Source organism: Papaver somniferum, chromosome 5 (genome assembly GCF_003573695.1).
Source record: "Papaver somniferum cultivar HN1 chromosome 5, ASM357369v1, whole genome shotgun sequence".
Taxonomy (NCBI): domain Eukaryota; kingdom Viridiplantae; phylum Streptophyta; class Magnoliopsida; order Ranunculales; family Papaveraceae; genus Papaver; species Papaver somniferum.
Genome location: NC_039362.1, coordinates 143,902,587 through 143,974,675, shown reverse-complemented (window position 1 = coordinate 143,974,675; position 72,089 = coordinate 143,902,587). Strand labels below are relative to the sequence as shown.

Below are 72,089 nucleotides of genomic sequence, written 5' to 3'. Positions count from 1 at the left end.
AACTACAGTCCAGTCCGAAGTTAGCTTGGAGTAGGCTAGTGTCTGTATCGTCTTAATACATTGTGTGTTCAATTTGGACTATGTCCCTGGGTTTTTCTGCATTTGAGGCTTCCTCGTTAACAAAATTTCTGGTGTCTGTGTTATTTTTATTTCCGTATTATATTTGTTTATATAATTGAAATACTACAGGTTGTGCGTTTAGATCATCAATTAGAATAATCCTTCCTTTGGTTGTTGATTTTCATTGATTGATCCTTGGATATTGGTCTTTGGTACCATCCAAGATATTCCTTGTGTTTGATTAAAGACTCACTGATTTCTATTAGCTCGAGTAAATCAAAACAACAGAGAGATATTAACTCCTTGAGATACTTTTATCTAGATTGAGTCTGACTGTCTAGATGATTCTCTAGAAAGTATTTCGGAGTTAGTCCATACAGATTGCTAAGTGAAATATTGGGTGGTGTTGTCAGACCCCCGCTTTTTCATAAATAATGATTCAAAAGATGATCATGTGAAAATCGCCTTGTAACATCTTACATGGTTTGTGTGAGACAGTCATTCGATGTAGACTCGGAATGTTTCGTATTGATTATCCAATCACTTTAAAATTACTTATAAGCTAATACCTTGTGTGAGACAGCTATTTTCGTCTTCTAAGGATGTTTCAATGATTGAAATGGGAGTTTAAAATAATTAAACCATTGTCTGGATATACCGCAGTATGCAAACTGTTGTAGTATGATTCAGGTACGGGAACCAAGTTCACATACCCGTTTTCAAACTGTTTCACCTAAGTTCGGTCCGGAACGACAGTATACGTACCCGTTTGCGAACTGTCGTACATATGACCGATGTCCGGAACTCTAGTTTGCGTACCCGTTTGCAAACTGAGTTGGTTTATGTTCTAAAATCGGTTAAGTATGTTTTCATACTCATGAACAAATACCTTTATAAATTAAGGAATGCAATCTTTGCAAACCGTGGCTAAAGTGTTCATGAACTGAATCTTTTGAATCAATCCGATTTTGTTTTAATTGTGTCTTGTATACTTCTATGATAATATAAACAATTGACCAACTCTATGAGTAACACAATTAGATTCATTTGTTTATCATTTGATCTAAAAGTGTTAGATGAATATGGTTAATACAAAAGTGTTCATATGGCTAACTTCGGTTAACTGTTATTGATCCAACTCAATACACATGTTTACCTACGGTTACCAATATCTAAATGAAGGTATATTTCATTTGTGTGTAAAAAGATAAGACCATCTAATGGTGGAGAGATATTGCTTTGGTTTTAAGCAAACTTAGCTTGAATCTTAAACCAGGATTTCATCTAACAGTAAATATTGATTGCTTTGTTTCAAAAAAATATATAAGGGAGAACTCTAGCAACTAGAAAACCTATTCCCCACACCTCTTGTGTGATACTAGTTGCGACTAGAATCGATTCTCCTTTTACCTAGTTTTTCCTAAAACTATTATAGGTTAACGACTTAAAGACTTCATTGGGATTCTGAATCCAGACTCGACTATTTTCTTTGTAGTTGCATGTTTTGATCTTACTTGTTACATCATGTTGAGTATTATCTTCTCTAATATTTGCTCGAGATTTATCTCTGATAGGTAAGATATAAAAAGTAATCACAAAGCTCTTCGTCTCATTCTTTGTGATTCCACAATAACTTTTTTTACTACCATATAGTTAAGTTATTATGAGGTGATTCATATTTCTAGGTTGTTCTTCGGGCATATAAGACCGGATTATCAAGTTCTCCTTGATTTATCAAAATACGGAACAAAAATTCGTATGTCTTTTTGTGGGAGACAGACTTATCTATCAGAATAGACTTTTCTATGGGAGACAGATTTGGTTTAAAGGATTCGACTTTGGGTCGTATCAAGTCTTAGTTTTGGGTGAGATCATTCTAAGGGAATCAAGTGCGTAGAGCCCTGCTAGGATTCAGAGGCATAAGGAATTGGATTGTACCTTAATCAGTGTGAGACTTGGTTAGGGATCAACTACATTCCACTTCGAAGTTAACTTGTGTTAGGCTAGTGTCTGTAGCGGCTTAATACAGCGTGGTGTTCAAATATGTACTAGGTCCCGGAGTTTTTCTGCATTTGCGGTTTCCTCGTTAACAAAACTTCTGGCGTCTGTGTTATTTCTTTTCCGCGTTATATTTAATATCACATGTTGTCCATAGTTCAATCAATTGGTAAATCCAACCTTTGGTTGTTGATTGAAATTGATTGACACTTGAACATTGGTCTTTGATACCGTTCAAGTTATTTCTTATGATAATCAGGCTCAAGGATTTCGTTTGATTTGATGATTACATTGAGAAACAAATATAACTCTTGGATATATTTCCTTGATTGAATCTGACTGTGTAGTTGATTATCTTGGAATTATATTGGAGTTAGTCCATACAGATTTCCCACAAAATATTGGGTGTGGTTGTTAGACCTCCGCCTTTTCAATTGGTATCAAAAAAGGCAAACACGTTTAAGACCTCTTAAGTATGTGTTTGTAGCAATCTGAATCTATGGACAGAAGCGTAATCTTTATAAATGTACTGCCATTCTTCGATGGCTCTAATTACTTATGGTAGAAAATTGCTATGCATGCTTTTCTCCAAGCACGTGATTTTCAGTCATGGGTTTATGTTGTTAATGGCTATAATCCTCCATTAGTTACAGTTGACGGTGTAACAGTTGCAAAGGACATTGGTAGGTATGAGCTTGACGAGATTCTTGCTGCAAATCCAAATTATGACAGCTTAAATGCTATCAGACATACCATTACCCAGATCTTCAGCACCATGTGACTACGTGCACTTGGTCTAAATATGCTTGGGATATCTTAGAAACCGATTTTGAAGGGAATACCTCTGAAAAGGAAGTTAGGCTTCAAAACCTAAATTCTGATTGGGAAAACCTTCGTATGGCTGATGAAGATTCATTTGATGAGTTTAATCACAAAGTGTCTGAAATTGTTAATGCATCTTTTGCATTGGGTAAGACTATTCCTGAAAAGGACATTGTGATGAAAATTCTCAGATCGTTGAAGGAATAACCTTGGTACACTTTCCAGAAATACTCTTGTTGGGAAGTTAAAGATCTTTGATCATGAGCATACATCCAAATCTGGGAAGGATATTGCTTTCATACCACAAAAGAACACTAAATTACTTGACAAAAGTAAAAGTGTTGGTAACTCTATAGTTGATCCTATTGAGACCGATTCATTAGACGAAGATCTTGAAAACTCAGTTTCACTGATCATAAGACAATTTAGGGATCTTCTTTTGAAGAGAAGTAAGCGTTTCATCAGAGATAAACCCAGGTCATCAGTCAAACCTCATGACCGCGCCCCTTCTAAAAACAGGGACACTATTGATACTGATGATGAGGATATGCCACAGTGATTCAAGTATAAATGTTTTGGTTATTTTGCTAATGAGTGTCCAAATCATACAAAATACACTGGGAACAAAGGTCTTGCTGCAACCTTTGATGAAATGTCTGATCACTATGATTCAAATGAAGATGAAAAATCAAGTGTTGCACTCCTTGGTGAAAATATTGATTTTGATAATTTTAGCAATACGTACATCAATATTGATATTCTTCCCGGAGAAACTTCTTCCACCACTTTGGAGGATGAAATGGATTTTTCCATGTCTACTGAAAATTCTATCTCACATGTTTCAGGTACCTCAATTTGTTTAGAAGCATGCTCAACAATGGTGTCTGAACCGTCCTCCACGTTGCATGTTCTTATTTTACTTCTAAGGGTCATGAACTCTCTAAGTATTTCAAGTACAAACATAAAATAATATATGTCAACAAACTTTAACGGCGAGCAAATCGATTAGCGAACAAGATCAAACTTGTTCAGAAGTCGAATACATCTGAGGTATGTAAATTTAATTCTTCTCCAAAGAAGTTAATTTCTAAAGAAAAAGATAGACCTCTACAAAAAAGAACAAGGTATAAAAGATCCACGAAAAAGGGTACAGAGAATTCCATACATGGATTTATTGGTGGACAAATTATTGTTCACCCCAACACAGCCTAATTGTGTTGTGAAGTGCATCTTATCTCATGTGCCTGGTATTAAAGAGACAAGAGTTGAGCACAAATCGGGCTTTAGGAAAAGAAATATTTTGTTTATTTTTTTCTTTTTGTTTTCTGGAATTCTGTTGATCTTTTCATTGGTATTGAAAAGGTTTTCCCTGTTTGATCATTGAAAGAGGGTTAAAATCGATAATTCAACCTTTTTTTAGGGTTGAGAGTTGTGTGTACGTGAATCCTTATTACTTTGTATAAAGGTTCTGTAAACTTACATTCTTTTTTTCTTCACTGAAAACTCTTTTATCAAAAGATTGCTTGTAGAACTTGAATTGTGTATTTCTCTCACAATCCCATAGTTGAATGGAGACTCCGAGAATCATATCTTCTGATAGAAAAGATGTTAATATGATTGTCAAGCCATCAATCATGAAATAAAAATATAAACTCCTTCCTCTGCAACTTTGAAGAGAAAAAGGATAAATATGAAGAAACCAAGGGATATCCCCTTAAATCTTGAAATGATTTTTGGTGTTCTTGAAGAGTTGAAGGAAACAAGGAAGGAGATTCAGCAAATAAAGGCTATCTTTCTAAGAACACTTGAAATTCAGAAGGCCCTGGTTCAGTATCAGTCAAGAAGGTTCGTTGGAATTGACTTATTTCTTCACGAACCTGATGTCCCAATGTCTATTAACGACAAGGAGTTCGGGGACGATAAAGAATTTTTCAAGAATCTTAATGTCTGTGAAACTTCCTATGAGAATTTATTCTTGTGTTTTAAGAAGGATAACTAGGGTTTGGAATAACAAATATTATGATTACACATAGCTATTGCCAACGATTTTCATCTTGCAATGTTTTAGATTTGGAAGATGATTTTGCAGTATTAATCTTTATGGTTTTTTATGTTGCAGTTTTTTTTTATGGGATATGTGTGTTTACGTCCGTGAACTATGATTATCTCATATGACAAAAGTTAAGTCTATTATGTCATTATAAAAATATTGATAAAATATAGAATGAACTTTTGTATATTCCGCAATATTGATCTTTCCACGATCCACTTCTATGTGAAAATATTGTATGGCTCCGCAAGTTATCTTATGTTGAGCGTTTCCGATTAAATTAATCATTAAGGTTCTCTTGTGGTTAATTTATTCAAGTTTACTAGATACATATTCATGTTTCACGCGATTTGTTAATGTCCAAAGAAAATCCTTTTTTTCTTGTAAAAGTAAGGTCGCTCTTGTTGTTCTTTCGAGAATGACATTTTATGGGGGAGAGTTCTTAATGGAACTTGTGCTTAATTTCCAAATCTTTGTGGGGAGTGTGGCTGCGGAATATTGTAGGAGTTATCTTGTATCTTTATAAACTCCTTGATGAATACACTAAGTTTCGACTATGTGAAATCATTGAAACAAAGTTGATATGTTCTCTTTTAGTCATGAATAATCTCTTTGAGAATTTCATCATGATCCCGCTATTTTTCGTACCTTTGCCAATTTATATTGAAAAAAAGGGAGAGAATTATTTTGTAGTTCACACTACATACATATGGTTTACGGATCATTATGTAAGGGGGAGTGGTTTTCATTCTGAGATAAAGTATTGACTAAGGGGGAGTGATACATATCACCGTAGTATTATTATACTGTGATATAGTATTATTATAAAAGTTGTGATACAATTGAACTTTGATGTTGTGTAATAATACTATGACACTGTATAACAATAATTGAGAACAACTGTTTTCTTATTGTTATGGCTACGAATATTCAACAACTATGATGCTGAGTTGAACATGTTCAGAATCACTGGAGAACTTGGAAGTGACGAAGATTTCGAGTAATGTTAAAGAAGCAAGGAAATCAAGCATTTCGATGAGAAGCTACAAAGTTTATTTATTTTGTAATCCATATGTATTGATAGTTTTATCACTAAAATTGACAAAGGGGGAAATTGTTAGAGCACTGCTCGGTCGGACTCGCAAATGTTGCTATCTCAAGCTTGTTTGTCATGTTTAGGTGATCAAAACTATAAGTCCTGATTTCTAATCTACTTACAGTTATGTCTCGGATTAGGATAGAATGTGTAGATGATCTTTAGACTTCACGACGTTCATCGATTGAAAACGAAGATCTATTGAGGAGAACTGGGAGGAACTTCATCAACGAAAGGTATGTGGAGACTTAAACTCATCTATCACTCATAAGCTTATTCTATTCTATCTCCTATTGAGATTAAGTCGTATAGCTATATAGACTTTTACATTATACACATTTAACATTTTGAGTTGAGTTTAACTCGCTTATATCTTTCTCGAAATATGTGTTGGAAAGATTTTTGCTTTAACTACGTTTATCATTATTCTTGACGAGTTTAGTTGGAAACAATTTATTTGTTGAAAACTAAATAATGAGCCAAACAATGATCATGTGAAAATCGCCTTGTAACATCTTACGTGATTTGTGTGAGACAGTCATTTGATGTAGACTCAGAATATTTCATATTGATCATTCAATCACTTGAAAATTACTTATAAGCTAATAGTTTGTGTGAGACAGCTATTGTCGTATGCTAAGGATGTTTCAATGATTAAAATGGGTGATTAGAACAATTAAACCATTGTCTAGATATATCACAGTATGCATACCAATATGTAAATTGTTGTAGTATGATTCAGGTCCGGGATAAAAGTATGCATACCCGTATGCAAACGGTTTTAACTGTGAAAGTCCTGGAACCAAGTTTACATACATGTTTGCAAAATGTTTAATCTGAGTTTGGTTTGGAACGACAGTATACGTACCCGTTTGCGAACTGTAGTACATGACCAATGTCTGGAACTCTACTTTGCGTACCTGTTTGGAAACTGAGTTGGTTTATGTTTTAAAATCGGTTAATTATGTTTTCATACTCATGAATAACTACATTTATAAATCAAGGAATGCAATCTTTGCAAACCTTGTCTAAAGTGTTCATGAATTGATTCTTTTGAATCAATCCGATTTTGTTTCAGTTGTGACTTGTATACTTCTATGAGAATATAAAGAATTGAACAACTCTATGAGTAACATCTAGAGGTGTTAGATGAATATGGTTAATAAAAAAGTGTTCATATGGCTAACTTCGGTTAACTGTTATAGAGCCAACTCAATATACACGTTTAGGTACGGTTACCCATATCCAAATGAAGGTATATTTCATTTGTATGTAACAAGATAAGACCATCTAACGGTGGAGAGATATTTCTTTGGTTTTAACCAAACTTAGTTTGAATCTTTATTAGAGAATCGCTCGGTTGAACCCACCAAGCGTTGGTATGTCAAGTTTAATTGTCATATTTTAGTGAATCAAAACTCATTTAAAGAGTCGCTTGATTATATGCTAGAGTCAACTTCGTATAGGTTAGCTTGAAAGTATTAGGATATGAGGCTTACAAGTATTACTGAAGACTTGAAGATTTCGAAAAAGTATGGAGCTACAACGACACACATCATCCTTCCTCTTGAGGTTAGTAATATTTGACTTGAACTGTTTCATTTCCTAACGTATCTTTCAAGTCGTGCATATTGAAAACGACTGCGAAGCTGTGTATGATACTCTAGTTAGATGTAGTATTAAGGAATACAATACGAGGTTTATTGCTTAACCATTAAACTTTGTATATAAGACATCGACATAATCGTATGAATGCTATTGTGATTATGTATGGGTGTGAGTGAAGATTTCATCCTAGGAAACAATGTTTTTACATTCTTTTAAAGGAAGTAAGTTCGCAAACTCGTTTGTGGATTGAAAAGGAAATCGCTAGGCTTATTGGTATTGTCATTCATTGCAAATCTATTTTGATTACCAATATGTGTGTTTAGTATAACCGCTCATAAACTTGTTTATGTTCTTGGTAAAACTATTCACAAGGTCTGACTTACGTATTGGCATAACTTTTATTAGTAAAACCGATTTTAACTAATCACTCAAAATGGTATGATCGATGCCTTGTAAATAGCAACTTTTATCTAGTGACAGGGGAACCGATCCTAGTGAGAGGTCCCCCATATGAAGAAGTGTGAAACTGTTTTTCCCATAACTTCTTCCTCCAAACTCGGAATGACCTCATTCCTTTTGCGTTGGTTTCGAAATTCAATTCCCTACAATATAGAGTTGATTGCAATACTTGATTATTTGTTGAATATTTATGGTGTATTGCACTTGAGATTATGGGATGTTTGATTTCGGTTTTATAACCTTGATATTCGATCTCATAATGTGTGAACCCTTTTGGTTTGGGTGACTTTTTGATATAGCGGGATTAATTTATAGCCCTTGTTGGTAGGCTTTATCAAAGGATCATGAGGGGTTCCTATAGAAACAATATGTGAAAAACTCACAATATGTTGAATCTTTGATTTAGCATAAAAGCATATGTGTTTCGAGGTTTCAACTTTTGCATCGCAAAGTTAAAACCGGTTTTCAACCTTTCTCTAGTAAAGGTTTGTCCTTGTTGTTGTTCTTTTGTTTTGGCGGGAGGATGACAACATCAATGGGGGAGAGTTCTAAGTGAACTTGCGCTTAATGACACATCTTAAGGAGAGAAGAGGATGCGGAATTTGAGGTAACAATCTTGTTAGTTAATTTTTTTCCTGTTTAAGAAAAGCCATGATTTTATTTCATATCTTTATTGCTTTTACTTAACAAAATTTCGGTACAACTGATGTTTATTCCATTGTTTGTGTATGGATGTTTGATTGTGATTCAATTGTTTCCGGTTAAGAAAAACTATTGTTATATTTCGTTATTGTTTGATATCAATCGTTTAGGCTAACAAAATTTCGGTCCAATTGCGGTACTTTAATGTCTATGTTGATTCAATTGCTTTTGGTTAAGATAAACAATTATGCAAGTTGATTTATTTGGTTTGTATGGATTGTTTAAGGCTTAATAAAAGTGTTTTCAGAATCATTTGATTAGTACAAGTGATTTCCGGATAAGAGAAACTAAGTTTTTCGGATCTTAGTTAGACTTATCGAATGTGGAGGATTCGGTTATTCAAGTCTAACTGAATGCCTTAACAAGAATTACTAGTTAACTAACCTAGTATTTTTCCTGTTAAAAGTTAAAGGTCTAAGTTATTTTTGAGAATAATTAGAGCCTGATGAGAAAAATAAAGTTAATTCTTATCTTTATTTTGGCCTTATCGAACAAGCGATTGTATTTGTACAATCGGTTTAGCAAAAGAACTAAGGTGATTAGTCGATTTTTGGTTTGCTAAACTATTAAGAAAAATTTCTTTGTGCAATTGTTTTCTAGATGACATATTAAAATCAGATTACTTGTAATTTCGGTTTCAATATTGGTTGTCTAAATATGGTGTGTAAAACCCCCGTGCTCAACTCTTATAGGTTTACAATTTCTCTTTGTGAGATTTGTAAGATCCTTTCGGTTTGTCCTTTAGTTTTTCGTTTCTTTGCCATTTTTTGTGACAAAAAGGGGGATAAATATATGGAGTAAACAAGTGATATTGGCTTATTGTGAGTTGGTATCACTAAGGGAAAGGACATATGTTCTAAAACGTTTATTCTAACAAAGAGAGTGAAAGCACAAACTAAGGGGGAGTCACATACCTTATGATGTTTAGCTATGAGGAACTACATTGAAATAACAAAGACGTGCGGATTGAAAACTTACCTAGCTTAATTACCTTTAGAGGGAGTATTAGCTTTGTTATTATGATGTCAGCAGGGACATTTAAGGATTGAATTTAATGCAGGTTTTGTGTTGTTGAACTTGGAATCAAGCGTATGTGTATAGTGAATCCTTGTAATTTGTTTATCCATATGATGTAAGAGTTTTGTCACTAAAATTGACAAGGGGGGAGATTGTTAGAGAATTGCTCGGTTACCCACCAAGCGTTGGTATGTCAAGTTTGGTTGTCATATTTTAGTGAATCAAAACTCGTTTAAAGAGTCGCCTGATTATATGCTAGAGTCAACTTCTTATAGGTTATCTTGAAAGTATTAGGATATGAGACTTACAAGTATTACTGAAGTCTTGAAGATTGCGAAGAAGTATGGAGCTACAACGACACACATCATCCTTCCTCTTGAGGTTAGTAATATTTGACTTGAACTGTTTTATTCCCTAACGTATCTTTCAAGTCGTGCATATTTATAACGAAATTGCGAAGCTGTGTATGACACTCTAGTTAGACATAGTATTAAGGAATACAATACGAGGTTTATTGCTTAACCATTAAAATTTGTACATAAGACATCGACATAATCGTATGAATTCTATTGTGATTATGTATGGGTGTGAGTGAAGATTTCATCCTAGGAAACAATGTTTTTACATTCATTTAAAGGAAGTAAGTTCGCAAACTCGTTTGTGGATCGAAAGGGAAATCGCTAGGTTTATTGGTATTGTCATTCATTGAAAATATATTTTGATTACCAATACATGTGTTTAGTATAAGCGCTCATAAAATTGTTTATGTTCTTGGTAAAACTATTCACAAGGCCCGACTTATGTATTGGTATAACTTTTATTAGTAAAACCGATCTAAGTAATCACTCAAGATGGTATGATCGATGCCTTGTAAATAACAATTTTTATCTAGTGAAAGGGGAACCGTTCCTAGTGAGAGGTGCAACAAATTTGCAAGAGGGGAATCGATCCTTGTAAGAGGTGCAACAAGTTTTTAGTGAAAGGGGAACCGATCCTATGAACATGTGCAACAAGTTCTTAGAAGATGGGGGAACCGATCCTATGGGCATGTGCACCAAATTACAGGTATTTACCATAAGTATGTGGGGAACCGATCCTAGTACCTAGTCAACCGAGTTTTGGTAACTAGTGTGACTAAGCACAGTACTCACATGGAGGTAGTACCGAAACTTGTTTTGGTAGAACCGTGAAACCCATGATTGGTGATTTGATAGGATAATCAATCACATAGTTCTTGGAAGTCAGATGCAAATCGTTTCCAAGCTTGTAAGTATGAAAAATGACTTGCAAAGTAAAGGATATCGTCATACTTTGAACACGTGTTGTAACTCATATCATTAATTGTTCAAAGATATTCCTTAATAGCTAGAGGAGAATCCCCGGATCGAAATAAATTGAGAATCTTTTAATTAAGGTTTCTTGGTTTTTATATGCTATTTAATTTCCAGAAATTAAATGCATATCTTTAGAAAATAATAATTAGTAATGTGCATTTACTGATTATAGATTTTTCTATTAGGATTTTGGTCAATATTTGGACAGTGCACTTCCAGGAATTATGAAAAACGATTTTGCATTTATTGCATATATTGAGAATATTCGGTTTTGGAAATTCTTTGGTGTCCAAACTTCCTTTCTCTATAAATATTGAAGTTTGAATCTCTTGCAAACTGATCCTCAGATCCAGCAAAACTACCTCAGTTGTGTTGTTACTGGTGGAGCCTCCTATCGGAGAGGAGAGTACCCTAATTAGGAGAAATCTCTTACGACCGCTTGATTTAAAGACTTCTTTGGGATTGAGAAGCTCTATTAGTACCGTTGGTGGGAAACTAGATAATTGCGGTTTATTATTAGTTTTCGATTGGTTTGATTTACTAACGGTGGTTGAAATTTGATTGCACCTATTTTGTTAATGCTTGAGAATCTTCTCTTCTGATATAAGATTCACTCAAACTAGATTGAAGTTTCGACAGGGATCTTTAGTCTGTTTGTAGATCTAAAGACGTTTTGTGATAATCCAACGTTAACAGACTCCGTTATGTGTTTGATTGATCACAAGAGATTCAAGTTGATTGTGTGAAGGTAGTTATTGAAGATCAAGGAAGATTTGAAGACAAGAAGACTTTTTGGGTTCATAATCTTTGGTGTACACAATACTTGATTCGGATGGAAAGGGATCCAACTATAATCAGTTTATCTTTGTGATAATCATGATTAATTAGTTGAGTAGATCGGCATCAATACACTTCTTTGTGATTAATAGTATTGATTGCATAAGTCTTACAATTGCTTCGGTGATTGGTAAGAGATTGATCCAAGGACCCGATAAAGAAGTTTATTGGTGTAGATGGTGGATTTTCGACAAGGGAAAAATCGTAAAACCATAATTATACATACTCCGGATCCGGAAATCGGATGAGTATTGAGACTCATGTCTCTCAATAAAGCATGAAAGCTCATGCCATAAAACCTCTGACTGAGAAGGTTGTATCTCAGAGTATATGTAGATGTTTAGTCTCCCAGCTGAGGCCACGACACATCTCATGAATACTGAGCAATTTCAGTAATTATTTCTCTATAGAATCGAAAGATTGGACGGCTCCTAGACAACATGCCTGCTAGTATATAGCAACAACGTCTTCAGGATGCAACCAGGTTTTCCCTGACTATATATGAGAAATATGACACTCCAGCAAGTTCATATTTCTCAACTCTCAGATAATTAATGCTCCTAGATAGGAAGATCTGCTAATATAGAGCCATCAATTTATTATCTCTAATCGTAGTTGAATATTTAACTATATTCTACGATTCTTTGAATGTTTTGTTACTTCAATTTATGGTTATTCCCAGCAGAATTCCATGGGTTAGTAATAAATGTTCAGCGTGCAGGCATCTGAGCATCGAATAAGCCCTGACTAAAATGGTGCAAGTGTATTTAACAATAATGCATAGACTAGCATCTGAATGCGCGAACGAGCATTTCATAACACAAAAGAACGACGAACCTATGCAAAATAGGAAGAAAATAATAATAAAATATTTGCAAAGGCGCCAGGGGACTGGGCTCATCAGCCGGCCAGTCATGACGTGACCAGTCCCACGCCCAATTTTATATTTTATCATATTTTATTATTTTTCCCTGATCTCATGAAAATTCTCTCATTCGAGCAAATCTCCTTCGTTTCAAGGAAATTCTCTAATCTCATGATATTTCTTTATGTCAAGGAAAATAATAAAATTAGGGAAAGGTATCACGGGACCGAGCACTAGCCGGCCGACCATGCCCTGGCCGTGGTCGGTCCCACACCTCAGTTCCTCATTAGTTTATTATTTCCCTCAATCCATGAAAATTCTCCGATTTTATGAATTTTCCCTAAACCCATGAAAATTATTATAAAATTAGGGAAACCGTGGGACCGGGCTCTAGCCGGCCGGTCCGACACGTCCCTCATTTTATTATTATTACTTGTTTTGCTTTCCTCATTCCATGAAAACTCCCTGATTTCAACAAAATACTTTGATTTCAACAAATCTCTTTGATTTTATGAAAATTCTCTAAAATCATGAAAATTACATAAAATTGGGAAGAGTGTCCTGGGAACGTGCCCGTTGACCGGCCGGACATGACTTGGCCATTTCCGGTCCCACACTCCATCATTCCCTATTTTATTATTATTTTATTTCTCTCATCTCATGGAAGTTCCCTAATTTCATAAAACTCTTCAGTTTCATGGAATTTCCCTCAAATCAGAGAAAATACATAAAATCACATAAAACTGGGAAAGTGTGAGACCGTGCTTGTCAGCCGGTCGGCCATGCCCTAGCCGTGGTCGGTACCATACCTTGTAATTCTCTGTTTTATCTATTATTTTTCATCATCTCATGTATTTTTGCTAGTTTCAGCAAAACCCTGGATTCTGCATATTTTCTCAAAATGTTGCTCAAACGCGCATCGGAAAATATCAAAACTCTCAGGACTGAGACACGGACACCATGGTGACACGGGCACATCCCCTTGACCGACCAAGGGTGGCCCTAAGGCTTTCAAACTGCCGGTCCCACACGTTTCAATGATTTTAACCTAATTTGCTCGATTGCTCATATTAGGTTCAAACTCTTTTCAAACAATTGAGGGTTTGCTAAAACGACCATCAATTGGTCCCACGGCCACCAAGAGCCGGTCTCATGACCTCTTGGTCGATCCCTCATCTTTTCATGACTATGTTTTATTGACTGACGCTCACACGAGCATTATTTTAATAAATGATTAAACCAGCATTTAATCATTCTTTCACCAACTAATCATCAAGAGACTTTGGTATTTTGCTCATTCGAGAATCTGGACGTTACATGGTCGACTCATCATCCCATGTAGCCGGTCCCTATAATCCCTGCTTCGCTGATTTTCAATAAATCGTTAATTCATTAAAATTAGGGTTTTGAATCCAGAGCTCTGCGAAAACATAATTCTGAGCAGAGTCAAATGCTGATAATTTTATGTTGATCCTACGATCAACACTTTGTTTATTATACTCGACCCAGCAGTCAGTATCTTAAATTAACATATTATTTGGTCTTGTTACCAACAATTCATCAAACGAGCAATATTTGCTCAAACCGGAAATATTTGCTCAGACTAGCAATATCTGCTCAAACCAGCAATATTTGCTCAGATTAAAGAATATTGGTTCAACTACCAATATTTAATGATTCAGCAACACAGTTTGCCCGTCTTAGGTTATCAACATAATAATACCTCGTCTCAGCAGACATTTAATTCATGAGTTTCAGAACATTTTCAAATCATGTTCAACTCAAAAATACATGGACTCATCATCCCATAAAGTCAGCAACTGACTCCACAATCACGAGACATCAATCGTGTCACATGGGGGGATAATAACTAGGGTTTTTGTCTGGCGGTCTACATCACGTGTGTTCATATATACGACGAGAATGTGAGCAAGTCGTGCAATCAGTTGGAAGAGTCAGCAAAGTAGTGGGTGGAAAGTTAACCAAGTCTCCGCACGATGAGCAACTGGTTTGGACATGATTTCCCACTTCCCCATTCTCTGATTCCAGCAACTGTCACACTTCATGGGATCATGGTGTTTTCAACTTAGCAATATAAAAGACCTCTGAATCATGATTTGAAAGGACAAGGAATTTCTCGGAAAGTTCATACAGACAATCTTTCGTCTACACGAACTCATCGTCTGAGCAATCACTCTCAATTGAGTAAAATTTAATCATTCAGAGCGTTCTTACGCTGAATTCACAACACACCTACAATCTCAGATCACCATTGATCTCACACATTTCTCAGCTTCCCTCCTACAGATCAACCCATCCTCTCTTGTGATCGAATTGACTCTGGAACGACCATTGTTCTTGGTTTAGGTCGGATTCCTACAAATTGATCTCTCGAACTTAAAGCACTCCCTTTTTGCAGTGCATTTGTGTGAGGTTCAACATTTCGCTCGGTTCAAGGAGTCTCCACACGGACGTCTCTTCAATTCCGTAAAAACCAGCAAATCGTTTTCCCCATCTACATATTGGCGACCATAGTGGGAGATTAATCTCTCGGTTGCAATCTCCTAATTTCGCAAGATAGCTGGTCTTATGTCTGGGTTAGTTACAGGTTCCAATACAAATGACGCTAGCACTAGCAACAACAACAATGAGGATATCTCGGAAATAATTCTGGCCTCTAAAGTTGGCGGTGGTGATGTTACTCCTCCCCATGCTAACACGGAGGTTCATCCTCTGTTCGTCTGATACCCTGAGGAAGTCATAGGAAATCCACCACCTACCATTGATGATCTCATCAAAGTGCAAGAAACTCTTGCAAAGAATCAAACCGATATGGCTACAACACAGAAGGATCTATTTGACTATCATAAGACTCTCACTGAGAAGTTGTCAGAGAAAACTCAAGGAAAGGGAAAAGAGAAGGAGAAATCCTCAGATGCTGATCATGAGGTGATTCCAATTCATACACTGGATGACGACGAAGTCCGTAAAGATGCAAACGATCCATCAACAAAGGAATCATCAAATTTCATTACTCGGGATAATTTGGAGAGCCTTTTGGAGAACCATGGAAAGGATAAGACATCATATGTCCATCGTCACCATCCTCCATATCCTGCATCTACGCAAAGGATCCCTCTTCCGAAAGGTTATACTTCTCCGACCTTCACTCTGTATGATGGAACTGACAATGCTCGATAACATGTCTCTCGTTTCCTGGAAGCCTTGGGAGAACATGAACACAACCATGTTGTTCGTCTCAAGGAATTTTCAAAATCTTTGAAAGGAAGGGCAAACACCTGGTACAACAACATCGCACCGGGGACCATCAACAACTGGGGAGAAATGATTAATGCCTTCTACAGGAAGTACTTCTTTGTGTCAGAGCAAGTCCCTCTCTCTGATCTTGGAATAATGTTTCAGAGGATCAGTGAAAATCCCAATGACTACGTGAAAAGATTCAGAGTCCAGGCCCTGGACTGCCATGATCCAAATGTCACGGAGAAACAGCTGGTATACTTGTGCATCAATGGCATGATCCCGGTCTACAGAGCTTTACTGGAAAATCTTCGTTCCCAGACTTTCTCGGAGCTTCACGAGGCTGCGAAGAGATCGTCAACTACTGCACCTGCTCTATTGGAAAGAGCAAAATCTACAAAGGCTGAAGAATCGCGAGACACTCGAGGAAGCAGACGTATGATCAATAAGCAGTACAACCTACATCCCTCCACAAACGCTGTTGAAGAAGGGAGAAAACGGAAAGCCGAACCTCCGCGTAGCATACCTCAGCTCCTTCAAAAACACAAAAGAAGGATAACCAAGATGCACAAGCCAGGCCAACGTACATAGGCTCCTGATCAAGACGCACTCGACTTTCCCCTTTCCATTGAAGAGGTGCTCGAACTACTGGTTGCCTGGATCCAAGATGGTGCAATCAAATTGCCATATGTCAGGAAAGAACCAACTGAGGAAGACATGGAAAATCCTCGTTACTGCCGCTTCCACAGGTTCGTCAAACACACCACAAGTAGATGCAAATTTTTGAAACGCATATTCAGGGAAAAGGTTGAGTCAGGAGAAATTAATCTGGGGGCTGAAGAAGTGCACAGAGATCCCCTCCCAGTCAGGACTTTCTCCATCTATGAAGAACCAATCAAGGAAGCAGTCCAGTCATTGATAGAGCATGTCTGCGAATTACTCTATCTGTCAAAGGCACAAAGGAGAGACATGTTCACGGCTTTGAACCATATAGTGTCTGGAAAACGCCTAATGATTCCAGAAGTACCTCCTGAACCTTCGACCACTGACAAAGAGATGTATGACTGGGGACTGCTCACCACGGTGCATATTAAAGGAAATGAATTCAAGAGAGCATTTTTTGATGTCGGCACTGTTATCAACATTATTCCTTTAAAAACTCTCAGAGCCGCCAACATTACTCGACAAGAGGCTACTCACGCTCCCATGGAAATCGGGGATCACGAGGGGACTTCCAGAGACGCATATGGCTGCATCATCCTCAAAGTCAAAGAAAGCTCAGTCTGCACTGAGACCAAGTTTTACATAATCCGGGAAGACCCAGGATATGACATGATACTTGGAAGAACTTGGATTCATGCTGGAAGGATGGCTCCAACGCCTTCAGCACATCCTACTGTTGAAGAAGACTCTGACTCGGAAGAAATAGAGAATGCCCCACCATTTGAGCATCTGGAGGAAGTTAAAGCTTTGATGGAGCTCACACAGAAACCTGGAGAAAGTGCACACGCCTTTATCAAAAGGTTCCGTACTCAGGCAAGTCTTATCCCTCTTCATGCGCCAATAATACCAATGTTCAAATATGCTACGCTGGTCTGGGGACTTCTCCCTTCTAACAATTTAGCGGTTACAAAAAGCTACGAGTGGATAGTCTCACCTCAGCAATATTACACCAAATGGTTACGCTCAGAGCCTCTTCAAATTGGTCATTCTATCAAGAGGTTTATTGCTGAATACATGGCTAAGCATGACAGATAGTATGCTGGATACTCCCCTCTGCACGAGTGTCCATATGTGCCACAGCCATGGAATCAGCAGAAAATATTCAAGGTGCGAACTATTAAACCGAACAAATTCAAGGAAGGATATTTGGTTCTCAAGGCAACTAAGTGTGATCTCCATTATGCAAGGATCTCCAATTGGGAAGTACCATTTATGGTTGCTAAGCCCATAACTGGAGGATACTACAAATTGATCAACATAGATGGCAGAACCATGCCAGTAATTAACGAGAATTGGCTTAAGGCATTTGTCTGAAATTATTGGGCATTTGAGGTACTAGACCTTTAAGCATTCATGACGTCTGGATTTGGCATTTAGGATTTTATTTCATTGTATTTTAATTCCTCCAAAACGTTTGCAATATTTGCATTCAGTACTTGAATTCAGCAATTTATCAAAATTCAACTCATTTTACTTAAATAAAATCTCTATCAAATCCAAAAGAAAATCCCCAATCATCTACCAATCCAATATCAATCAAATATCAAAACCAAAATAAAACCTCACATCTCTCAGAAGTTCAGAAGTTCAAGAGATTATGAAAAGAGATTAAAGAAAGTCAGCAAAGAAAGACTTTTGCTCCTATGCATCATTCAAGATTTGCAAAGCCTCCTTCTCCAGGTTCAACACCTCAGTCAACTTAGCAATCTTTTCCTCCTTCTCCATCACAGCTAAGGCTGCACAAGAACCGAACCAGAACCGGTGAACCGCACCAGAATCGGGACAAAAGAACCGGTACCGAACCGAAACCGGGATAACAAGTACAGGGAACGGGAATGGAAAAGGGAACCGGTGTATGACCGGTATATGTACTGGGTTCCTAATGATTCCGGGCCAGTACCAGACCATATATCCCGGTCATTATCAGCCGTTGATATTTTGATTACTATTTTATGATAGCCGTCCATCTTAGTTTTAAGATTCCTAGTAACTATCGAGTAATATATTCTCTCATCATTTTTCTTCATCTTCTTTTCTCTCACAGCCCCGTCTCTCTTCTCTAACTTAGGGTTGATGTTAATGGTGGGTGGGAGTTGAGATACTGAAGCACAAATCTTTTGGTTCAATTTTTCTTCTTCTTCATCATCCACTTAATATCAGGTACTTATTTAGTTCTTCTTCTTCTTCTTCTTTTTCTCTGAAGTAATTGCAATCTCTAAGTAATTGCATGTTTCAATCTCTGTTGGATTGATTTAGGGTTTGAATTGTTAATTTGATTTGAGATTGATTTAGGGTTTTTACTTTTCAGTAAACCCTTGTTCTGTTGATTTAGGTTTTTTCTGAACTTAGATTTCCTTATTTTACATCACTTGATTAAATTGCAGTATAATTGATGATCTCAATTTCATGATTTTTTTTTAGATTTCAGAGGGATTTTTATTGATTTGTTTTTTCTACAATTTTTAGTGATTTTGGATGAATGGTTTTGGTATAATAATTTGGATTCCATTAATAAGAATATACGATCGCTTCCTTCATGTTAGATTAATTTGTTAAATGAGATTTAGTTCTTTACAGGGATTAAATGAGTTGTTGGTGGTTATTATTGAAGTGATGGAGATTGAAAGAGTTAGTGAATGTATGGTTTACAGGGAAAGAACATGAGGCAGTGAATGGAAGAATGGAGTTGAAGTGCAGTGAGCTGTAGATAATGGTGATTGATGTTGTGTTGTTAAGGCGAGAAAAGGGTGTTGATGTTGTTCTTTACAGGGATTAGTTGAATGAATGCTTGTTAACTGATACTCTATGAGTTATGGAATTGTATAATTTTTTCGTTCACTGTAATTTTAATTATGTAATTATGATTCTAAATTTCTAATAGGTAAAAACCCGGTACCGGTCTTATAGGTATAGGTACAAGTCCAGGTACATGTACCGGTCCTCAAATTGAGGAACAGGTTAACTCCGTGTATAGGTACCGGTTCCAACAGAATACCGTACTGTACCGACTCATGTGCAGCTCTAATCACAGCATCATTGGGAAAGGGTATGTTTTTTCGCACGAGTTCTTGATTGCATCTAATTTCTTACGAAGCCACTTCACGTTGAAGCCAAGTCTTTCAGAATTCTCCAAGTTGAACTCCCAAACAAAGAGTACATCTGGAGTCACAGTATTTCTGCCCCTATCACATATATCATTTACAACACGCAAGATGACATTTACTTGCATTGTTAAAGAATAAGTGCTTCCAAGGTCTCTGGTAACAATGATGTGACCAAACTTCCTCCATATCTTATCATACAAGCCTGCATATCCAATAGGAACGCTGAATCCACCAACTAATTCATGATGTGGAAGCGATGCATCAAATGGAGGATCAAAAGCAACTCCTGAACTTGGATATTCATGCACCACTATACGGTTCTCAATTACTGGAGCAACTTCTACGGTCATGGCAACAGTTTATTCAATCTTCTCTACTTGTGGATCGGTTTCTTCTACTACTGGAGTAGCAAAAATCAAGGTTTCCATAACTTCAGTAACAACCCTCTCATGGCCTAGAAGTGCAAGGATGGTTATATCTTCATCAATAACTTCAGGGCTGCTCGCGTTATCATTATTGATTACAATATCCTCAACTTCGGTATTCGGTACCTAATACGAAGATTACATGAGATTAGAGTAATCTAGACATGGAAACCAAATAGGATCACAAACTACAGCATACAAGCATTCCAACATCATCAAGGTTCATCATTATGCACTCAAGGCACGAACAAATAGTGTGAAAGCCAAAGAGATTTTACTCTGCCCTGTACAAGACGACGAACTGGGAGAATCTACAAGGAATATGAGGATGAGTTATATACCATTATATTCGTATGGATGTTATCTACCACATATCAAAATTTCATAAAAATCCGATGAACGATCAAGAAGATGTGGTTGAAAAATTGGACAACGTACAGTCTGAAAAAGTTCTGAAAGTCTCTTGGAAGTTTACTGTTTAGCCTTTTCAGGCCCTGAACGTGCTCAAAATTTAAAAATCTTCTTTGAAAAATCTTGGAAATTCTCCGGGCTTAAATATATATATTCATACCATGAAAATCCGACTTTAAACGAAGACTCTACTGCGTTTCTACTAAAAGCTGAAGTTCTGAATTTTCTGGCGGCGAATTTCGACAAAGTTTTTCGTATATGCACATGGATCCTCATTCATTCATTCATTCACAAATCAACAATTCCATACTTATATGAAGAGGTTACAAGATATATACTTACTTGGGGAGTCTCCGAAGCATTCAAGGAATTGGAATTGCCCGTGTCAGCATCAAGAGGCTCGTTACTTCCATTCGGTTTCGAACCTTGGGAATTTCCTTCATCTTTATTCTCAGAGGATGACCGAGTATCAGCATTATCCACCTCCATAGCGACATCCTCCTGGACATATCCTCAAACAATTATCATTTTACATATGAAGCATTATATTTGGCTATGAGGAAGAGTGCTCACATCATTTTCTTCTTCAACGCTCAAATCAGAAATTGCCTGCCCAGCAGCAGAGAATTGAAGACCATCAATACTAGACGGAGCAAAATTATGTAACCAAATAAAAAATATTGGTTTTACGATCCTAGTAATACAGATAGAAGAAGTCACGACGGAAAAGTGTCGACAACTCACCAAAGAAACAACTGGGGACTTTATGGTCTTAGGCAGCAGCTTACAATCTTGTTCCTACCTTCTCCACCGTGAATAATTGTTTCTGCTTCTGAGAAATTCACTTCAAGACGAGGTCTCACAGCACGACCGTCCTGCAAAAAAAATTGAGGTGATAATAAAAGGCAATTATTTCAATTTTACGAAGAATGTGCAAAAGATACATATTGGTGAACATCCAGGAGATGTCTTTCGCTTATCATCGCCGGAGATGTGTTTCAATCTGGGTCGAGAAGCAATCATATCAGCAGAAGGAGGCTCTTTCACCAAAGTTTGACTAACCTTTACGAAATCATGTAAGCGTTCAAATTGATGGTTCTAGAAATCTATATAACCCGGAGTTACATATGTAACTCGGTCAGCACAAGGGAACCAATAAGATATTCCTTCGACATGTGTACAGTCTAAACAAGTCTTAATCTGTTCCACCGATGGTTTGATCCTCCGAAAAGTTGGAACGCATTGATCCATACCCATCTGACGGGATGCTCTGTCAATGTTGTATTCCTCCACCGAAAAGTCTCCATATATTTATGCTATTAGATAACCTGGAGTGCAGCTCAACATGAAAGATCTTTCTCCATCGCTCAAGTCAGCACCAGAGTTCAAATCCATGCTTTTCCAGCATTGAAAGTTATCAATTGAGAAACATGAGGAGGAATCAGCACCCAGGGACAGAAGTTAAACTCAGACTCATTGTCTACTACATCAATGAAGTGCGTCTTGGATTGAGGCTGTTTTTTTGACCAACGCATAATCCTGGCGTTATCCTTCTCGGGGAAAATACGTCGAGAATCAGCAGCATTCAACCCTTGCAAGATAATACGGGGAATAGGTGCATACTTCTCGAAGCGTTCCCACATCAAGGCCTGTAGAAACATCGTATTGGCGTAGCATTCAATCTCCATAAAGCCGTACGAAACACTGGAGTCTATAACCAAGGAGTCCAGGTTAGAGTACAAAGAACCCAAAAATAAGCTACCTATGGGAAGTTGTTCACCTTGAGCCATCTTAATGGAAAAAGGTATTACAAATGGCTTTAGCAAAGTTCTGGCGTCTTCAAACACGTCCCTGGACAGCCATAAACACGAGAAAGCAGCAATCGACAACATACCATCAGGTTTGTTGAGAGGGACATCTCGTGGACACCAGTGTGTTAACCAGTGAGCACAACAACCTTTTCCAGAATCCTTGTTAATTCTCTGCATCTCAGCTGTTAAGGTGTTGGAAATTGCTTTCTCCTCCATCGAAAGGTCTTCAGGAAAGTTACGTGTGATTGGAAGATGCAATAAAGCAACTACATCTTCCAAGGTAATAGTAAACTCTCCCCAATTACATATAAAGGTATGAGTTGGAATTCACCAGCGAGCAAGAAGGGACACAATACCTCGCGCATCGTGAAAGATATACAAATCTCCGGATGCTTGAGTAGCCCTGGTAACATGTGATCTATCTTGCATAGCTCTAACACGAGGAAAACCCAACATGTGTCTTTCCCATCCAGAGAATTTATCTAAAGGTCGTCGAGAGAGCTTGAATTTTATAGTTGAGGCCAGGAAAATTCCTCGTTCAAGGAAAAACCGAATAGATGCTCGAGGAGTCACCAATTTCTTTTGAATAACCGTTCTGGGATTTATCAAAATACGAAATGCTGGAGTTTTGAGACGTCTTTCAGTGCCTTGCTGAACCGCGAAGAATGCATCATCTTTATTTGGAACATTTTTTATTCCAGGTGTTTCTTCTTCTTCATCACCAATAGAAGTCTCACCCATACACGTATCATTTCTGGAAGCGTCATTTTCCTGGGAGTCAGACATCCTTGCGAAGAAGATGCAATGTGCACAAAGAATTCTACTTCAGTATATCGTCATATTAGGTGCAAACTTCGACAATATGATGGGATCATATAATTTGACAACAAGATACTTATGGAGACATCTACAAAAATGGTAACTCTTAGCCCTTACCTCTTTACAATTCCACTAACAATAGTGATAGTTCCGCAAGAGTTAACACTCCGAAATTAGTTCGTTCCTTGAAACCTGCAATAACGACCAAAGCTTTATTAATTTTCGAAACTTATTTTTCATAAAATCATAGACACAATTTTCATAGTATAAACATACACAATTGAGCTATGAAATTTACACCAAGACAATATTTCATCATAAATAAATTGTCAAATTCCGAGGGTTACTCAAAACCCATGTTTTGATTTCACGAAACAATGAAAAACCGTGATTAACTCACGTAAATTTTTTTTTTTGACGAGAGCTAAGGCTCACGTGAGTTTATCAAAAAGAAAATGTCCTTGTGAAGCTCCACGGTTTCACATATTAAAAAAATAAAAATCTCTTTTCCTTCGAACGATTGCTTTTCCTTAAAACGAAGATTTCTTTCGGTTTTGTGAAAAGCTCACATCTTTTAAAGATAAAGTTTTGGTTTCCATAAAAGCTCATAAACAAAATTTTATCACTGGACACATGTCTATTTCAAAAGAAAAATCTCTCTCAAGTTAGGGATTGTTGCTAGTTTCTTAAACTAACGATCGAATGAACGTACGTTCCTAAAACATGGGTTTTTCATAAAAATCACATCCAAAAGTATGTATATACACATATTATTTTTATGATGAACAACTCATGAACAAACAGCGAGTTTTTGAAAAAAAAAATCACTTACCTGTCGGCGTCGGCCGGAAGTTGGTCGGACGGTGGTGGCTCCAGTCGGACGGTGGTCGGCGCTCCGACGATTTTCCCTTGCTCTCTTCTGCTGCTGACGTGAAGGGAGGAAGGAGATGAAGGAGGTGGTCGTGTGGGAAGAAATAAAAAAGAAGAAGATTAATTTCCTTTTATATCAAATTTTATTTCCACAACCTATTTCACAAGGATTTCCTTATCGGGCCCGGCCCGTGAATCCTAAAACGACCAAAGACCCGTCATCAAATCAACGGTTCTACACCAATTTATGTTCACTGGATGACGCTCTATTATGCCACTGGGGTTTTCTCTCAAACCATGGTTTGCTCATTCGGTCGAAATCCGGTAATATCTTATCTTTTGAGTTCAATTACTTATTTTTGTCAGTACCTGGAAAATCACCATTCAATGATGATTGAGGAAAATGATTGTCCCTCACTAAGCAGGGGACTTAATGTAGATGGTGGATTTTCGACAAGGGAAAAATCATAAAACCATAATTATACATACTCCGGATCCGGAAATCGGATGAGTATTGAGACTCATGTCTCTCAATAAAGCATGAAAGCTCATGCCATAAAACCTCTGACTGAGAAGGCTGTCTCTCAGAGTATATGTAGATGTGTAGTCTCCCAGCCGAGGCCACGGCACATCTCATGAATACTGAGCAATTTCAGTAATTATTTCTCTATAGAATCGAAAGATTGGACGGCTCTTAGACAACATGCCTGCTAGTATAGAGCAACAACGTCTTCAGGATGCAACCAGGTTTTCCCTGACTATATAGGAGAAATATGACACTCCAACAAGTTCATATTGCTCACTCTCAGATAATTAATACTCCTAGATAGGAATCCCTGCTAGTATAAAGCCATCAATTTATTATCTATAACCGTAGCTGAATATTCAACTATATTCTACGATTCTTTGAATGTTTCGTTACTTCAATTTATGGTTTTTCCCAGCAGAATTCCATGGGTTAGTAATAACTGTTCAGCATGCAGGCATCTGAGCGTCGAATAAGCCCTGACTAAAATGGTGCAAGTGTACTTAGCAATAATGCACAGACCAGCATCTGAATGCGCGAAAGAGCATTTCAGAACACGAAGGAACGATGAACCTATGCAAAATAGGAAGAAAAATAATAATAAAAAAATATTTGCAAAGGCGCCAGGGGACTGTGATCATTAGCCGGACAGTCATGCCGTGACCAGTCCCACGCTTAATTTTATATTTTATCATATTTTATTATTTTTCCCTGATCTCATGAAAATTCTCTCATTCGAGCAAATCTCCTTCGTTTCAAGGAAATTCTCTAATCTCATGATATTTCTTTATGTCAAGGAAAATAATAAAATTAGGGAAAGGTATCACGGGAACGAGCACCAGCTGGGGGCCATTCCCTAGCTGTGGCCGGTCCCACACCTCAGTTCCCCATTATTTTATTATTTCCCTCAATCCATGAAAATTCCCTGATTTCATGAATTTTCCCTAAACCCATGAAAATTATTATAAAATTAGGAAAACCGTGGGACCGGGCTCTAGCCAGCCGGTCATGCCCTAGCCGGTCCCACACGTCCCTTATTTTAATATTTTTACTTGTTTTGATTTCCTCATTCCATGAAAACTCCCTGATTTCAACAAAATACTTTGGTTTTAACAAATCTCTTTGATTTTATGATAATTACATAAAATTGGGAAGAGTGCCCTGAGACCGTGCCCGTAGGCCGGTCGGCCATGCCTTGACCATTTCCGATCCACACTCCATAATTCCCTATTTTATTATTATTTTATTTCTCTCATCTCATGGAAGTTCCCTAATTTCATAAAACTCTCCAGTTTCATGGAATTTCCCTCAAATCAGAGAAAATACATAAAATCACATAAAACTGGGAAAGTGTGGGACCGTGCTTTTCAGCCAGCCGGACGGCCATGCCCTAGCCGTGGTCGGTCCCACACCTTGTAATTCCCTGTTTTATCTATTATTTTTCATGATCTCATGTATTTTTTCTAGTTTCAGCAAAACCATGGATTCTGCATATTTTCTCAAAATGTTGCTCAAACGCGCATCGGAAAATATCGAAACTCTCAGGACTGAGACACGGACACCATGGTGACACGGGAACATCCCCTTGACCGACCAAGGATGGACCTAAGGCTTGCAAACAGTCCGTCCCACACGTTTTAATGATTTTAACCTAATTTGCTCGATTGCTCATATTAGGTTCAAACTCTTTTCAAACAATTGAGGGTTTTCTCAAACGACCATCAATTGGTCCCACGGCTACCAAGAGCCAGTCTCCTGACCTCTTAGTCGGTCCCTCATCTATTCATGACTAGGTTTTATTATCTGACGCTCACACGAGCATTATTTTAATAAATGATTAAACCAGCATTTAATCATTCTTTCACCAACTGGTCTTCAAGAGACTTTGGTATTTTGCTCATTCGAGCATCTGGATGTTACATGGTCGACTCATCATCCCCTGTAGCCGGTCCCTGTAATCCCTGCTTCGGTGATTTTCAATAAATCGTTAATTCATTAAAATTAGGGTTTTGAATCCAGAGCTCTGCGAAAACATAATTCTGAGCAGAGTCAAATGCTGATAATTTTATGTTCATCCTACGATCAACACTTTGTTTATTATACTCGACCCAGTAGTCAGTATCTTAAATTAATATTTTATTTGGTCTTGTTACCAACAATTCATCAAACGAGCAATATTTGCTCAAACCGACAATATGTGCTCAGACTAGCAATATCTTCTCAAACCAGCAACATTTGCTCAGATTAAAGAATATTGGTTCAAATATCAATATTCAATGATTCAGCAACACGGTTTTCTCGTCTTAGGTTATCAACATAATAATACCTCGTCTCAGCAGACATTTAATTCTTGAGTTTCAGAACATTTGCAAATCATGTTCAACTCAGCAATACATGGACTCATCGTCCCATAAAGTCAGCAACTGACTCCACAATCACGAGACATCAATCGTGTCACATGGGGGGGATAATAACTAAGGTTTTGGTTTGGCGCTCTACGTCATGTGTGTTCATACACACGACGAGAATGTGATCAAGTCGTGCAATCATTTGGGAGAGTCAGCAAAGTAGTGGTGAAAAGTTAACCAAGTCTCCGCATGATGAGCAACTGGTTTTGACATGATTTCCCACTTCCCCATTCTCTGATTCCAGCAACTGTCACACTTCATGGGATCACGGTGTTTTCAACTTAGTAATATAAAAGACCTCTGAATCATGATTGAAAGGACAAGGAATTTCTGGGCAAGTTCATACAGACAATCTTTCGTCTACACGAACTCATCATCTGAGCAATCACTCTCAATTGAGTAAAATTCAATCATTCAGAGCGTTCTTATGCTGAATTCACAACACACCTACAATCTTAGATCACCATTGATCTCACACATTTCTCAGCTTCCCTCCTACATATCAACGCATCCTCTCTTGTGACCGAATTGACTCTGGAACGGACATTGTTCTTGGTTAAGGCCGGAGTCCTACAGATTGATCTCTCGAACTTAAAGCACTCCCTTTTTGTAGTGCATATGTGTGAGGTTCAACATTTCGCTCGGTTCAAGGAGTCTTCACACGGACGTCTCTTTAATTCCGTAAAAACCAGCAAATCGTTTTTCCCCATCTACAATTGGTTAAACGGAAGAGACTTTGTCAAACTCATATCACTTAGTTTGAAAAGAGTTGTTACCATACATACTTGTTGTTCCTTTACTGTTTGGAATACGAACCAAAGGAATTGTTCAAAGTGCGTGACTTATTACAAGTTGGAGGCGCAGGGATACTGAGGAAACTAGGTGAACTATAGGTTTAGTTGCTTGGTATCAACTATACGAAGTTAGTTTAGATTTTGTATAACGGCTTAATTATGAGAGTATTCAATTTGGACTAGGTCCCGGTTTTTTCTGCATTTGCGGTTTCCTCGTTAACAAAATCTTATTGTGTATTTAATTTTCTATTTCCGCAATTATAATTATTTTATTATAATTAGAAGTAAAATACACAAAGGTTAATTCATATTTTACTTGATAAGTAATCCTATAGAGTTGGGTTAAGTCCGAACCTATTATCAAGTAAACATACTTCATTGTTGTATTGTCTCGATCTCGTATCCATAGACGATCAGACGAAGTGTGAACCGATTAGTTGTATTGTCTCGAATCAGTCCATAGACAATCAATTTCGGAGAAAGGACTTATAGGTGGAAAAGTTTTAGATTGGGGGATATTTGGGTACCCTCGTCTTTTCAATCTTAAATCAGGATTTCATCTACCGATGAATATTGATTGCTTTGTTTCAAATCTATCAAACACTGATTAAAAGACTATATAAGGGAGAACTCTAGCAACTGGAAAACTTAATCCCCGCACCTCTTGTGTGATACTAGTTGCGACTAGAGTCGGTTCTCCTTTAATGTAGGTTTTTCCTAAAACCATTATAGGTTAACGACTTAAAGACTTCATTGGGATTCTGAAGCCAGGCCCAACTATTTTCTCTATAATTGCGTGTTCTGATCTTACTTATTTTATCGTGTTGAGTATTATCTTCTCTAAGATTTACTCGAGATTTATCTCCGACGGGTAAGATATAAAAAGTAATCACAAAGCTCTTCGTCTCATTCTTTGTGATTCCAAAATAATTTGTTCTACTAACATATAGTTAAGTTATTGTGAGGTGAATGATATTTCTAGGATGTTCTTCGGGAATATAAGACCGGATTATCAATTGGTTCTTGTTCACCTTTATTTATCAAAAGACGAAACAAAACTTCGTAGGTATTTCTGTTGGAGACAGATTTATCCATCAGAATAGAATTTTCTACGGGAGACAGTTTTTTTTATAAAGTCTTCGACTTTGGGTCGTAGCAACTCTTAGTTGTGGGTGAGCTAATCTAAGGCAATCAAGTGCGTAGAGTCCTGCTAGGATTCAGAGGTGTAAGGAACGCGATTGTACCTTAATCGGTGTGATACTTGGTTAGAGCTCAACTACATTCCAGTGTGAAGTTAACTTGTAGTAGGATAGTATCTGTAGCGGCTTAATATAGTGTGGTGTTCAATTCTGTACTAGGTCTCGGGGTTTTTCTGCATTTGCGGTTTCCTTGTTAACAAAACTTTTGGTGTCTTTGTTATTTCTTTTTCGCATTATATTTTCTATATAATTGAAATATCACAGGTTGTGCATAGTTCCATCAATTGGTAAATCCAAGCTTTGGTTGTTGATTGAAATTTATTTACACTTGAACATTGGTCTTTGGTACCTTTAAAGTTATTTCTCATAATAATCAGGGTCACGGATTCTATCAGTTTTATTTGCTGATTACATTTAGAAACAAAGATATAACTCTTGGATATATTTCCTTGATTGATTCTGACTGTCTAGTTAATTCTCCTGGAATTATATTGGAGTTATTCCATACAAATTTCCTAAAAGAATATTGGGTGTGGTTGTAGACCCCTGCTTTTTCAATAATACCCCAAGATGCATCAACTACACTGATTGGTAAGCCAAAAGTCTATAGTAACATGATATTTAAGCACAATAGCAGTCTTCGGATCATAGTTGCTTCGGTGGCGAATGTTGGTGTCGAAGGTCGAAAGGCCTTCGGTCAATTCTTTCCATAGTAAAAGCTGTATTTTTGATGAACACTATAGTGTCCACCGAAACTTGGATAGAGGAAGAGGTGTCCGATGCAATTGATTGAAGTTGCTAGTCATGCCTTTGTATCTTGATGCTGCTGTTAACTGCCAAAATGATATTTTTCCACTCCTTTGTTTTTTGGATTGATTGATGACTTCAACGAGTCTTTACATTTGATCGATTCTTGAAGTAGAATTCACTCACTGCCCTTGAAGGAAGAAGTGCTAACTCTAATAATTTTATTACAAAAGCCATTAAAACTGTAACTAAGAAACAAGCGAATTACAGATTCAATCTAGTTTACGCTACAGTCTCAAAAAGGCGGATATACAGACTCAAACTAAACAAAAATACTAGAGGAAGATCGAAATAAGAATATAACAATTATCTAGCTCAAAAATAACCGAATAACAAGTGCACTTAGTAAACTAGATTCTTGACGAAAAACTTAATAATACTAATTAGGAATAGACTACCTTTCCATGGAGAACTACACTTAAGTTATATTGAATGAAAGCTAATGTGAGACTAACTAATTTTTAATATAATCTAAATGTTGTTTGATATAAACATAACAGTGGTGCAAATACAAAGACATTTCCATCAATTAAGCTAATGACAACATAACAGTGGATGAATCAGTTCATACGCTTAATCAATCAACTCCAACTTAAAACACGTAGGACATTCCCAGAAGTGTTTTCCATATGTGTCTTCTTATGTAAAAGTGTGAAAATGCATAAAAAAAATTGTAACAAGGGCTTGATCATTCACTAATCATCTGTTTTGTAAACTCTATTTCTCCGCGGTGGTCGGGTTTTGGCTTCTCAACTGGACTTTACACTTCATGTTTTTCCACGATGATGCTTATCCACAATGATCGGGTTATCGCTTCTTCAACCTGGCATGGAGATTCAAGTTTCTCCAAGATGCTGCTACCTTTTCATCTACTTGATCCTTCATAACATCGGATAACATTCGTGGTTCTTCAGAACAGTTAGGATCTTGACATTGCAAATACTTGAGATTTTCTGGTTGTGATTCAACAACCATTCTGTTAGCTGAACAACCAACTTGTGTACACTTAGAATACATCCAAGGACATTGCATCAGATTATTGTCATCCATGAAACATAATAAATAAACCTCTTTTGCTTCCACACATACAATTTTTTTTCCTTTGCTTTTAGAATCATCGTGTTGGTTGAGATCGTTTATGGTTGAGCATGTTTGTGGCTATGCTTGGAAAATATTGGTTACATGCTAAGTCTATATGGTATAAAATATTATGTGTGATTAAGATATGTCAGACACGTCTTTTTGGCATAACACATTCACAATGTTCGTCTCAGAAACGGAGAACCCCAGAAACCGAGATGCTTTTGGTTTGTATCTTCGTTTTCATTCAATTAATCGTGATGTCTCTCCATTCCTTGATCAGGTACGGGAAATTGATCGAGAAAAATTAATTGGTGTAACTGAAACTGAAGTGATCCAAGTAGCTCTGGAAAATTGGGAGGAAACTCACGGTAAACCTTTTCCTTACGAAGTTTGTTTCAACATTCTTAAAAATGGTCCATCTCAATCACATATGTAATGCACCCGAAGCTCTCCCTGTTTTTACTATGGAAGAAGATGTTACTCTTGTTCGATGTCGGATACACCGTATAACGATAAGTATGAACAGTAACCATTTTCAGGGAAAGACTGTTGCAAAGGTTTGTGGCATTGCGAAATGAATATGTAAGAAACAACAAGAGCCTAACTAAGATTTGCATTCATCGGTAAGGATGTCAAACATTATACAAAAATTTTATGGATGGTTCAACGTGATAATTCTGGATTGTCCAACGAATAACTGGTGAGTATTTTAATACTTTTGTCCTCATTGAGCAACTACATCATAGTTTAATTAAAATCATATTAACTAACTTGTTGTTTATCTGTTTTTCAGAAAACCATGGCTCGAACCAAGTTTATTAAAGAAAACGAAAGAGAATTTAAGCATTTTGAATGCTCGACGTTATTGTTGTTGTTATGAAATCAACTTACTATATATATGCAAGGAAATGTAACAAGTATCACTTACTATAAAATGGATGTCAACTTTTGTGGTCTAAATATTTTTATTAATTAATATTACTGCCACTTTTTTTACAAGATATAAGCTTGACAATAATAAGAACTTAAATAATTACATCAATAAAAATCTAGTACAATATTTGGTCTCCTGGTTTTCTTCATTTGATGTAACTTCCATTCAACGCGCTCGTGAATTGTTTCTCCTTTGTTTTTGAAATTTCGGTTGTTAAATTTCAAAACTGAAGCTTTTATTTCCTTTTTAACGAATCATTTTTCTACATTAACTTCTAAAACTTGCACAATCTTTTTTTTTTATTATATTCGATTTTTTAAAAATTACCACCTATTTTATTTACATCAACCTCAACTTTTGCTTCACATAAAAGATAAATTTCCTTATGAGACATTTCAAGAGAAAGATTAGTGGTAAAAATTCTAGAGCAGATTGAATTTTGGTGTGAGTTGTATGTTTAAATAGATTGATATATTTATAGGTGGAAAAATAGACGTCCCAATGTGACCCGGTCGTATCCAATTGCTCCAACCGGCTTATTTTAACTCGAAAAGCCCTCTCCCCATTACCCAAAACTTCATTTATCCATCCACCTAAACATGCATATCTCTAAATTAAATGGTGCCCGTTGGAGTTGCTCTAATTAGAGAAAATTGATAGGTCACTACTTCATTCGAAGGGGTGACACTACGCATAGCCATTGCTCTTACTAAAAAATAAAAAAAGGTATGACACTCTCGATTAACCTTACCAAATTTTAAAAGTTTACAAACAACCGTGAATAACCGAGAGAGATTGGGGTATATCCAGGTCAATTGGGATGTACTCATTTTGTTCTCATACAAGATAGTGTGCTAAGGGGTGTCTAAAAGACCAAAGTACCCTTACTATTAATACCCTGCCGACTGATCACCCAAATAATTTTCAAAATCTATCTTCAAAACACTAACCCAATGTGATGAAATCAAAAAACAAAAGGAAACTAAAAAAACATTGTGGCTACGAGATTTGAGATTTGGTATGATTTTGTACCCAATCTCAAACATAGTATAAATTTATACGCGGTTTGAGATTGGGTACAAAATCATAACCAATCTCAAATGATTCCACATTTTTAAAAAAGTCGTCAAGGTATTTTTTGTCGACCATGCCGATTAGTATTAGTCGATAGGGTGTTTATTTATCGACCTTGCCGACTAGTATTAGTCGTTATCTTCCTAGGTTGAATATTATGACGACTTTTCGTCTTTGAAATTAGCATTTATAGGGTCGTCACGGTATTCATCCTCATATCTTGACGACTATAATTTAGTCGGCAGGTTATGGAATTAATACCTTGCCGACTAATCATGCATTTGTAACACCTTTCTCTGTATGTCAAAAATTCTATAGTCAGCAGGGTATTTTTTTTGTCGACCTTGCCGACTAACTTAAATCAATAAGATGCCGACTAGTGAAGCATTTACAGCGGTCTCATGTGTGTCAAAAATAATAAGTCGGCATTGTTATTTAGAAATAAGCATGCCGTCCGAAGTTAGTCAGCATCTTCTTCATTCGTCGACCTTGCCGATTTTTCATAATTTCAGAACTGAAAGTGTAGATTTCTTCTTTAATTTTGAGTATGATTTCATACAACAGCTTTGCAATCCCCTTTTTAGAAATGTTCGGTTAGTGTGCTTTCATCTCCATTGCAAAACATATTCTCAAAACAAATTTTTTTCATCAAAAATGTTCCTACATAAGTTCAATCAAAAACACAAAATTTCATAACTTAAATTCATAAGTTTTAATCTAATCAATTAATTAACATAATTAAATTTTTTTAGTATTAATTAAATAAGGATATATTAACCATTTAAAAACACATAGTTAAGGAATGTCCTGTTTTACTTGAAAATAAAGTTTTATGTCGTCTGGTACACCCCAAGTTGAATAAGTCGAGATTTCTAATAGCATCTAACATTTAACGGTCTTTGTTTTCGTTGGGGTGCAAACTACAAAACCTGTCAACTGTCACGTAATAAGAGAAGCATTGAATACTGTTTTACCGGTTAGGTCTTTGCTAAACAAGTCAAAATAATGATTGCGAAGAAAAATAAAATCCACGGTAGAAAAAAAGAGATTTCCATCGTAGCTGCACCCATATATGATGTCCAGCAGATGAAAAAACATTGAAGACATCTTTCCATACAAAGAGTTTCACCGTTCGGATTTCCACGAGAATCCTTGTTTGGTTCGTTGCCTTCTCTTAAGAGTCCAGTATCCCATCGAATTTGCTGGCCTTTGAATGAAACCACTGTCTTCTGTCTCTACAGCCACTTAAACTCGATGTTGCCGCCGCATCAAGTTTTGATATTTCTTCTTTGGGTATTGGGATTCTTTTTCTCACTGTTCGACGCAACTTTTTACCTGATTGGGGGATACTACCAGGTGTTGGGTTTCAGTTTTGGCGAGAGAAATCAAGAAAATTAAACCCTAAGCCTAGTTCTTCCTACTCAGCCAGGTAGTGTATAGGTGCCATTTTCACCCACTTTAGTAGTTACTGTTCACCTAGCTCACTGATTGGGTCTTACAAGTCACAAAGGAAACAAAGTCAAAAAAGAGGGATGTAAAAAAAGAACAGTACAGACAACGAGAGAAGAGATTATTAGTGATTCTCTGAGATAATCAATTGGGAAGAAAATCTATCAAGAGAAGAGAGTATAGAGAATTTCTCAGAGAATCTCATTCTGAAGGTATTAGTGGTTTTTAGTGAATTTCTTTATATTTTTTTTTTCTGTTTTCATTGCAATACTGTGTAGCCAGATACTAACACTTCATCTCCAACGTTTTCTTCTTCTTCATGATCAGTACAGATTGGATTAGACATTTTCAATGCAAAATACTACCAGAAATGGTATACAATGTATGTACACGATTCAATTTTCGAAATTTTTTTGTACATTTATCTTTCTTTTGATTTTCTTAGCTAGGCAGCAGTTTTGCCCCAAATGAAAGGTAGCTAGGTTGGTTTTCCAAAGTGATCTTTTTACCTAATTCTTCATTGCTTCTTGCAGTACAAATGGAGCATGCAGACGACGTCTCTTCCTCTTCCAGATTTATATGGAAGATTGAAAACATTTCAAAATTGGATGATGAAAGTCGTTTCTCTCCTATTTTCAAAACTGGTCCTCATAAATGGTATATGAATCAACCCTTTCTCTGCATCTATGTTGCAATTTTTGTTATCATATTGAATACTAAAAATTTAGCTATCTTTGTGTTAGGCGATTGCTGGCTTTTCGAAGGGGATGTAATATGAATGGTTACTTATCAATCTACGTGGTTGCTATTGAATGTAAGGAATGGCAATTTGCGAAATTCATTTTGTCCATTGTTGATCAGGCAAATAACAAAAACACATCGAAAAAAGGTAAGCATTTATGCACTATATATTATTTTCTCAAGTGTACAAATCAAATCGATAACTTCCATAGGTTCTAAATTCTATCCTTTTTTATATATAGACACGGAAGACATGTTCCGGTTCACCAAAGATGAGAGCGACTGGGGTTTTGATGAGTTCATACAGTTGAAAGAATTCAAAGATCCTAGCAATGGGTATATCGTGAATGATGCTTGTATTATTGAAGTTGAATTCTGTTTAGACTCAATACAAGATTTTAAAGAGGTTAGCTTGTTGTTCCTAAACCAGCAACTATGTTATCCAAATTAGCCTCGATAAATTATAAATAAATGTACTAATGTAATCCTTGATTTTGTGATTTAGGAGCCGGTGCCCATGGAACTCATGGAATCCGTCGAGGAGAGGAATTTTGTTAAAATGTCAATACAACAATGTGATACACATAGGAAGCTAGATAAGAAAATCAATAAACAACTAGCGGATAAGGTACCAGTGGCAAAGTTTCAAGAGAGATCGTTTTGTATCGAGACCACTGCTAGTACCAGTACCTTACTAGCTAATACTTCAGTATGTCTGGATAATGATTCAGTTTTTATTTGTGCATTTTACCAAACCTCTACAGTATCAATGGTACGTGGTGTGTTTTTTTGCCTGACCTTGAAATGAATATGTAAATATAACATTTTAAATTAGAGTATCTCAGGAGGCTTGAAGTATCTTAAGCATATGGGGTTCTCAACAATAAGTGGTTGTCAACAATATATTCTCTCATTTACTGATGAATATTTCTCCATGTTTCTACATGGGCGCATTTAGGGCTCTGGATCCATGCTGCATATTGCCAACGGAGAAGAGGTAAAAGAGGATGAGGTATCTGCTGGACCGAATGTCATACATGTTCACCGAAAATGCGTAGAGTTGTAAGTTTTTGTATTCTTTTTAAATTTTCTTGATTTTCATCTTAGTTCATCCTTACTATAATCATATTTGGAGATGTAGGACGCCTCGACTGTATTATGTTGGTAAAACTGTTATGAACTTGGAGCTGACAAGAGTTTCGGAGCTCAAATATTGTTGTTGTGGGTTAAAGGGTGCAGCTCTTGGCTGTTTTATGCGTTCTTGCAGGAATGCTTATCACGTTCCTTGTGCATTTGACACTTCAGGTTGCAGGTGGGATGATGTAAGTTACATAATTAGCATGCATCTTTATATGTTGATTATTGCAACCTATTTTCTCATTGTGTTAAGTAATTAAACGCCATGTCTATTTACTTTTTTCCTAGCTAAGCGTGAAGCTAACCTATTTTACCTGACATTGTCTGGTAACAGGAAGGTCGTCTAATGTTATGTCCCAGCCATTCTGGTGCGAAGTTTTCACATGAGAAAACCAAGAAGGGAAAATTTATGGCGAAGGACAATTCTTCAGCCATTCAAAGGTAGAGTTTCATACTATACTGACTTCCACTAATATCTGTACCACTTGGTAAATGATTAAACTAGTCATACACGTACGAAAGTCTCTAATAATTATCGAATTACTGATTGACTTGCAATGGAAGAAAGGTTAATCCATAGCATTGAAGTACTTACCTTTGGTTTGTAGTACTCAAGTTGTTGTCGCAGTTACATAGCAGGGTGATCATTTCCATTTATAATAATTCCAAATTGAGCCTCGATTGCTCCAGAGCAGAATTATCACATAATAATGAATCAATTAATGGATTTGTAATTCCATTAATTGATTCATGTGTGTAAACAGCTTGTAGAGCACATTCAACATGTTGGGTTCTTTAGGAGGTTTTCAATGAACTCTGGTTGCGCAACACACGAATTGTGTCTGTGGAGTGCTTAGGGGTCTTTAAGCTAGAATAACCCTCAAAGTCGTATGGCAGTTATAATCTATTATGCTAGTCACAAATAATTATCAATTTTGGAGGTTTAATTTGATTATTTGTGATGAATTATTTTCTGAAATTTTTTGATTATTTGTGGTGAAAATGAATAAACATTTGTATGATTAGTTTGTAGGTAAATTTCTATGAATTTCTATGAAATTTGTATGATTATTCATGATGAAAATTTGTATGAAACTTGTGATGAAAATGAATGAATTTGTAGGTAAATTTGTATGAAATTTAGTTAGTCCTGCGATTGATTTTTTTTTCCTTTTGTTATTAATTGTAGTACCAGTATCGACGATTTTCTAGATGGTTTGGAAATAATGTCGGCAAAGAATAAAGATAGCGATATATGTAACGATATTATGGGTGATCCTCGGGGTGTAAACTTTAGAAGTAGTTTGAAAGAGGTTGAAGTGTTATATAAAATTGTAGTGAAAAATAATCCGTCAGCACAACGACACTGTGATAATTGTGGTTTTTTTTTCTGTTTTTGTGTTTGATTTCGCCAATGCGGATAGAGGCTTAGTTGAAGCCATAGCTGAGAGATGGTGGGGAAAAACCAAGAGCTTTCATTTTAAGGAGTTTGATCTTGTCATCCTTGCTTTAGATTGGTATATGTTGACGGGAGTTCCCACTGGTGACCCCAGTAAACGTCACGTAGTTATGCCGCAGTTGGGTAGTGAGCTAACATATGCTGTTATGGATGATATATATTTCCCAGTTTCAAAAATTATGGTACATGGAACACGAAGACTAATTCAATATCATTGGCTACCTTGAGAAACTACATTAAAAGTAGAGAAAACCAGGATAATAGTGGATGTGCAGAGCTATTGGCACGAGCATTCTTTCTTTGGTGTTTTGGTCATTTTCTTCTTGCGGATGCTAGTGGAAGAGTAGATAAACGTTGGGTCTTATTAATGAATGATTTAGATAGAGTTGGGGAGTATGATTGGGGTATAGCTTCCTTAGGTAATACCTATAAATTTCTTGACGAATGGTCAACCAAAGGTAAGGATTTATCTGGCATGGTTATGGTACTTGAGTATTGGTACTATTATTACTTTCGCAACATGCAACCCTTGCTTTGTCAGACACCGGGAGGACATCAAGATGTTTTCCCAAAGATTTGTCTCTTCAAGAAGGCTAACATTATATCAAGGAAGAGAGGACAAGGAGGAGGCCAAAAGGATACGAGGAAACACTCAGTCTCCAGCGCAAGAGCACAGATGGACACTAGAACAAGTACATCATGTATTTGGCAACCATGGGAAGATAGTGAGTTTTCTGGGGGAGAACATTATGACCACGCACTACACTTATCCAGAAGGAGAGTTGTGTTTTTTGACCTGGAAAAAATAAATACAAGAATTAGTTGTTACTTGGCCGAGAGATTCCAGAGGCAGATAGCAGGTGAGATTGTAGTCCCAGCAAACCCTCCAAATTTGCAATCATTTGTGGACAAAAGGATTGTAGATGTAGGCGCCGACTATTACACAGTCACTGAGGATCAATATAACAGTTGGTGGAAGAAGAAGACTGTTGGACCTTATCTCACTGAGTCATACCGTGCTCAAAATGTCGATGAAATAGCATTGGGTAGCACAGCTGTTCCTCGTCATTTGTTTCCTAATCATCCGCCTCCTAACATGATATCACAAAACTATACTTATGGCACACAGAATGAGCCATTGTCACAGCTGCCGGAGATACATTTCACTTTACCATTTTCCAATGAAGCCGGCGTAGAACAACCAGTACTAGTTCCGAGGCTTCCTTGTCCGTATAACTTTCGCCAGATGAGTTTGACATTGGTAAGTACATTTACATTTGTTTGCATTTTAGTTTCTTGAATTTTAATTAAATCTCTCTACTTTATACTTGTAGGAGGATTGTTATAAATTTATGGAACAACAATGTTCATTCGAGCTTGGAGCTCGTCAAGTCGTATGGAGTGAGACACTGCGTCGAGCTACAACTCCATGTTCCTCATATGGCAGATCTTCTTCTTCTTCAACGCCATTTGTCTTTTCCCAACAAAAAAACAATCCATAAGATCTAACATTGGGTGGTACATATCACAATAACCTACAGGTCGAGAATTTTACACTCCTGGGTGTGAAGATGGAGCTACTACATCACAACATCCACAACAACATTAACAAAGCAATGAATATACAGATGCATTGATGGATGAACGATATTTTGATCCGTAATGGCTTAAAACATATCCCCTAAATTAAAGTGATTTATTAGTAATTTTAATTTCGATGTACTTTTTAAATTTTTGGAAGTAGAATTTTAATTTTAATGTACGTTTTTAATTTCTTCAAAAGACATTGTAACCTTGTTTTGCAATGTAATGAAAGAATTCCTTTGGTTGGTAAATTTTCAAAATTTGAAACAAACAACCGTTAGAACAAATTATCAAGCATTTCGAAATTCAAAAATTGAAAACATATCCGTTGATGGTGTAACGGGAGTGTGAGAAAACATTGTTTTGATAAACATTTAATTGTTGATGGTGTAAACTAGGTGTAGGAAAAAATGGTTAAACTCTGGTGGCACATTTTCATTCAGCGCAGAAGTGCTGTGCATTTCCACTCCCCGTTGACAGGTTGCGGCTTTTCATTCAGCGCATATATCATAGAATATTCCACTGTGCGCTGAACCAAACAGCGAAAAGTTGATTTTCTCCGCGCTGAACCATTCAGCGAAAATATCTTGCTACTAGCTCACATGCGAGATATATTTGTAAGAGAAGTAGTATTAAAGAACATACAACACTTTTGATATAATCTAACAGCCAAATTTAGCCTCTAAAAATCAGTTTAAGCCCCATCTAATGTCTTTAGAAATAAGGAATATCTATGTTAGCCTTTTACTTTAAACTTAAACATAAATCCTTTATTTTCATTGCCGATATCTTTTTAAACTAGCCGGATTGGGATATACTCAAATTTAAGTGGACTTAGAAGAAAAGTTAACGGGCGTCAAAGTGGGGGAAAATTACAAGACTATCCTTATCAATCCTAATTAAATTACCCTAGTTTTTATCAAACTCGTTTTATTCCCCATCTTGTAAGAATGACCCACTTTTAAGTTTTTATATAGTCAAATAAAAAGCCTCACTAAGGCAATCCAATCCCAGTGGAAGAATTCTATTCTTGCTCGGTATGTTACGTAAAACGGAAAATAAGAATTCCTTTCACATTCATACCCTAGTTCTCCCTCCACTTCTCCATTATTTTTGCGTTCGAAAAACTCGTCGATTAGTATTTCATGGGATTAATCTTTCAAACGTGAAGCGTTCCAAATAAACTACTCGAAATCCTATAACGCATTTGGATACACATCTAGATGTTGCTTTTTGACTTATAGAAGAAAAAAAATCAGAAGTTGCTTTTTCAATACTCTTTCTCATCAAAATTCACATCTGATTTTAATCCAAATCTATTTCTTGATTCAGTTCTTCAATAATATTGTTCTTCGATTTTTTTGGTTGATGATAATTACGACAATTGTTTACAAATGAAGACGATATATGGGTACTAATTCGAATTCCGCTGCTCAAATGGGTGATTCACTTGATTTTACTTTTCCCTTTTCTAATATTTCAAAAAATTTCTCTGCAAATTTGGGTCCTAATAATAATTTCTTGTTGTGGCGAGATCAAATGGAAACTATTTTAATATCCACTGATTTGTATGGTTATGTAAGTGGTGATGTTCAAGAACCGGTAAAACAAGTTGAAGTCAATGGTGTTCACAACTTGAATCCATAATGGTTGCGGTGGAGGAAGATAGATTGTTTTGTCACAAGCTATATGAAGGCGACGTTTACTGATTCTATGTCTGGTGATGTTTTGTCTCTCTACTGTTAGAGGAATTTGGTTGTTTCTTGAAGTTACTTTTAGAAGTCAGTTCATGGTAAGAAAGATCATCCTAAGAAATCATCTACACAATATCAAGAAAGGTAATCTGGCAATTCTTGTTTACTTACATAATATCTAGACAGTAGCTGATTATTTGGCAGAAATTGGGGAAAGGATTAGTACTTTGGTAATGTATGTTTTAAATGGTTTGGGAAAAGAGTATGATAATTTGGTAGTTGTTGCACAAAATAAAGAAGTACCTTTTACTTTTGCTGAGATCAATCCAAAAGGTTGTAAAATCATGAGAAATGGCTCATTAATCAACAACAAGATTCTACTGTTTTATTTGATGCACACAATCCATGTGCTTTTTATGCTAAGAATGGTAATACTAGTACCAATTATGCCGGTAACGAAAGAGGAAATCCAAAAGGTGGTTCAAATTATAAGAATGATCAAAGGAATGGTTTTAGTTCAAAGAGTGCTCAGGGGTATAATTTTGATCAAGGCAATAGTTTTCTACAAGCACATACTTCTTCTTGTCAGGCTAATGGAGGAAGAAGAGATTTTTCACACATAGATTGTCTAATTTGCAGAAAGAAATGACACTATGCTAGTAGGTGTCACTTCAGATATTATCCTCCTTCTTTTGCTTCTACTTCAAATACAAATTCAGGAAATGTTTCTCAACAACATGCTTTTACTTCCCTAACTGAAGATCAAGTTTTTGGTGATCCTTCTACTTCTAAAGCTCCACAATGGTTAGCTAATTCAGGAGCAACAACACACATGACTGGAGATGAGGGGATTTTACAGAATACTTCTAGATTCAGGGGAGAAAAAAGGTGTAAGTGGGAAATGGTAAATCCTTGCTTATTACTTCCACTGGTTCATCTATTATACAAACACCTAAAACTAGTTTTAGGCCCAACACGGTACTTTTAGTCCCTGATACGAAGCATAATTTAGTGTCAATTGCTAAGTTCACAAAGGAGAATTCTTGTTATTTTAGGTTGGTAGCATATGTATATGAGATAGTATTCAGATACTTTGCTAGCTCATGGCATAGTGGTAACAATTTATATCCTACAAAGTATTTTTCTACTCATAAAGATGTTCCATGTTCTTTCTCAACTACCCCTAGTGCTTCTTATAAAACTTGGCATGACAGGCTAGGTTATCCATCTAGTCACATTATACAAAAACTACATTCTTCAAAACAAATCACTTTGACATTTCCCCAGTCCTCGTCTTTGTGTCATCCTGGCCAACTTGCCAAAAGTAAAAAATTGTCTTTTCAACTTCTCATGCTAATAAACCTCTTGCATTAATTCATTGTGTTGTTTGGGGTCCCACTGTTTCTTCTTTGAATGATATAGGTATTACTCCATATTTTATTTGTGAATGATTTTAGTAGGTTTCATTGGATTTATCCAATGGAACTGAAATCAGATGATGTTACATGCTTTTCAAATTTTAAAACTCACACATAACATCATTTTTTTTCAAAAATTTTGGCTTTTCAAGTTGATAGTGCAACATAGCTTGTTAAGGTACTTTTCAAAATTTGTTGGAGTCAAGTGGTATTTTAATAAGGATTTCATGTCCTAAAACTCCAGAACAAAATGGCCTTGCTGATAGGAAGCATAGACACATTACTGAGATGGTAAATTCTTTGTTGTTTAATACTAATTGTCCAAAAGATATGTGGTATGATGCTTTTCTTACTGTCACATACTTGATAAATAGAACACCATCAAGAATTTTGAATTTTGAATCTCCATTTGAAGTTTCGTTTGTTGAAAGTCCTGATTATTCTTTTTCGAAAATATTTGGTATTGTCTGTTATCCTTGTCTTGCTCATTCCAGAGTGATAAACTCTCTTCAAAGTCTGTGAAGAGTCTACTTTTAAGATATAGTCCTTTGCATAAGGGTTACAAGTGCTATAATCCTATTTCTAAAAAATCTTACGTGTCAAGACATGTAGACTTTGATGAAACGCAGTTTTATTTCCAACCTTCTGATTCTGTCTCACGCTCAATTCCTCTTTGTCTTCTAATTCTCGTTCTTTTGAGTCTACTATTCCCTCTACCAATGTTATTAATTACAAGATCTCAAAAATGAATTTCAAAACCAAAATAGTTTCCTGATTATGTCTCCAATTGTTCTGTTAAAACATTCACTTTCTCCTTCTTACAAATCATTATTAACTACTGTTAGTGAGCAAAAGTTTTTCAAGACAGCTATTAAAGATCCAAAGTGGCAGGTCTCTATGAAAGATGAATACACTGCTTTAAGGAATAATGACACATGGGATTATGTAGCACCTGAGCCTCACATGAACATTTTGGGTTCTAAATGGGTGTATAAGGTAAAACAGAAGGCAGATGTATATGGTACTATGGATAGATATAAATCCAGCTTAGTATCTAAAGGATATAATCAACAAGATGGGATAGATTATAATGAGACTTTTAGTCATGTGGTTAAATGTGCTACTGGAAGAGTTGTATTATGCTTGGCACTTACATATAATTGGCAGGTTAGCCAATTAGATGTAAGTGATGCTTTTTGACATGGTTTTTTGGATGAAGATGTCTACATGTCACAACCACAAGGTTTTACAAATACAAATCATCCTTCTAATTATGTGTGTCATTTAAAGAAAAGTTTATATGGCTTAAAAAAAACTCATGGGGCTTGGTTTCATAGATTCAACACCTTTCTTATTTCTTGTGGTTTTAAGAAGTCTATCTCAGGTCATTCAATGTTTTTTTATGTGTCTAAGAAGGGAATTGTGGTTTTACTGTTGTACGTGGATGACATTTTGTTGACTGGAAGCTCTTCTACTATGTTAGGTAATTTGGTTGTTTGTTTAAAGAAGGAATTTTCTATGAAGGAATTATGAGAATTGAGTTATTTTCTTGGTTTAGAGGTAGTGAGAGATGCAGATTGTATAAAGCTAACTCAAAAGAAGTATACTTTAGAGTTGTTAGAGAAAGAAGAAATGTTGAATTCCAAACCTTGTGATACACCTGTCGTAAAAGCTGCTAGGTTATCTTTTCATGATGGTGTTAAACTAGAAAATCTTACTGATTAAAGGGAAATTGTAGGTGCTTTACAACATTTGAAAGTTACTAGACCTGCCATATGTTTTGGAGTTAATTATGTATGCACTTTTCTACTGATACGCATTTACAACTTGTGAAGAGAATTTTGCGGTATTTAAAAGGTACTCTTGGTATTGGAATTACTTTGACAAGGGAGATTTGAATGTTTTAATTAAATGCATTTACTAATTCAGATTGGGCTGGGTGTCCAGATACTATACGATCTACATCTGGTTATGCAATTTATCTTGGTCCTAATCTGGTGTCTTGGTCTTCAAAGAAACAACTAACTGTTTTTAAGTCTTCTGCAGAAGCTGAATGCAAATGTTTGTTAGTTGCATATTCTGAGTTACAATGGCTATCTTATCTTTTAGATGATTTACATATACCTGTGGATGGTCCTGCATTACTTTTTTGATACAATACTAGTGCGTTTTCCTTGGCCTCTAATTCATTTTTTCATGCCAGGACAAAGCATATAGAGATTCAATACCATATTGTTTCAGGGAGCTTGTGGAGGAAGGTTTTTTACTGCTTCATCACATTGCATCTGAAGACCAATTGGCATATCTCTTCACCAAAGGGTTATGTTCACCAACTTTTACAAGACTAGTGCATCAGTTAATGGATGTTTCATCATCTTCTTCAACTGCAGCTACAACAACTTCTTCAGTTCAAATTACTTCAGCAGATGATTGGATAACCTTTTTCAGTTTATTTCTGTTTCACTATTTCTGTGTCTCAATGTGATTCTGTGTCTGCAAGTATTAAATTGAAGGGGGTGTATGAGACAAATAACTTGTGTGATTAGTCGGTATCACAGTCGTATTCCCTTTGTGTCAAATGTATGTGTGTCAAGTCAATAATTGACTATTATTGACTTGATCTTTATTACTTTTTATATCTGAATAATTGTCTATTAATAATAGACTTTATAATAACGTTTGTAGGATTATCGGATTTATCAATAATAATATAACTCTCTCGAGTCATTCTCTAGTTCACAAATATACATGATCGTTTATTCCGACATTACTAATAGGACGACAGTTTGCTTGGAAAGGTAGCGAATCCCATATAAGAAAAACTGGAAAATGTTTCTTTTATTTGAAATTTGATACTCTTTTCAATGAACGGGCAGTCCCATTTGTAACCATGGTTTATTTAACTTGGGTGGTTAGAACTTTAGATATGTATCTGGTGTTCAAGTGCCACCGGGAACGGTTCCACTCATTTTGATAAGAGAAATTAAACCGATAAGGACGATACTAGGGGTGGCTTGGGGTGCTCTAGCCACCCCAAAATTCTAAACACCCAAAAAAAAACATTTTTGCAAAGGTGATTTTATGGGGAAAAATAGAAACGTTTTTTGGGACTATTCAAAAATGGAACGGGACTACTTTGTGATAGGAATGTCTATCCTATACTTATAAGGGGTGTTTTAAAGTGTGGAAATGACTAACCTACCCTTAATCTAATTAAAATTAAAACTAATCTAATAAATACACAAACCCACTCACACATATATATATATATAACATAATCTAATTAAAGCATTAACAAAACAAAATCAAAATTATAACAAAACCCATTACTTTTAATTTTTCACAAATGCGTTACTATTAGAGGGTTCATTTTCTTTTCTTCTTTCCGCTTCATTGTCTCGATAAAAAAAAATCCACAAGCCCATTACTTGGTTGAAAAAAATGAGTAGTAATCATCGAAATGAGTTGAAAATGGAAGTTGCAGAGAGAAGTTCGGCTAGGAATTATGTGAAATAGTTTGTCGAACTAGCCGAACTCAGCTTTAATGGAGTTTTTTCTTTCTGAGAAAAGTTCGGTTACCTCGCAATCTTTTTCCCAGCCGAACTTTTAGTTCGATTACGTCGCAACATTTTTTTCCTAGCCGAACTTTTAGTTCGTTTACGTTGCAATTTTTTTCTCCTAACCGAACTTTCCCTGAAAAGCTTATATATTGAGTTCGGTTACGTCGATTTTTTTTCCCAGCCAAACTTTTAGTTCGGTTACGTGGCAACTTTTTTTTCCTAGCCGAACTTTCCTCTAAAAGCAAAAACTCCATTAAAGTTGCGTTCGGCTACCTGTGTCTTCAGAACCATTAGCCTAACTACACTTGCAGATGAGTTCGCCTACCTGTTCTTCAGATGTCGTAGCCGAACTTTACTTCTATGGTCGAAATCAGTTTATAAATTTTTCATTTTTTCGAAAGTTTTTGACAATTCAAGCAACATTAACTAAATTTGAAGTATACCTAAGTATCCAAAACCCTCATTTCGAAATCAACCATCTAAAAAAATAAAAGAAAAAAAAAAACAAAATTCCGTTCTTCTCAAAAATTATTCTTTTAGAAACACCCAACTAATTAATCTAACCTCACTAATTAATCATTACACTAAATTTAATTACTAAAAGCAAATTTGGTATTAAAAAAGACTTAGATAAGAGGTGACTCATTATTACTTCTAATATCACGCAAAAAATTGAAGAATAATCTTCCTCCATTTTTAAGTAGTCTCTAAAAAAACGGTTCAAAAAATAGACCTCAACATTTAATATTTAGCCCAAAATATTGTTTTATCCCACCTAGATCTTCATTCGGCTCCGTCGCTCCTACTAACCGGCACCGAGGCAGGTAAATGGCAACAATTCCTTCCGTATCTCTCCTAGTGTCTGTGTCTCCTGGAGATATTTAAATACTAGTAATGCTTAATCCACCGGGACTGAAATCCCGTGTAATGAAGCGCAAGACACATATCGGAGGGGAACTCACAAACCCATCCCTGCAAGCTCCAGTGGGTTCCAGGGACTGTGAGACGTAGTCCTTGTAGCTGGAGCATCACTCATTAAATACTGTTGCACCCAGCACGCCCACTGGGTCTTATAAGAAGCAAAAGAAACGAGGAGTCAAACAAAGTGTGAAGAAGAAAAACCGCACAGAAGACGAGAAAAAAAATTCTTTTATGAGAGAATCACAAGTGAAGGTTCTAGTACACTTTACTGTAAAATTCTTGTTGGTATTTTCTCAGAGATTCTCACTGCGGAAGCTATTAAGTATTAGCGCTGCTCTAGAGCACTTACTGTATTTTTTTCTTTTAGATAGAAATCTTCTTGATTGCACTGCTAGATACTAACGCTTTATTTCCAACGTTTTCTTCTTCATCCTTACAGATTGAGCTGGTCGTTTTCAACAATGCAAAATACCAGAAATGTTATGCCATGTATGTGCACTAAACCCAGTTTTTGAATGCCTAACCCAATTTCCATGTGCTGATTAATTCGCAAAGTGATTGATTTACTTATTTCTTCATTGTTTCTTACATTACAAAATCAGCATGCAGATAACGTCGACGACGTCACTTATTCATCTTCCAGATTCAAATGGAAGATTGAAAACGTTTCAAAATTGAACGAGGAAAATCGTTTCTCACCGATTTTCACTATAGGTCCACACAAATGGTATATGAATCAAATTTGTGTCTAACCCTTCCCCTGCAGTACTACACATGTTTCTGTGATGATATTAAATACTCAGAATTTTCAATTTTGCAATCTTTGTGTTAGGCGATTGCTGGCTTTTCGTAGGGGATGTGATATGAACGGTTACTTGTCACTCTATGTGGTTGCTGTTGAATGTAAGAACTGGCGATTTGCGAAATTCAGTGTGGCTGTTATTGATCAAACCAATGACAAAAACACATTGAGAAAAGGTAGCTTTTGTTCATTATATATTTGCACTTGTACACAGCAAATTTATAACTTCTATAGGTTTTAAATTTCATCTCTTGTGTATTCGTATATATAGATACAGAAGACATGTTTCGGTTTACCGAAGTTGAGAGTGATTGGGGTTTTGATGAGTTCATACAGTTAAAAGAACTTAAAGATCCTAGCAATGGGTATATCGTGAATGATGCTTGTATTGTTGAAGTTGAGTTCTGTTTACACACAATAAAAGATTTAAAAGAGGTTGGTAGTTTGTTGTTCCTAAACCAACAACTATGTTATCCAAATTAGCCTCAAATTTTTTTGAATAAATGTAATTTTGTGAATTAGGAGTCGATGGAACTCATGGAATCTGTTGAGAAGAGGGATTTAGTTACAATGTCCATACAACAATGCGATACACATAGGAAACTAGATGGGAAAACCAATGAACAACTAGCGGATAAGGTGTCAGCCACAAAGGTTCAAGAGAGATCGTTTGGTGTAGAGTCCATGGATAGTACCAGTACCTTACTAGCTAGTACTTCAGTATGTCTGGACAACAATTCAGCTTTTATCTGTGCATTTTGCCAGACCTGTACAGTATCAAAGGTACGTGTTGTTTCTGTGTTTTCTTTTTTGGTTGACCTTGAAATGAATACATACATATAACATTGTTTCATGGAATAGCATAGGAAGCTTGAATTATCTTAAGTGGATCTCAGCTAGTTGCCTTCTCAGCAGTGAAAAAAATATTTCTTTGGATTCCTTAAGTGGTTCACAGCAATATATTCTCTCATCTACTAATTAATATTCCATGTTTTTGTGCGGGCACATTTAGGGTTCTGGATCAATGTTGCATATTGCCAATGGAGAAGAAGTAGTAGAGGAAGAGATACCTAGACCAAATGTCGTACATGTTCACCAAAAATGCGTAAAGGGGTAAGTTTTTTATGTTCTTGTCTAATTTTACTTGAATTTATTTCAACCTCAGCGAATTGTATAATCACATTTGGGGATGTAGGGCGCCTCGAGTGTATTATGTTGGGAATAAAGTTACGAACTTGGAGCTGGAGCTGGCGAGAGTTTCGAAGATCAAATGTTGTTGTTGTGGGTTAAAGGGTGCAGCTCTTGGCTGTTTTATACGTTCCTGCAATAATACATATCACGTTCCTTGTGCATTTGACACTTCAGGTTGCCGGTGGGATGATATCATTAGCATGCATCTCTTTATGTTGATTATTACACCATTTTTTTTCCTTATGTCAGGTGATTAAACTCCTTGTCTATTTCTTTCTCCTAGCTTGGCATGGGCTAACATACATTACATGACATTATCTGGTAACAGGAAGGTCGTCTAATGTTGTGTCCCAGCCATTCTGGTACGACGTTTTCACATGAGAAAACCAAGAAGGGAAAGATGTTACCGAAGGACAATTCTTCAGCTGTTCAAAGGTACAGTTACATACTACTACTGGTTTCCACTAATATATATACCATGTTTATCAAATGATTCCATAGATTAGATGACTTGTAATATATTAGTCGAAGAACTTTGTCTGTCATAAAAGTTGCAACTGGTTGCCAATCAGGATTTTAGACTGGGAGGGGCCTCAAAATAAATTGATGCAGTTGCTATTTATTTTTGAGAATAGCAACTGCATCAAACCACTCGTGAACACCTTAAGTGAATTTTTTCGCTTCGTTTCACTAAATATAACATAGTACAATCCTAGGAGTACAATACGTCTGTACATGTTTTCCCTTGGTCATCACAGGTGCTGCAATTTAAAGAAATATAAGCACTTTAATTTAACCCATAGTCTATGTTGTCAAAGGCGGCGCCTAGGCGGCAAAGTGGCCTTATTCTGAACTCTGGCGCCACGCAGTGGATAAAGAGATGCCACTTTAAAAAGTGGCGCCCAGGCGTCGCCTTTCTAGGCGCTCAGGCCAAGTTTGTTGGGCGCCAAAGTGGCATTTTTTTTGCCAAAAAAGGAAAAACAATCTTGCCAAAATCTTTTGAAAATCTTTTTCATTAAGTCATATATTAATATTTTAAAAACCCTAAGCTAATTATGTTAAGAAATAGATCATTCCTAGCTGTTTTTGTTAATTACTTTAACATTAGTAAAGTAAAGGAAAGGAAAAAAAAATCTTTCCAAATTTTTGCTAATATCAGTTACGTCAAGAACATAAACCTCTTTGGAATTATTGTTCTACGCCGCGGGTTCGCCGCGACTCGCTGCGGCTCGGGATTTACACCCGACGCCACGCGGCGCCTTACGCCCATGACAACATAGCCCATAGTAAAGTTGAATGTGTTTTTCTTCTTCTAATTTTTCCCTTAGCCAAGCCAACTTCCTGTATCACAATTGGTACATAAGTTAACTGTTTAAGCGTGTTCTTTCACAGCATCAGATTTGATAAGCTGACGGCTCATTAGATTGTATGAGATGTGATAAATGATTAAATTCGCTGTACATATAAGAAAATCTTTAGAATATCGAATTACTGTGTGACTTACAATTTAAGAAGGTTAACGTGTTACATTGAAGTAATCAACTTCAGTTTGTACCCAATTTTTGTATCCCTGGAAGTTGCATCAAGGAGCCTGATCATTCCCATTTATAATTCCCAGTTCAACCTCCAATTACTCCAGAGAAGAAATTTCACATATATAAATGAATCAACTGATTTGACTCTCAAGCACCCTATTTCTAATCAATGAATAGAACCTGTAGCTAGGTTGTACAACATGATACATCATCATGTGTGTAAACAACATGCGCGTATTGGGTTTTTAAAGAGGTTTTAGATGAACTTTGGTTTGTGCAACACACGATTTATGTGTAGTTTTTCAGGCATTACGCATTCTTCCTGGCAATGTATTTGTCAGCTGGAAGGATGATTTTTTTCTTAACCTCATTGAGACTTTGTTTGTTCTTTGAGGTTTGCACCTATTTGTAAAGGTGTATAGTTTTTCTCGTTTGCTTTCTTTTTTTTGGAAAGGTCGGATTTTGTTTCTTCCTTGTCTTATTTCTGTTTGGCTATTACAAGCTAATTTCATCTGTGGGGTGGCTTTTAGGTTGTTGTAAATATCAGTTTACCTTTCTGTCTGTTATTTAGAATTGCACACTTCTACTAAATCGTGTACACAAATTCTTATAGTTGTGCTATTTTTTTTCTTCTAGTTCACCATTATTCACTATGTCTGCTCGGAGAAAAAGAAACAGAATTCCCGTCCCAGTACCCGAGCCTGCACCCCAGGGAGATTGGAGTCATAATCTTTCATATGAGTTCACAAATCCAATGCAAGTTTCTGGCCGAGGTGTAGCTGCAGATCATATATCTAAACATCTAGAGCGTGATCACCTTTTCCAGTTGAGAGGTGGGTGGTCAGAAATCCTTGATGTGTATGCAAGCCTGCCTGATTCCGTCAAAGAAAGAGTCCAAAGATATCCTTGGAAACGTTTCTATTTTATAAATCTTAGAAGGCACAAGACCCAATGTGTTCAAGTATTAATAGAACGCTGGTGGCCGAATACGCACACGTTTCATTTTTCGGACTTTGAAATCGGCAAGTTTATTTGTGAATTTTATTTTATTGTGTTTTTATATGCATTAGGTTTCCAAATGTGCAAGATTTAAATTATAATAATTTTGGTACAGGAATTACACCGCTTGATTTGTATTTCATTGCTGGAATACCATGCGAGGGAAACTTGGTTCCATTCGACCAAAGCAAGTGGTTGTCAGGTGGGAGATGGGCCGAAGCTCTGCCATTGTATACGAGTGATCCACAAGCGTCAAAAATTCACCTGAAACTGAAAGGTGTGGAATCCCTATCGCAGGGTTGAAGGCTTTTTTAGGGCGCAAAGCGAACTCATTAAATACAGACGAATAAGAGGAAATCGAAAGAGTGTTTCTGTTATGGGTACTTGGCCAATGTTTTTTTCCTAACCCTTGTTGTGCTGCAAAGGTTGGTTGGCTCGAAGCCTTGAAAGATTTGGAGGTGGCACCATATCTTGATTGGGGGTCTGCAATTTTAGCAGAACTATACATAGCCCTCGATACATGCTGTAAAAATAGAAAAAGCATGAATGGTTTTTGGGGCATCATTGAGGTAAATATCACAATTCATCTGGCTTACCAATTTTGTTTCATTTGTAATATGGTCATATACTAATTGGATGGCCTTTTCTTTCAGTATTGGTGGTATACCTACTTCCGTGTTTGTGGACCAACTCTGGTGAACAAAGATAAACAATTTCCGATCTTAATGATGTACGACGAGTCGAATTGGGCACCAAGGAAAATTGACGATGGGTATGGCAGCAGCATGGCACACAGATTCCTACAAATCCAAAGAACCAGCAGAAATGTAGTTCTGCATGCGCATCGGGGATATAAGGAGTACGAACAAGATGTCTCCCAAAGGTTGGAAAATTATTCACTACAGCAAATGGTGCTATTCAGTCCTTGTTCGAACATAGGCGTTTGGTATATGGGCGAAAGATTTCTTTTACAAATACGCAGCATAAGAGCCAAGGCCGCAAACCCCCCAGTTCAGATTCAGGTTTCCAGAACCGAGTACGAAAGGATGTTAGCTGACGGAAGTGATTGGGAATTTTGGGATGTAAACTGCCAGATGGTGCGCGATGAAAGTGAGTACCTCAACTGGTACAGTAAGATCTCGAAGCCGCCAATTTGTACAGAAGCACAACACATTTGTAACTGGGATTCTTCAACACCTAGTAGGATTGGTGGTGGTCAAGGTATTAGTCCAAGTCACCCTCCTCCAGAAAAACCTTGTTTACATACATATCCAACAGAAGGAACTTCTTCATTGTCGTTTGGGTCAAATTTGCCAGCAATAGATTGGGAGGTACAGGTTATAAATTCCCAAGGGGAGACTAGGATGATTCCAATCTTTTCACAAGGCCCCGATCGAACTATTCTTACTTAAGGGTACATGCCACTACAGAACAATTAAGGGAGAGGTGCAATGAGTTTGAATATCTAACTCAAAAAATGAAAGCTATGTACTTGGAGCAGCTAAACAAGTGGAGGGTCTACACAATAACACTTGATAAGTCCTCACAACCCGAGTTTGGACGACATTCTACTTCTACTCATCAAGGTTCTGGAAATGATCAAGGTTTCACTAACCCATTGCAGGGACCTTAATCAACAGTAGTAGATCAGATGTGGTACTAGTATGTAAAACAACCATCATACTCTACCTAAAATTACTGAAACGTTGAATCTATGGTGATGTTGCGAAAGTGCTATCTTACACAGAAAAAGGATTTAAAACATCGATAAATTAACCTCGCGTTTTTAGGGGCCATTCGAAAGGATTTAGGGGCCATCAATTTATACCCAGCCAAAGACTCTAGTTAAGGGGTACCCTATATGATATTGAAGTTACATAAATGCCCTTCTGGTAAAACTGTATAAAAACCAAATCAAAAAAAATTCGACTCATTTCAGCTCTTCTTCTTCCAGTTTCATATTATCTTCCGATTGTGGAAGAAAAAAAAACTTTTCCTCGTTCTTGTGTTCAACCGAAACATCGTCGCGAATCGTAAAATCAAAACATCGTCGATTCGTTTATAAAACAATGGATAAGGGAAATGAAACCCACAGACCTAGACCCAAAAACGTTGCTCGGGGTATCGATCCAAAGATTGGGATTTTAGCAAGAAATAAAGAAATTGTTGCTGAAATGAAGAAGAACGCGAAGAACGTGAAGAAGTACCCGTCGATGTAGTCGGTGGTTGCGATTCCGATAGTCAAACACTTCGTCAACTTCAAATGGCCCCAATTAGGTAAGAATCTATCATTTTTGGGGTTTATTTCGCTTTAATTCGACGAATCGAGAAAAAAAAATTCTAGGGTTTTCGGTTATTTATCCAGATTCGGGCGATATTCATGCTTATTTATTTCCGAATGTAGTCGTGTTCTTCATTTCTCAAGAACATCGACAGTATTCGGGAGAAATATTTGATGGTTATCGGCCGAATATTGTTGGCCATATCTTCCTGGATACAAACTGGTAATAATCGGTAGTTTAATGAATTTGTTGGCTCCCGAATATATTTAAGTAGACACACAGTATTCGAAAGTACACTCACTACCCAATATATATATTGAAAAAATCTCAAAATTTCTGATATAGGAAAAATCCCATTTTGGGGCCAGTATTTATTCGGAAGACAATATAATGTTTTATACCTCCGATTGTGTAGGATAAAATTTTAGAGTTTCTGAACTCCAGTTGATGAATATTCGGTTGTAAACATGTTTAGTTATATTCCGTTTGTTTTTCATTCGGGAAAAATATGTGTCTTCTTACTTCCGAATTTGTTTATCCGGGTTATAGTTTTGTACTTTTTCTTCCGATTGTGTAGGATGAAAAATTTAGAGCTTCGGAACTTCAATTGATGCATATTCGATTGTAAATATGTTTAGTTAGCTTTCGATTGTTTTGTATTCGGGAACAATATGTGTCTTCTTACGTCCGAATGTGTACATTCGGGTTATATTTCCATACTTTGTCTTCCGATTGTATAGTTTGTAAATATTGTTCCTTTCTTTGTTGTTTAGACAAAGTCGAGAAAGGAGGAAGAAAGTGACAGCTAGTGTTAGGAGGGAAAGGAGTGCCAAAGATAATTCAAGTGCTCAACAAAGCTTACAAGAACAAAGCAGTCAACAAGGAGCGCAACCAAGTGCTGAACAAAGTGTAGAACAACAAGGCAGTGAACAAGGGGTGCAACTGAAGGTGCTCAAACCCGTGGTCGTGCAGGACTGGGAGGTATTCACGGTCGTAAAGTAAAGAAGAGCAGATAAATGACAATGATTTGTGTTGTACATTCGGAAGTTTGGGTAACTAAGTTTACTTCCGATTATTGCAAGTTCAAAATTTGAAAAGTATCAGTTTTTCCCAAATTCTGATTTTTAGGCCATCGTACATTCGGGACTTTACAAAAAAAAATTATCCTCCGAATATTACAAGTTCAAAACAAACCATGCCATGGCTCTAGGTGGTTCCAAGGGACAATATAGAAGGTTAGACAACCCATATTCGGAAGTTTGGGTAACTAAGTTTACTTCCGATTATTGCAAGTTCAAAATTTGAAAAGTATCAGTTTTTCCCAAATTCTGATATTTGGGCCATCGTACATTCGGGACTTTAAAAAAAAAAATTATCCTCCGAATATTACAAGTTCAAAACAAACCATGCCATGGCTCTAGGTGGTTCCAAGGGCCAATATAGAAGGTTAGACAACCCATACTCGGAAGTTTGGGTAGCTAAGTTTACTTCCGATTATTGCAAGTTCAAAATTTGAAAAGTATCAGTTTTTCCCAAATTCTGATTTTTGGGCCATCGTACATTCGGGACTTTACAAAAAAAAAATTATCCTCCGAATATTACAAGTTCAAAACAAACCATGACATGGCTCTAGGTGGTTCCAAGGGCCAATATAGAAGGTTAGACAACCCATATTCGGAAGTTTGGGTAACTAAGTTTACTTCCGATTATTGCAAGTTCAAAATTTGAAAAGTATCAGTTTTTCCCAAATTCTGATTTTTGGGCCATCGTACATTCGGGACTTTGCAAAAAAAAATTATCCTCCGAATATTACAAGTTCAAAACAAACCATGCCATGGCTCTAGGTGGTTCCAAGGGTCAATATAGAAGGTTAGACAACCCATACTCGGAAGTTTGGGTAACTAAGTTTACTTCCGATTATTGCAAGTTCAAAATTTGAAAAGTATCAGTTTTTCCCAAATTCTGATTTTTGGGCCATCGTACATTCGGGACTTTACAAAAAAAAATTATCCTCCGAATAATATAGTCGTGTTTAGAGATACCAACCTAATCGGTAGATAAAAATTTAAGTTCGCTACCGAATGTCCTGTTCGGAGGGAATACGTGTATCGTTAGCAACCGATTGTAGTGCATCATTGATACGAAACCTCAACGGCCATATTTTCAGAAACCTCAACGGATCCGCATAGACAAGTTGTCGGGGTCGTCCGCCTTTATTTTACTTAAGATCGCACTCGCTTTTTGGATCCGCATAGACCTCACCGTCTTCATTTGATGTGGTTTTAACTTGGCAACCATTACATTCCAATTAAATCCAACGGATCATCATGGTTGTGACAACCGTTATCAACTTTATACATTTTATACTCTTTACCTTTAATACCATCGGGCTTATAGAAGACAATCTTAAATGGGCATCCTATCTTCTTGGTATTGCTTCGGTATTTCCTATTCGTCTTCCGTACGTACTTACTATTCTTTTCCTCGTGACTCTTTCGCGTCCCACCTCGCTCACAAATAATTTCAAATCGAGTGTCACTAACATGATTATTTTGAACTATCACGCACATGTTATCTTTTGCCTTGTTCATAAGCCATTCCTTTTCCTCCTTCTTACTTCCAAATGTCTAAACGTGCATAAAACAAAACAAATCTAATAAGCATAACCATTTAACATATAAATTTTGAAAAAAAAGAAAAGTAGTAATGAGTATACCAAATCGTTTGCATAGTATAGGGAAGTGTCGGGCCTCAAATAGAAATCATCAACAAACTCTTCAACGGCCTGCATATGAAAGCAACAAATTATTATACAATAATCGGATGTTATTAAATAAGTCAAACTGCCGAATATACTATATTCGGAATCCTATCGGTTACCCGAAACACCCGATTTATGCAAATGAATGTACATAGTTTACTGAGTGCAAAAAATGATATAATCGGAATCTAAAATATATAGTAAAACAACCGAATATAAATAACCGGGAGATAACTTTAATCGATAAACATCCGATTTTCAAGTTTTCGGAAATTTTATTTTGAGGCCACTGTTATATTCGGCAGTCAAATAATGTTAAAATATTACCGATTGTAAAGGATAAGAATACTGAGTTTTGAAATTTTTTGAGGAATTCGTTTTTGGGGCCATTCGGAGGTAAATAACTCTACATAACTACCGAATGTAGATTTTTTTGGAAAACCAGTTTGGGGTTTTTTCTCATATTCGGCAGTAAACTACTATCTTGGAACTACCGAATATACATATTTGGTACTCAGAGTGTTATATTCGTAAGTTTATTCGAGAAATTATCTACCGAATCTGGGTAGTTCATGGCATTCAATGCATGCAATAATCGGTTTTTCTTGTTCACAAAAGCACACAAACGCATGCAAATCGAGTATTTGAGTTTCTTAACACAATACTTGTGTTTTACATACATCGTTAGCTTCAATATCAGGCGATTCTCCATTTTCTTCCATGAAAGGGTCGTCTAGGTTTTCCTCTCCACAAAAGTTTGGATCATTCAACATATACCCCAAATCGTCTTCGCCATGATTCTCACCTTCTTCTTCATATCCATCCATTTTTGTAGTGATAAAATGAGTTTTCCCTTTTTTCCTTCACCTTCTTCTCTATAACTCTAACAACTCAAAAATGAAAAATAAATGGAAAAAATGAAACATAAATCATTCTAATACTGCACCGACTACAATCAGAAGTCTGGGTAAATTTTTGTCTTCCGATTGAAATCGTAGGATAAAAATGTTATCATATCCTCCGAATATATAAGGGTAATTTTGCCATTACGAATTACGCGAGATAAGGACTGGCTAAATTTTTCCTTTGTGTGACCTTTTTTGTTTATTGTTGGCCCCTAAATCCTTTTGAGTGGCCCCTAAAAACGCGAGGTAAATTAATAGCGTTGGGACCAAAAAAAATTATTATTTTAGCGAAGTTATTAATTTATCGAGTTAAAATTTAGCTTATCCAAGCCTTGTTGGGACCAGAGAATTTTATTATTTTAGCGAAGTAATTAATTTATCGAATTTCTACTGTACTGAATAAGCTTCCAAAACAAGGGATTTTTTAACTTGTATACCCATATACAAGTTAAACATTAACTTCCTGCATTGATTCTAAAACTTTTAATACGGAAAACATAAACCACTGAATTTAAAGTTTACTCTAACAAATATTCTGTTTTTTCCATGAATACTCTTTGAACACTATGATATTTTTATTCCCGGCGGACCTTACATGAGATCCAACTAATATACGTATGTAGGGCTGTACAGGAACCGTCCCGTCTCATGAAACCGTCCCGGAATCGCAGGAACCGTAACAGTACCGTCCCGGAATCGTGGAAAGATGAGACAGGTACAAGTACCAAAACTGGTACCGTGTCTAGAATAGGTACGAGTAACGGTTCTATGTTATTCCTGTACCGTCCCGTCTCGTAGTACTGAGGATCTGTATCGGTTGATGTTACGGATTAATTCCAGTCGTTGATAGTAGGGGTTATACCCTTTCCATCGTATTCTCCCACATTCTCCTCATTTCCTTCTTCTTCTTCTTATTCTTCTTATTCTTCCCTCTTTCGAGTTTCCTCTCATAGAAGACCATCCTCCACCATCTTCTAAATCTAATTGTCTATCGTTATCACCAAATTCACGTTCACCACCAACTTCTCAGCCACCATCTTCTAGTCGTCATCACCAGATTCACCATCACCAGATAAACCCTAAAGGTGGCCTTCTCAGGATTTGATACTTGCAATCCCTAATAATAGTTAGGGTTTTTGTAAACTAATTAGGCTTTTGTTGATTTCTATTTAATTTTTGTTGATTTCTTTAGATTTTAAACTGATTTTAATTTTTTGATTTTTGATTTTAGGGTTTTGGAATTTCTGGGGTATGAGGTAGAAGAACCCGACCTACTGAAGGTATACCAAACTTCACCACTTAATACTTCTTGAGCATCTAATGAGATCAATAGGTTACAGTCAGTGACTCAGTTTCACTTTTGTGAAGTTTCTGCTTCTCTTTAATTTTAATCTAAAATATAATGTCGTTGTATGCTTGTTGTATTCTCCCAACTTGAAAATTAAATCCAAATATTAGTGGAACTTCGATTTTGATTTTCTCAAATTAGGAAAACATATCAAATTATTTGGTGTTGAATTAAGCTGACCGTGAATGAAATTTGTGCTATGATACTTTGTTAAATGAAATATGAAGCTGATTTGTTTGGATTGTTTAAGTTCCAACTGGTTTAGTTTTGAAGCTGAAAAGGGTTATAGAGATTAGGGTTTAGGTTAGTTGGTGAAGGAATTTTGAAGCTTGCTGAGCATTTATGCATTATTGAATAATAAAAAAGAGATTTCGTTCCTATTTCAAGTTATAAATTGTTGTAGAATTGTCTTGAGCTTTCCCTGCTTCTTTTTCCTCAGTTTTAACAGTGTGAAATTGAAACAACATTTTGCTGAGAATAAGAGGGTAGTTATGAATGTCGTTCGCTGCCCTTTGTGCATATTGGAGTAACTTCAAAACACTAACCGAATTATAAATTGTTGTTGCAGACATCTTGGATGTGGTTCAACTGTCATAGGTATTGGATACTTGATGCTTGGAGATGAAGTTCGTTTTCTATTGCAGCAAACTTATGAAAGTGGTCAATTGCCAAAGCCGAACTGCCGAAATGCTGTTTTTTGCTTTGCTTTCTGTTTTTTCTATTTGAAGTCTTAAACAGTTGATGTTGTTGAACTTAGAAGTTTAAAGATTTTTCTTAAAGTATGAATTCAGGTCTTAAGACTCTTAACAGTTAAAGTTTTTAAACTTAGAACTTTCAATTTTTTTATTTTTTTTTACATATGATACAGGTAAAAGAACCGGTCCGGTCCCATACCGTACCGAGTTAAACAAGTACAGGTACCGTCCCCTACCGTATGTGTTTCTAACCCCACCTTATTTATCTCTTCTGTTTGATTGACCCCACCTATTCATCTTCATATTTTACGAACAGAACGTCATAAAAATCCAAGGTGACCAAACTTGTGGTATAAAAACTCCGTTCAAATATTGAACTCCATTAAAACTCCATCTTAAACAAAATTTATACAAAAACCTCAAATTTCAAAATTGGTTTCATCAAATTCTTTGGGTTTTTGTGTTACTTTTGTTTTTTTTTGGGTTTTTGTGTTACTTTTGTTTTGATGGGTTTTTTGTGGATAAATAGTGACATCTTTGGGGTTATAACTCGCGGACCGTTTCATAAATTAAAATTCATACGTTTTTCTTCTATCAATTCACTCTATTGACTTTGTGATTTATCTCTGATAACTTCATATCATGGAGCGATTAGGGTATTAAAAAAAATCTAATTTTGTTTTTCGGTGTTTTAGATTCTTGAGATCTATTAATAGCAGAAAAACAGGGCATGGTTTTAGTTTAGTTGCACTTCGAACAGAACATTAAAAAGGAAAGGACTTCCTGGATGTTGTAACCCATTGCCAAGCTGTACACGTATGTGATTTAACTGCTTAACAGTTGGGGTTTGTGCTGGAGATAAGAGTAAGTATGGAATTAGCATTTTATTGATATAAATACGGATTATCTTCCCAAAAAAACTCTAGCTCTAACAAAACTTACCAATCCCAAGACAAAAAGTGATTTATTAATCACTCCTTACCCTGTATATGGGTATACAAGTTAAGAAGACCTCCAAAAAAAAAATACTTAAAAAAACCTTTGTTTAAGGCGTACAAAGGTCCCGAGGTAATTACCAAGGAGATGTTAATTAATGGAAACTGTTTCCAATTTGAAATGGTAAACAACATGAAGAACGAGCGAAGGATCCGAGTCCTTGAACTATATTAAATATTTTACTTGTTGGTCTTATGGATACATTAAGCTGGTCATGTATGTTTGACTTTTTATGTTTATTTATTTCAAAAAATGATCTGAAAAGGGCGAAAATTATAATCTACTTGTTAACTGTCTTATCACCTACTACTTTCATTTCAAAAAAAGAACGATTGGTTTCATGTACAAATTGCACATGAAACCAGCCTATTATTTTGAATCAGAGGGAGTATCTAATATAATTTTTTTAACTCGGACCAAGTTAACTTTACAAAATACACCCTTAAGATCCACTTGTTCAGTCAACCACATGTCATTCAGGATAGTATAGGTGCGTGTATTATTCGTTTCGACGAAAGGTATATTCAACCAATTATTCAGTCAACCACATGTCATTCAGGGATAATTTAGACGGTGTACGTCCATGTAAAATTCGTTTGAGATTTTTGAATTCGGGACAAAAAAATTTGGCTCATGCAATTAAATTTAATAAGTATTCATAATTTCAAGAAGTATAAGAATTATATATGGTTTAAAAAACTTATATAAGAATTATATGCAATATTAATCTAAGCCAACACATGGAACTGTGGTCAGAGGGTTAGTACATGAGTTGGACATCTCAGGTTCAATTTCCTTCCCTTTGCTATCATTTTCTCTATAAACCTTTAATAATCGATATGTTTCTCTACAAACGTTTAATAATCGATATAATACACGTACATGGTTCAATTTCCCTTCACTATTGTTGATGGTGAGTTTTTGACAAGGACATTTCTAGTAAATCAGCCTCGATCTAGTTATGTAAATATAATCCCTGACCCAGCATCATGATTATTGAATCTGTACAATTTGTATTCTGCAAGTAAATCAATAAAGCATATTTGATTGGAGGACACATTGGTCTTATAACTATTCTTAGAGTGTATATACATGCCAAATTTCAGGGCTTTCCCCAGCAGAAACCTCGTTATTTCATGTGTGACATCAAATATGCACCTTATACGCTATTTACATGGCATTATTCATATTCAGGATAGGATTTGACACCATTCTTGAATTAATATGCTATCGAGGACATCATATTTATTATATAGTCATATAAATATCATCGCAAGTCGCAAACTCCCACGACTTAGTTCCTTGAACATATTATAGCGGCACTATCTTATTTAAGTTTATGTCGGAATAGCGTTAAAACTTTAAATCTAAACTTGGCATATTGTCATAGACTCAAGTCCTAGATCATATCCATATGATAATCAAATCATGATTGATGGCCTAATAATTGCGGCACATTGGCTAAGCATAGCCAAGCCCATTATATATATTACATACCCCACAACATCTTGGCTAGACATAGCCAATGCCACAATACAGCTGTGTTATAGCTCATAATGTTTCGTCTAGGACAAGAATGGATTAATAAGCCTAGTTGGAATCATCTCAAAGCAGTCGGTCAAATCCATAACATAGCAAAGCACAATCTGATAAAAAAAATTCCTTTCGCTAGGTAATATGTTTTCACTTTTACCTAGCAACGAGTATTTTAAGGAGTAAGACTCAATACATCAGCATTTCATTGTTTTAGTTTTGCGTTCAGCTAGTTAATCTTTGTTTGCTTACTGTATTTTACTTGTCTTACTTTTAAAAAAACCATCATAAACTAAGAAACTTATAACATATACATACCCATTTGTTTGTCGCAGAGCGTCTATAACAGGTTCAATAAGCCAACTTTCAGTGTCAACTTGTTTTCCATTCATTGATAGAAGTTCCTTAAAATACCTGGCTTGAAAATCAACAAAAATACATTAGTATGTAGCCTGAAAAGGAACAAAAAGACATCACTAAGCGACAAAAAGACATCACTAAGCGACCGACATACCAAAGTTCTCAGAATTGTTATATACGTGTCATCAGATTCGCGATAAAGTGAATTCAACAACTGAAATTTTATTTCTTTAACATTTATAATTGTTAAGAACCAGTGCATTGCTCCTACGTTGACGGGGAAACATGCCTGCGAATAATGAGTAAGTAGATGAACAGTAAAGAGTAAATCAAATCATACTTTTGAACAACTAAAAAAAACCATATTATGGAGCAACTAAGAAGCTCCTCTGCATAAGTCAAATCCTCGACTCCTTGGGTGAATTTACTGCGTGCAGCATACTGTAATGAAATTTAGATAGCAAAATAAATTAGAGAGTAAAATAAATCAAACAAATGCAGAAGATAAGCAGGCAGTTTGAATTAAGCTTTCGTTCTATTAATAGATGTTGTTTGTTTCAAAAACAAAAGGAGAAATAAAACTTTGGTTTTTTCCCGCGAATGCTGCAAAACCTACAAATAACCCATTAATTTCTATAAGTGAGTTAATTATGTATATGTTGATTCTTATTTTATCTCATTGCTTTGAAATTTATGGTATGAATTTTTATTTAGCATATGATAATTTGCGAATGATCTTCTTTACATATAAGTTTTCTTTAATGATATGAAATATATTTTATGCATAATGCGTAAAAAAGTTTGCTAATAATAGTTTAAAAGAAAATCACGAATTAATAATAGTTTGCAACAAAATCATAGCAAATATATCTATATTATCTTAATATATTTAATATGTGCACTAATTCAACTTATTCACAAAAATGTGCCTCATATGTGTGTAAAGAAAAATCGTTTTTGCCAAGACAGAATACTACAATGTGGATGTTTTCATTGACATAAATAAAAGATAAACTATAAATAATAAACAACATAAAGCAAAATTCACAAATCCTAAATATATAAGAACCTCTGATATACAATTCAATCAAGAACAAAAATAAGTCGAAGAAAAAGAAAACTGATGTAGAATGCTACAACTGTGAAAAAAAGGTCATTGCGCCAAAGAATGTCGATTAAAGAATGAGAACTCCATCAAAAAGTAAAAGAAGGTTGACGATGATGACCAAGAACTGAATATGATTGCTAATATTTCTTATGGTCTTCAAAACCTGAACTTGATTTCTACTCTTTTCTCAAATGAGAAAACCATGACCTCTGTTATTTCAGAAGTTAATCTTGTATGCAATTCACAGATTGGTGGGCTGATACAGGAGCAACCTGACATGTCTATTTTGATCGTTCCATGTTCTATACTTATGAAACTATTGAGAATGTAAAACCTGTATACATGGGTAATGTTGCGAGGTCAGTGGTTCAAGGCAAGGGAAATGTAACACTAAAGTTTACTTCCGAAAAGAAAGTTACTCTGAAAGATGTACTACATGTTCCTGACATTTGCAAAAACTTGATTTCGGGAAGTTTAATTTGTACTTTCAAAGAAGGATACCTATGTAGGAAAGGGATGTTTTGCTGCAGGCATATTTAAGGCCAATGTGATGACTATCATATCTATTTAGTGACTTTGTATTATCAAAGAACAATATGTATGTAAGAAAGGAATAAGGTTGGAGGTATAATAAAGACAATGTAGTGAATTTAGTGTCTGATTAATACAATTTAATCTTTCTCTTACATTTTTCAACTCTTGTTTCGTTTGCATGAAGTCAGGCATGTTCGTTAGATTTCGTAAAGGGAATTCATGAATATGGAATATGTTTGATAGATATAATGGAAATGTGAAGGTTGTGTTAGATCTGAATTCGCAAACCCCACTGCGATAGTTAAGCTTGCTTAAAGGATATGATTTGCACAGTTGGAGAAGATTTACATAAATTTTTGATAGATATAATGCAAATGTTCTATAAACAATTTTTGTTACCCCTTTTAACCGAGTATCACTATCTTGATAATCGTGCTATCAAACTTTCAAAAATTTTGAACTGACACAAGTATTTTTTCTGAATTTTACAAAGTGAGTCTGATGTCTGAAAAATTTGTAAAATATGACTTATAAGTCATGTTTCAAAGTGGCTCTGTAGTTTTTCTATGACTCCTTTGAGTTTGTAGTAAAAAAGAATATGTAGATCAAGATGTCTTCTCAAAACCATACTTTGACTATGTCTAAATCGGAATTACAATGCGAATAATATGGAAGTTTTAGAATCACAATTTATAATTATCCAAAAAATAGCAATGTGCAATGGTAAGTTCTGATTTCAAATTCTCGCAAGACAAATGGGTGTTTCAAATCAGTCCAAGAGTCATAGGATTTGGGTTGGAGTCACGTCCTAAATCACTTTAATTGGTTCTAAAAGGTATAATGACCAGACTGAGAAGTCTGAATATGAACTGATAGAAACTTGGATCAATCTTAGGCATTATTTCGGCTTCGTTTCTGCAAACTTCTATGAATATGGTGCAAAAAAGTAATATCATTGGAATAAATGATAAAGTCTCAATTTACTGGATACACAAGAATTATGGGGGAAATATGTTTCATAAAACTAGTATGTCTAGTATCCAGTTACCCCATGAGAGATCATTTTGTGAATAAGACATTTGTATCATACGAAGAGGTGCAAACAAAATAAAAATCCCAAGTATGTATCCATTCTTCTTCACCTAAAAATATTCATCATTAGGATTCTAGAATTCAAAGAGTTTGTTCTTCGTCTTGTGTTCGCCTGCTTTCGAAGTATTCAAGTGGTGTGCTACTCCGAAAGGTAACCGTTGTATCCTGGGAAACCTTCACCATTAAATGTTCAACGTTTGTATACAGGGTAAATCGCGCTTCAAGGAAAGAGCGATCCTCGCCTCGATTATTAACTTTTCATTTTGTATCTTCATATAATATACTTTTATTCTTATTGTTCTGTATTCAATGTTGTTGTTGCATATAGAATAGGTCGAAGTAATTATGTAATATTTGAAAATGCGGGGGTCTAACAACCATACCCAACAATTCGTTTGGAAATCTGAGAGGACTTACTCCAACATACTTTCTAGAGAATCAACTAGACAGTCAGACTCAATCTAGAATAAAGTATATCAAAGAGTTTAACATCTCTAACTTTTAATTCAATCCGCAATCAGCAAATAGAAATCTGCGAGACCGATTGACTATAAGAGGAGTAAACTTGAACGGTACCAAAGACCAATGTTCAAGGATCAATCAATCTCAATCAACAACCAAAGGTTGGATTTCCTAATTGATCGATACAACGCACAACCTGTGATATTTCAATTATATAACAAAATATAATGTGGAAAAGAAATAACACAGACACCAGAATTTTGTTAACGAGGAAACCACAAATGCAGAAAAACACCGGGACCTAGTCCAGTTTGAACACCACAATGTATTAAGCCGCTACAGACACTAGCCTACTACCAATTAACTTCGGACTGGACTGTAGTTGAACCCTAATCAATCTCACACTAATTCAAGGTACAATTGTGCTCCTAACGTCTCTGATCCCAGCAAGATACTACACACTTGATTCCCTTAGTTGTCTCACCCACAACCAAGAGTTTCTACGACCCAAAGTCGAAGACTTGATAAACAAATCTGTCTCACACAGAAAAGTCTATAGGATTGAATTAATCTGTCTCCCACAGAAATACCCAAGAGAATTTGTTCCGTCTTTTGATAAATCAAGGTGAACATGAACCAATTGATAAACCGAGCTTATATTCCTGAAGAACATCCTAGTATTATCAATCACCTCACAATAATCTTAGTCGACTAGCGAAACAAGATATTTTGGAATCACAAACGATGAGACGAATATTTTTTATGACTACTTTTCTATCTTGCCTATCGGAGAAATAAATCTCAAGCCAATTTTACAATTGTACTCGTACGATAGAAACAACAAGATCAGATCACAAAACTACAAGAGAATTAGTATCGGTCTGGCTTCGCAATCCCAATGAAGTCTTCAAGTCGTTAACCAACAAGGTTCCGAGAAGAAACCTAAGGTTAAAGGAGAAGCGACTCTAGCAATACAACTAGTATCACACAGGAGGTGTGGGGATTAGGTTTCGCAGTTTTTAGAGTTCTCCTTTATATAGTTTTAAAATCAGGGTTTGCAATCCAAGTTACCTTTGTAACAAAGCATTCAGTAATCACTGTTAGATGAAAAACCTGATTCAACCAAGCTAATATCTTTCAACCATTATATCGAACTTAGCTTGTTACACACAAATGAAATGTACCCTCATTTAGGTTTATGTAACCGTACCCAAACGTGTACACTCATGTTTGCTCAACAATGATCAACCGAAGTTAACCATATGGTTAATATCATATTAAACTTATTCATCTTAACCATAACTAGTTCAAGTGACTCAAATGAAACTAGTTAAAGAGTTGTTCAATTGCATATAAGACACAATTGAAACCAAATCAGTTTGATTCACTTGAATCAATCATGAACATTATAGCCACGGTTTGCAGAGATTGCATTCCTTAAGATTTAAATGCTTAAGTTCATGAACATACCGATTTTACAAAATAACTAACTTAAGTATGCGGGTATGCGTACTTAAGCAATCAGATTTGAGTTTGTTAAGTTTCCAAACTCAGCAGAAATTCTCGGTTCGAAAACTTCCGCCAATATGCGTACGGGTACGCATATTTAAGGTGACTAGTTTAGGAGTTTGTAATTCCCAAACTCAGCAGATATTTTCGGTTCAAAAACTTCCTCTAGTATGCGCACGGGTACGCATACTTAAGGTGACTAGTTTAGGAGTTTGTAATTCCTAAACACAGCAGATATTTTCGGTTCGAAAAATTCTACCAGTATGCGTACGGGTACGCATACTTATTTTGTCTCCTACACCAATTTTGTATACACACATATGCATACACTTGGTTCCAAGTTTATGGATTTATACACTAATGTGCGAACACACTATATATGCTTATATCCAAAGATGGTTATATCATCAACTCTTAATTTCAATCATTGAAACTTTCTTAGAGGACGTTATATAGTTGTTGTTCACAAACTATTTTTCGTCAAAGCGATTTTCAAGTTATTGAAATTATCATAATGAGACATTTCAAGGCAACACCAAATGATTGTATCACACAAACCATGTTAGATGTAACTCGACAATTTTCATATGATCTTATTCGGAATTTTGTCACGAATGTAAGATGAACATAGCTAAAGTGAAAGCTTGCCAACACATATTTCGAGAAATATATAAATGAGATAAACTCAGCTCAAAATCTCAAATGTGCTTAATAGAAAACTATATCGTAACACGACTTATGTCTCAATATAGGAGATACAGTAGAAATAGACTTTCCAAGTGATAGATGAGTTCAAGTCTCCACATACCTTTTGTTGATGAAGTTCCACAAGCTCCCCTTAATAGTTCTTCGTCTTAAAATGATGAACGCCGAGAGATCTAAGCTCAACTACACTATCTATGTCCTAGTCCGAGACATCTATAAATAATCTAGAAATCAAGACTTATAGTTTTGATCACTAACATTGACAAACATGATTGAGATAGAAACGCATGCGAGTTAGACCGAGCAATGCTCTAACAATATTTAGCATGAATTAAATTGCATGAATGTTGAATGATCTTGATTCCCTAATATTCCCGCAATACTGCTCTACAGGTTTAGTCAAATATTAAGTTTGTTTTAAGTTGAGTTTGTTATGTACAGTTGAAGAATTTGAGTATGCATATCACATGTTTGTTTTATTGCCCGTGTCATTTTAATGAGTATTCTACTTGTAAGAAATGAGCATGTGCTACCTATGTAATGATTGTGAATGATCGGTAGATAAAGTAACTTAGATATAGAACAACCAATTTTATCGATTAGTTAAAATTTATTAAGAAAGAAAATTAGTTTACTTTGATTTATGTATGCAGTAACTATGGTTTAACCAACACCTTCCTATTAGAGATGAAAGGATATGTGATCAGGCTAAAGATGGTAGATTTTATAATAAAATTACATATCAGTTTCTCTCTACAAGGGGAGACACTACCAATTCTGATCTATGGATTAAAGTATGGGCCCAAAATTATGTACAAGAGTTAAAATCTTTGTATGTAAAGGCTTTGAAAGGAGATCTTCATAATCCTACACCACAGAATACATATATCAGATTTCATTTTCCCTAGATGCAAGATGAAAGAAGAAACTATTATGTTCACTAGTTTGATACTTGTTGATGGTGGTTTTTAGTTCAGGGATAAAATTATAAAACCATGTGTTTAAGGTGTCGTCTGGAAAAGGACTGATCCATTTAAAAGTAATTAGTGCCTGGGCCTCTCTACTCACACATGTATTGAGAAATTCAGTATATTTATCCAGAATGGTGCATATAGCAACAATCCCAAACATTCTGTAAACTCTCACCTGCATTACTCATTAGTGTATGGTTTATTGAGTATTTCCCTATGCTATGTTCCATGGTTGAACCCTTAGTATTGGTACGACATGACAATTAGTGTTCACTCACAGCTTGGTAGCATGAATTTCCCGAAGTATCAAAATTAAGGTCTGCATGAAAATGCTCAATCAGAAGACGTGCTAACTGCTCTCCGAGAATAAAAGAATTTTGTGTCAACACACAGAATTTGTTAAATTTGTTCAATTTTGTGATAACTCACAAGATTCAAGTTTTATCCCAATTAATTTCAAAAATTAGGTCTTTTGCGCCTTGTGCAAATATCTCGAACCCTATTGGTCGAGGCCAAACCTAGATAAGCTGGTAACTAATCCGCCATGGAGTTAGTAGGTAAAAATCCCTACCAGAAAACAAGAAACAAAATAGGAACTTTGGAAAATAAGAGCAATGACAAAGGAGGCACGACCACATAACCGGTCGATCCGCTCCAACAGGCGCCGCCTGTGGCCGCTGGCCACGCTCCATGTTACCCTTTCCAACCCCTTTTATATCGACCAATCAGGTCGCTCTAAATGCGCCACACACATTTGGAATGAGGCCGGCCCCATGTAGCTTGCCTCCCCCTCCCCCCCTCTTTTTTCCATCGACCAATCAGATTGCTCAAAACCCGCCACAAACACTTTTAATGAAGTTGGAAGTTGGTTGGTCGGTGTGCCTAATTCCATTAGGAACCTAATCTAGACGACTCAATCCAGTCTCCAAAAAACAATCACGGGCGCACGATTTGGTCACTTGATTTATTAAGCTTAGCTGCTCCTAACCCACCCAAATAGGCATCACCATGCCCTTTGCAAGCAACATGCCAACACCACTACTGCAATCCGCGCCAAGGTGTTGAGATTGCCTAAAAACCATCCCACCGTACCTAGTGATCATCGTAGGGCCATGACGATTGGCTAGCCAACCTGTCGAATCGATCCAGCGTGCCAATTGACAAGTCATGCCATCTGGCGGCAGCGATATACTAACGTGACACAACGACGCATCTGTATGATGTTTATGGAAAATGCCATAACAGATCCCTGTATGATGTTTTAGGATCTTGGAAACCTATGGCCAAATCCTAGCGTGGACAAAATAACTTTATAGCTAAAGCTAATCAAACTGCCTAAAAGAGTCCAATTTGGCTCATACTCTCTTCACCATTAATGGAGTAATATTCAAACTCTAACCAGGCTATCCTAATCAGAATCACATTCTTGTTTTAACGGCTTTGGTTAAACCCTAGTCATGCGTTGCTATCTCAAGCATGTTTGTCAATGTTAGTGATCAAAACTATGAGTCTTGATTTCTAGCCTATTTAGATGTCTCGGACTAGGACATAGATTGTGTAGTTGAGCTTTAGACTTCACGGCGTTCATCTCTTGAAGACAAAGAACTACTAAGGGGAGCTTGTGGAAGTTCATCAACGAAAGGTATGTGGAGACTGAAACTTATCTATCACTTGGAAAGTCTATTTCTACTGTATCTCCTATATTGAGACATAAGTCGTGTTACGATATAGTTTTCTATTATATACATTTGAGATTTCGAGTTGAGTTTATCTCGCTTATATATTTCTCGGAATATGTGTTGGCAAGCTTTCGCTTCGGCCGAATTCATATTACATTCGTGACGAAAGAAAGAATAAAATCATATGAAAATTACCGAGTTACATCTTACATGGTTGGTGTGATACAATCATTTGGTGTTGCCTTTGAAAAGGCGAGGGTACCCAAATATACCTCAAGATAAAACTTTTCCTACCTATAAGTCCTTTCTCCGAAAGTGATTGTCTATGGACTGAGTCGACACAATGCAACTAATGGGTTCACACTTCACGTGATTGTATATGGATACGAGATCGAGACAATACAACAACGAAGTATGTTTACTTGATAAAAAGGTTCGGACTTAACCAAACACAATAGGATTGCTTATCAAGTAAATATGAATTAACGTTTGTGTAATTTACTTTAATTATCATAAAACAATTATAATTCGGAAATATAAAGTAAATGACACAACAATATTTTGTTAACGAGGAAACCGCAAATGCAGAAAAACCCCGGGAACTTGTCCAGAATAGAATACTCTCAGGATTAAGAAGCTACACAAAATTAAACCAACTTCGTATAGTTGAGACCAAGCAACTAAACCTATAGTTCACCTAGTTCCGTCTGTATTCTCACGCCTCCAACTTATGAATAAGTCACGTACTTGGAACAATTCCTTTGGTTCATATTCCAAACAGTAAAGGAACAAAAAGTTTGTTTGGTAGCAACTCTTTTCAACAAAGTGATATGAGTTCGACAAAGGCTCTTCTGTTTATCTCAATAAACTCCTTCGTCGGGTTCTAAGATCTATCTTATTATCAACTACCGAAGTAATTGTTAAGATTTTGCAATCAATACTTTTAATCACAAAGAATTGTATTGATGCCGATCTACACAACTAATCAATCTAATCCACCACAAGGATAAACCGATTATAGTTGAATCCTCTATACCGAAACAAGTATTGTGCACATCAAAGATTATGAACCCCAAATCAGAAATCTTCAATATCTTCTTTGTTTTCAAATCTTCTTAGATCTTCAATAAACACCTGCACCCAACAACTTGAATCTCTTGTGATCAATCACGCACAGAACGAAGTCTGTTAACAATGGATTATCACAAGACGTCTTTAGATTTACAAACAGTCTAAAGATCCCTGTCGAAACTTTGATCTAGTTTGAGTGAGTCTTATATCAGAAGAGAAGATTCCCAAGCACAAACAAATTAGGTGCAGTCAAAGTTCAACCACTGTTAGTCAATCAAATCAATCAAAAACAAAAGATAAACCGCAATTATCTAGTTTCCCACCAACGGTACTAATAGAGCTTCTCAATCCCAAAAAATGCTTTAAACTGAGCGGTCGTAAGAGATTTCTCCTAATTAGGTTACTCTCCTCTCCTAATTAGCGAATTCACCAGTAACAACACAACCGAGGAAGTTTGCTGTCACGAAGGATTAGTTTGCTCGAAATGAAAACTT

The 72,089-nt window shown here is 36.1% G+C and overlaps 3 protein-coding genes across 10 annotated transcripts; all 3 read left to right on the top strand.

The window, feature by feature from the left end:
* Positions 1-34,197: 34,197 nt before the first annotated feature.
* Positions 34,198-39,656, top strand: LOC113283040 (BRCA1-associated RING domain protein 1-like). Of its 8 annotated transcripts, XR_003327291.1 has the most exons (11): positions 34,199-34,755; positions 34,871-34,925; positions 35,077-35,200; positions 35,287-35,432; positions 35,527-35,690; positions 35,790-36,056; positions 36,243-36,346; positions 36,426-36,606; positions 36,756-36,862; positions 37,617-39,141; positions 39,215-39,656. XR_003327291.1 is itself a non-coding variant. In XM_026532185.1 (10 exons), exons 2-10 carry the CDS (start codon positions 34,895-34,897, stop codon positions 37,825-37,827), a joined length of 1,215 nt encoding a protein of 404 aa, XP_026387970.1. In that variant the 5' UTR covers positions 34,198-34,755; positions 34,871-34,894; the 3' UTR covers positions 37,828-37,933. The 8 variants fall into 8 exon arrangements, 5 of the variants coding, with proteins under 5 accessions (XP_026387970.1, XP_026387968.1, XP_026387967.1 ...); XM_026532185.1 differs by lacking the exon at positions 39,215-39,656 and having other exon boundaries at positions 34,198-34,755; positions 36,552-36,606; positions 37,611-37,933; XM_026532183.1 differs by lacking the exon at positions 39,215-39,656 and having other exon boundaries at positions 35,790-35,993; positions 37,611-37,933.
* Positions 39,657-47,353: 7,697 nt separating this feature from the next.
* LOC113279781 (MATH domain and coiled-coil domain-containing protein At3g58340-like) lies at positions 47,354-49,307 on the top strand. Its single transcript, XM_026528448.1, has 8 exons — positions 47,354-47,379; positions 47,497-47,546; positions 47,660-47,784; positions 47,890-48,035; positions 48,131-48,294; positions 48,382-48,642; positions 48,872-48,972; positions 49,055-49,307. The coding sequence occupies exons 2-8, from the start codon at positions 47,535-47,537 to the stop codon at positions 49,305-49,307; spliced, it is 1,062 nt and encodes a 353-aa protein (XP_026384233.1). The 5' UTR covers positions 47,354-47,379; positions 47,497-47,534.
* Positions 49,308-52,099: 2,792 nt separating this feature from the next.
* LOC113277923 lies at positions 52,100-53,326 on the top strand. Its single transcript, XM_026526891.1, has 2 exons — positions 52,100-52,153; positions 52,238-53,326. Exons 1-2 carry the CDS (start codon positions 52,127-52,129, stop codon positions 52,994-52,996), a joined length of 786 nt encoding a protein of 261 aa, XP_026382676.1. The 5' UTR covers positions 52,100-52,126; the 3' UTR covers positions 52,997-53,326.
* Positions 53,327-72,089: the final 18,763 nt, after the last annotated feature.

Excerpts from the sequence above, each read along its gene's own strand:
- LOC113283040 (XM_026532182.1), top strand. The coding sequence starts at position 34,895 with ATGCAAAATACTACCAGAAATGGTATACAAT. Across the intron at positions 36,347-36,425 it reads CACCGAAAATGCGTAGAGTT|GACGCCTCGACTGTATTATG; the intron begins GTAAGTTTTTGT and ends TTGGAGATGTAG. Across the intron at positions 36,863-37,610 it reads AATTCTTCAGCCATTCAAAG|TACCAGTATCGACGATTTTC; the intron begins GTAGAGTTTCAT and ends TATTAATTGTAG.
- LOC113279781 (XM_026528448.1), top strand. Across the intron at positions 47,785-47,889 it reads ACTATAGGTCCACACAAATG|GCGATTGCTGGCTTTTCGTA; the intron begins GTATATGAATCA and ends TCTTTGTGTTAG. Across the intron at positions 48,643-48,871 it reads AGACCTGTACAGTATCAAAG|GGTTCTGGATCAATGTTGCA; the intron begins GTACGTGTTGTT and ends GGGCACATTTAG.
- LOC113277923 (XM_026526891.1), top strand. The coding sequence starts at position 52,127 with ATGAATGGTTTTTGGGGCATCATTGAG. Across the intron at positions 52,154-52,237 it reads GTTTTTGGGGCATCATTGAG|TATTGGTGGTATACCTACTT; the intron begins GTAAATATCACA and ends CTTTTCTTTCAG.